The sequence below is a fragment of the Schistocerca piceifrons genome, chromosome 11 (assembly GCF_021461385.2).
Source record: "Schistocerca piceifrons isolate TAMUIC-IGC-003096 chromosome 11, iqSchPice1.1, whole genome shotgun sequence".
NCBI classification, from domain to species: Eukaryota; Metazoa; Arthropoda; class Insecta; order Orthoptera; family Acrididae; genus Schistocerca; species Schistocerca piceifrons.
Window position 1 is genome coordinate 1368887 of NC_060148.1, and position 72089 is coordinate 1440975.

Consider the following 72089-nt stretch of genomic DNA (forward strand, 5'->3'; position numbering starts at 1 on the left):
CCAGGCCATAAACGTAAAATTACTCTTATCTCCAAGTACAACAGTTTTGTTTTGAACGTGCACAGAACTGGCATTGCAGAAAGTCAGAAGCCTGGAAGTTCGTTTGACACCTGTGCGACGTCGTTACATTGATGACTAGGCTTGTCAGCAATGGGGAAAGAGTATCTGTGTATTTCATTGCTAATTTTTTTTGTGGTTTGAGATGATATCCACTAGAAGTGTACATTTAAAAATGTAATTGTGGATATTTTATGCTAATTATGTTCTTTCAAAGTGATAATTCGAGAAATTGAGATAAGTCAAGGATATTGGAAATTTGTTAGTGTGTGTAATATCTTTGGTAGTGTAAAATAACTTCCACGAACTCGTCATTGGTCGTCAACTGCTGTTGAGTACTGAATAACTATGGCGCGAGGTAGTAGTGCCGGGTTTGATAGACATATTACTATATTTTCTCCAGAAGGGAGATTATATCAAGTTGGTAAGTCCTACAGCTAAATTTAAGAATCTCCGCTTCGTTATTTGCAACAGTGGATTTCTGTCATTTTCTATTTTTAAGTCTGAAGAGAAGTGGTTTCTCAATGACTTGACACAATGGGAGAACTTTTAGGTTAAGGATGCATAGCTTTTGTACTTATTTACCTTCGGTATTCATGTATGGGACTGGTTGTTGTTATGTATTGTTTCTTGTTTTTACGAGATAGTTACGTGTCTATTACTGGTCCGTTACGCATTACGACTGGGTAGTGTTTCTGCATAGTCATGAAGGCTAAATTACAATCGGTTGGGTTTAATTTGAGAGTGAAGTAGTTACGTCTGTCTTGTAACACTACTGAATGCTGTAATGTGTCTTTTAAATATATATATAGTGCAGTGATGAGTAAATTTAAACTTTTGTACAGCTAACAGGAGATTCATCACAAAGTTAGTACTATGTTTGTACGTTAAATCCTACTGTTGTTTATTGCCTGATACTTCCGTAGAGTGAATTGTTCGATATAAACGCCCAGTTTCGTTTTGCAGAATATGCATTCAAAGCTATAAGCCAAGGAGGACTAACGTCGGTGGGCCTGAAGGGAGTAGACACTGCAGTTGTTGCCACGCAGAAGAAAGTTCCTGTAAGTTCATTACATATTTTTCTTAAGTTAAGCGTTTTGTACTGTGCCACATCGTCCGCTATAAGAGTAACACATGCATAATTTTCTAAACTTTCGAGAAAGCAATTAAAACTGAATTACATGTCTCCAGATCATTAAGTAACTACTGATACACTATTATAATATGCATAGTATGTTTTAAGTTACTGTAAGCAAATCCTTAATTGATTAAAAGTCCGTAAAATTGTTTGATTTTGTGGGTGCTTAAATTTTACATGAGCTTATGACATTTTAAAATAGCCATATTAAGTATTGTCTACTATACTCACAATGATATTCCTCAATAATGATGATTGTTTAAACACAGATGGGTCTATAATCTTTAAAGCTGGTGAGTATGAGGTGGATGCATCAGGGCATATTTGCCAGTACTGTAGCCCATTATTTATATTTGCAGTGTATTTAAATCACTTTGTCATATTTGACACACTTTACATTACAAAACTAAAACTGCTAAGTAAATTCTGAAAACATATTAAATAATGTACAGATAACAATGTGTTTTGATGCATTTTATGTACATCTATGATACCTGAACATCAACAAAAATGCAAGCGTGTCAGCTGTTGAACTTCCACCAGTGACATATGCAAGTACTGACCAGTTAGTGTATGAGTCTCGTAATCTTTAATACGCTCTTAATGCAAGCAAAGGTCAATATGTGAACTGCAGCATCTCACATGTGAAATGCTACCCCTGCAAAGCATTCTGAGGAGCAATGAGTACTCCACCAGTAAAAAGTGTAACAGGTTCAGACACTCGGGAAAGTGTCACATCGGAAAAACAAATGTCGGGTAAGGCCTTTGTGCCATACTGTCCCAGAGTGACTGACGGAATTGGTCATAAATTGCACAAACACGGCATAAAGGTTCTTTGTAAACCGACAAAGAAGACCAAACAGTGTCTCGGATCGGCAAAGGAGAAAAGTGACCCACTTGCAATGTTGGGAATATACCCCATACCGTGCACATGTGGAAAAGTTTATGATTGAATGACTGGACGATCGATCAACACCAGGATTACAAACCATAAGGCGTTGCTGGTTGGGGCAGGTGGAGAAATCAGTTGCACTGTGCGAGGCCAGCCACATAGTAGAAATTCACCAAAACAAAAGAGCTGTCACACCCTCTAGTTCAAAGAAGCTATAAAAATACCCAAGCATGAGAGTAGCTTCAGTGAGAAAGAAAAAGCCTCAAGGTGAACTGATTCAGGATTCCTGTGCTGCAGCAAACACCAGTTGCAGGTAGTAATAGAGAAACCATACCAGAAATGACTGTGGAGAAGCCCTCGGACATCGGTGCACGAGGTACATATAATCTGCACGAGTCCACCACCAGTAATGGTGAGGCTCTGACAATACCAGCCATTCGTGCTGCAGGAAAATCGTCAAACGTCGGCCGAAGAACCTGAGCCGGAAGCCAGCAGGCATCTCAATAAGTGGCAATGAAAATCTTCACAATTTTGTAAGCAAAAGTTGCCCATTTCAGAAGACTTTCCACAAAATTAGGCCTTCAGTGACTAAGGAATTGCACTTTTATGAGATTCCAAAGTTTGGGCTTTGACTCCCCAATCTTGTTCGTCCGATTAATGGTTTCTGCAATGCAGATGAAACGTATCAGGCTAGTGCGAGAAGATATTTTCTGTAACGGTATTGTCAGACAGCTTAGCCCTTTGTTCAGTTCACGAAATGATTATACCCTATACATAATTTCTCATTTGTATTTGCAAGTTCGCTGTTGTATATTCAGTCTTATTATTGTATTTGTATAGGCTAGTGTGTGTGTCTGCATGCTAAATGTTCACATATATTGAGTGAATTTTTTTTTTTTTTTAATACTTAAGGAGGAGAGATAAGAAGGTAGCTATTGTGTATTTGCATTAGCTATCGATACAACTCTCCGAGAGAAAAACTGCAAGCGAACAACCTCCATCAGGAAGGGCATGTGGTGAGGCTACAGCTTGCTGGACACTTTATAGCTGGCTTAGTGAAGCAGGTGCCTTGATGCTTAAAGAAATAGTCCATTTGTCCTCTCAAATCCTCTCCCAATTTTTAATGCTACTTACACTTGTCTGACCGATGGCATCCAGTACCAGCACCTGCACACAGTGATTTGGACCCTTTGCCCTCCACAGAGGCACCTAACCTGAGCATTAAGACAGAAAACTGAGATATGACGAACAAAACAAGCAGGGTACCGTGGAATGCTCTCTGTGAGAGGTAGGTGGGCACATAACTGGACGCATTACTTTGTTGTATGTGTGTTTGAGAACAAGGCAGTTAATAATTTCAAAGTATGCTAGATGTGATACTGATGACCTGCTGGTATAGCTTAATGTGCAGCATCCTGTATAATGATAGGGGGGGTGTCACGCGAATCAGTTCAGTGGGATCAGTTAATGACCCTAGCTCTGATAACATTGGGCAGCTCAGTCTCCTCCCCTGCCCTTCCCCATGTTTGTTTAGATAACAGGTGACCAGTATCCAATCTGTGCTTCAGAAATTAATCTTCCAGAAGCCCACTGTGATATGTTTTTGTGGTGACCTGGGCCAGTTGTGTGCCAAAATAATGTACAAAAAAAATCCGGCAGGTGTTCACAAACTTATTGAGGATTAAATGCTATAATTTCAATATCTGGTGTTCCCCAAGGAAGTTATCAAAATAGTCATGCCTGTGGTATATAAAGGAATCTGCTAAATTTCGGTTACACTATAAATCTCACACTCTAAAGACTGTCAGTTCAGCTAAATGCCTAGTAATTAAAATTAAGATTGGCTTAAAATTGGAATGATTACATAGATAATGATATGGGAAAAGCAAACTAAACACTGCATTTTATTGGCAGGGCATGTAGAACATGCAACATATGTGATAAAGAGACTGCCTACACTACATTTGTCTGTTCTGAGCTGGAGTATTGCTGGATAAGATAGGTGGACGACATTGAAAAAGTCCAAAGACGGGCAGCTCGTTTTGTGTTATCACTAAATAAGGGGGAGAGTCACAGATATGACAGGTGTGTCCGGGTGGCAATTATTAAAACAAAGGTGTTTTTCGTTGTGGTGAGATCTTTACACAAAATTTCAATCACCAGCTACTGCCTAAAAGGTATTTACAAGTGTGTCGAAATTTTACTCGATATAATTAAAAATAACACTACCTCTGCAGTTTTTTCATCCACAGATGACAGCTGCTCCTATTTTCATAAACCTTTGGTTATTCATAATGCAACACCACATATGTTAGCAATATTAGCTTATTCCCAAGAGTTAGCAGCTTTCACTCAGTTAATACCAGGCAGAAATCAAATCTGCATGTGGAATGCACTTCCTTGACTTTTGTGCAGAAAGGAGTGCAGTATTCTGCTGCATCCATTTTCAGTAAGCTACCACAAGAATTCAAACATCATAGCAGTAGCCCAAACACTTTTAAGTCTAAACTGAAGAGTTTATTTCCTCATGGCTCACTCCTATTCTGTCGAGGAGCTCCTGGAAGAGCTGAAAAATTAAGAAAATTCCAGTGTTACATTGTTGATTTTATTTACTTAAGACTTGTTGCCTGAATATGTTTCTTATATTTCATTTTATCTGTTTCTACTGTCTTGTTATAATTTCATGTATTGACTAGTTCCATGAGCATGGAGACTTCTCCTAAATTTGGTTCCATGGAACAATAAATAAATAAAATAAAAAAGGATAAAAATTTGCACTGAAAACACCCTCAGAGCATATCAATGAGGTTTTTGATTGAATAGAGCATTACGGACCAGCTGTTATCGTAAAAAGCTTTTCATGGTTTTGCGACTAGAATTGTATAAAGCACTAAATGAATTGCCTCTGTGACAACTAAGGATGATTAGTAAGCACTGAAGGACAGAAAGGCGAAGAATAAAACGACCGTAAGCTCTTGTGTAACAGCTGTTGTGAGACATTGGGACAACGTCTCTGCAGCCTTGTTCAACAGGGTGCTGCTTAGTGTGCTGCAGAGTACTGTCGATGCGCAGTTACGTTAGCACTAACTGGCGAGATTGCAATTGCGGTAAGAGACGTAAACACTGTGAACGAAATATTTCAAGTAACAGAAGCAGGAGCAGCAAAAATTTTACTCGATGTAATTAAAAATAACACTACCTCTACAGTTTTTCATCGACAGGCGACTGCTGCACCTGTTTGCGTAAACCTTTGGTTATTAGTAATGCAACACCACATATTAATTTATCATCCCTGTTACTAGTCAAAACGAAGAAAACACCCTGAATATTCTTCACTGTTGTAGTCCTGTGAGCACCCTTTGTTAATGGCTGCTATTTTGTCTACGTGATAAAGTCCCTTGCCTCTTGACGGTACTAGGCAAGGTCCCAATGACTGTGGTTTGCCGTTGCCTTCTGCCGATCGTAATAGGGATGGGTGATGATGACGACACGACACACAGTCCTCTCGAGGCAGGTGAAAATCCCTGACCCTGCCAGGAATCGGACCTTGGACCCAGTGCTCTGGAAGTGAGAATGCTACCGTGAGACCACAAACTGCGGACTTGATTTACGTAGATAAGCAAATGTCTATTGCTGATGTATGATTATCTGGCAATTTTGTTCTATTTGATGATCTACATATGGAAGTGAGAGGAGGGGAGGGGGCTAAAAGTGTATGAAACTCATTTTGGAAAGCTTTTCTTGGGAACTGTTACAGAATTCATCACATTTTCCATTAACATTTGTGTGGACTGTACATCTTATGAGACTGTATTTTACAAATATGCCTTAAGATCCACAGTTCATTTTCCGTTTATTAATATTGTAGCGTGACTATAAGCATTTACACACTATCTATGCAATCTCTTTGTTTCTGTAGAAATGTTGCCAACAACAGCACTGTTGGTTTCTGTAACTCTTGTTGTGAACTAATATAGCAACAAAAACAATCCAATTTTTTAAAATATAATTGGATAGATAAAAAAATCTACTCATCAAGAGACTGTGAAGAGTCTACGGATTTTCTGCTGTGTAATGCTTTTGTATGGGGTGAATTTTTCACTTTCCTTGTCATACTTAACACCAGTCCTAGACATTTGAGAATTGTCAGACTAGGGATAAAGTACAAAATACAGCATAGTGAACTCGTTTGTTATAGACATAGAGTGATTCTTCCCCCCCCCCCCCCCCCCCTCTTCCACCGTGTACAAACTCGAGGGACTGATTGATGAGAGGATATGGAACACAAAAGGTCTAATGAACTTATATCCAGAAATGCACGGTTTCCCTGCTAGATACCATGTATGCAATCGTACAGTGTTAGAGAGACTGAAGTCTAATACGTGCTGTACCATGCAGCCACAGTTATATTTTGTGTCAAAAATGATTTCCACGTACCTTAATGCACACGCGTACGCACTGTAGCACGTTCTGTCTCGTACGTTCGTACATTGGCCGGGCTGCACCCGAACATTGTCAAAGGCAGAATGAATACGCTGTTCCAGAGTCTCCACATCTGGAATGGGCTCCGCATACACGACACTTGCGAAGTGGCCCCGTAACCAGAAATCACACAGTTCGAGATCCAGTGATCGAGCAGGCTACGCAACCGGACCCCCTTGTCCGATCCGTGGACCGAGGAAGACAAAATGGAGATGCGTCCCGATGCTAATGACGAAGTGGACCGGAGTACCGTCATCTAGCAGCCACACAGACCTTCGAATCGTCAGTGACACCTCTTCCGGTAGGGAAGGTAAAGTCACCAGCAAGAAATGCCGGTAGTTCCAGTCTGGTAGGCCACGCGGAAGGAAGAGTGGTCCCCAGAATACGGTTGCCAGTTGTCCCGACCCACACATTCCGGCTGCACCGGTGCTGACGATTTGCTGTCACCGTACTGTGGGGGTTCTGCGTGCTACCTGACAGATGACTGTTATTAAAGTTGAAGATACCGCTCCGTGTAAAGGTGGCCCCTTGTATAAGTAGGAGGGATGACACAAATCCCAGAGTCATAGTTTCTGGTGAAGAATGACAAAACTGGTCGCAATGTGGAAAATCTGTCGTTATTTAGTCCCGCACACATTGTAAGTGATCAGGGTAGTAAGAATTGTCACAGAGAATGTTCCACACGGTCATCCGTGTTACGCCGTAATGCCAGGCCAACTGCTCGGTACTGACACGGCAGTCGCTTTCCACAGTGTTAATTGTATTTTCCTTAGAGTCAGGTGTCCGAACATTTTGTGTAAATCTTTCCCAATTTCCTGCTTCCTGAAACACTGACTCAGGCAAATGGTGAAACACTGTTGCAAACATCGAACGGTGCAGTTGTTTTCGGCGGGGATAGATCTCCCGATATAACCTCGCTTCCTGCCGCCTGTTGCCATTTGCCTTTCTGTAAGTAAACACAATGTCGGCAAGCTTTAGATTCGGATATGGAACCGTTGCTTGTGACACTATCACATCCACTAAAAGGTGAGTCAGCAAGAGGAGTGAATCTGACACATTACCAATTACTGAGGCAGGAGGGGGCACTAGGGCGTGACGTATGAAAAATTGTACCACTCGCTAGGAGGAAACCGTGCGTGCTGTAACCGTTTGTGCACGGTACAGTGTGTACTAGACCACAGTCTTTGTTACTGAGCAGCATTGAATAAATGGTCTCCTGGCAACCGTGCATTTCTGGACTTAAGTTCATTAGAACTTTTTTGTTCCATATCCTGTCACTGATTGATCCTTAGAGTTTGTACATGGTGGAAAAAATCACCCGGTGTTCATCAGTGACACTAAAAATGCAAATATTAACTTTTACATTTTGTCAGTTTCTTAATAAGAAACAGAAACTAAGGGGGGGGGGGGGGGCAAATTAAATGAACTCAAAATAATTGTACAAGGGAGTTGAATCAAATTTCACGATTGAGGCTGTACCTGTATTTGACAAGCTCTTTGTGGAATCTTCGCTTTCATTTTGCCGTAGAAATTCGCAGAATGGTACTCTAATGCTAATCTGTGAGATGACGACATTTATTTTATTTTTGTAATGCGCGCGAGTGTATACCTGTCCTTTTTCCCCCTAAGGTAAGTCTTTCCACTCCCGGGATTGGAATGACTCCTTACCCTCTCCCTTAAAACCCGCATCCTTTCGTCTTTCCCTCTCCTTCCCTCTTTCCTGATGAGGCAACAGTTTGTTGCGAAAGCTTGAATTTTGTGTGTATGTTTGTGTTTGTTTGTGTGTCTGTCGACCTGCCAGCACTTTCATTTGGTAAGTCACATCATCTTTGTTTTTAGATATAATTTTATAGCTGCATTGAAATGCATTTCATTTTATCATTTCTCCATACATAGCTTCTTATAGGGTGGAAAATGGTCCCAATTTTTCTCAATATTTTTTATGAAAATATTGTGTTTTTGTTTGCAGTGCCTTGACATCTGTGTGTTACTGACATTAATTTGTTTTTGTCTTGAAGCCTTGTATTCAGCGTATCCAGTAAAGTCTGTCAAAAATCCAATGTTTATTAACAGCTCAGTTGTGTCAATTTCTTTCCCGAGGTCAAAAAAATCTTTTCAGTTTTGCACATTTACATGACCATCTCACTTCAGAATAATAGAGAACATCTCTGTGATCTGCTTCCGTATCTGAATGAAACTCTCGAAACAGGTGATTTATTGATCCTGTCCTTCTGATGAAGTTTATAGTGGATATCATGAAGTCTGTCACTTCGTTCTGTATGAGAATTTTTCAGCATAATGCTTCTTGCCGGAGAGTGCAATGGTAGAAAGTGGGACATCCCAATTATCTTTCAGTTTGCTTTAAATTCTATTGAAAGCCCCTTCCTTCGTCGACTCGTCCTCCTGCCTCCGTCAGTTGACACACTTACCAATTTTAACCATAGTAATTACGTTGATACTAACGGTTTTTTCTAAGCAGCAAAATAAATCTTCCCCTGGGGTTATTTCAAAATGCGTAGCTGTAAAAGCTCCTCAAAAATAATAAAATTGTGATCAGTTTTCCACAAACGAATATTACTTGCCGCACAGTATTTGAAACTTTATCACTTTCATCGATAACTAAACGGACCGATTCAGATAATCGCACCTTCTCGTGAAGCTGCTCGCATCTATCATTGCCCAAATACTCTATATGCTGGGACCACATTCTGGCAGCTAGACAAATATCTATATTTTTTTAAAAAAATGCCTGGACAAACCTCAACCTAAAGCATATTGTTTTATTAGTTTGCTGTCAATAAATGTTCGGTCACACTTCCCGAGTAGTCGGGCTACCCTTAAACGCTGACGTACACACGACTCGATACTTTTAACCTGAACACTAAAATATTTTGGCGGTTCTTTACCAACTCGAGTGCTTTAATTTTATTTTTCCATAAATCACGCACAAAACTTGCAGATTTTACTGAATGCTTTCTATCGACACAGTGTTAAAGATGATAATCTTTTTGAACACCAATATTAAGCGTAGGGGTTTTCCTGCACAATCGATAGAAAGTATAATTCTGTCTGTGCATCAGTAAACCCTTTATTTTCGTCCGGAGTAAACTCTGCAACATTGGAAGTATTTTGTGTTGGATGTGTGCTTTGTAAATTCAATTGTCAAATGATGAAACTCACATTTGCCAAAATTCAAAACAAAATAGTTTTTAGTTTTGCACAGTGCCACAAATGTACAGTAATTTGCTTCTGTCAGTAGGCAGTGGTGATTTGTGGGTGGCAATTGTCACAGAGGCGAGCATTTAGTCTGATTGTCATTGTTTATTGGATTAAAATAATTCCAAATGATCAGGTCTTCATTTACAGTTGTGGGTGATAAGGTGAAGGGTGATCTCTCACGCCACACTCGTGTGTCATATATGTACGGACCTCACGACCGGGCAGCAGTCTGTCGGTTGTCGGTGGGGGAGGGGGAGGCAGCGGCAGTGGAGGGCGGAGAGTGAAGATTTATCTCACTTCCCTTGCAGTAGTTGCTGTGTAGTACTCCACATTGGCCTTAGTTACTGAGTATGAGACACTTCTGCGATCTTGTCAATGGTGTTTGGTTTCAGGACAAGCTGATAGACGCATCGACAGTGACGCACATATTCAAGCTGTCGGACAGCATCGGCTGCGTCATGACGGGAATGATTGGTGAGTTTCCGACTGTTTCTGCTTCCGTAGCCCTGTTGTATAAGTTTCGCCGAGTAATCTTAAATTTGCACCACTCACGATCTACAGTTGTGCTGCTTTCATTTTTCATTCTTCTGAAAATACTGTTTCTGTGGACACATTCTGCAAATTCTTTCTCTTATATTTGTGTTGCCCAGTACAGAGGCAGTGAAGTGTTATTTTGCCCACCTTCTTGTGTGTTAGGAGATGAGTCGGAACACTTACATTTGATATTTCACCTGAAATGATGTGTGTTAATTTACCTTTAATGTAACTCAGTCACTGTCAAGTCTTCTTAATGCGGAGGTCCTGCAAAGCGGTAGGTTCGTAGAATTGTGCTTGACCCTGGAACAACTCAAACTCTTCTCCTTTGCAGCTGTTATCGGTATAAGGAAAAAGATGCCTATTTTAACTGCGCAATAATGTCGTCATTTCGTCATTGCCTGTTTTGTGTTCGTTTCAATGGGTGTACAGTTCACAATTACTGTGTAACTTGGAGCAGATACAATATAAATTAAATTTTAACATTCACCTCGAAGGTTTGACAGGCAGTGACATTTCATTTTAGAACTACCTCGGTTCATTGCTATTTTCATTCTCGGAGAGGATGTGTTCTCGTCTACAGTGGAGACGCAGACGAGCCACTACGTCGGAACGTGAAAGACCCCGCCTGTAGCGGGTGAAAGCAGTTCAGCCGCTGTCACGTCTTGCGGATTACTCGAACTCTGCACAGACGTCAAACAAAAAGGCTGTGCACAGTACGTGTGTCACAACTTATTCCATATCTAATACTACTTCGCTGTTTTGTCACAATCGTCTTTCCTTGTCACAAATACAGAGTGGAAAACGTCATTTGCCTAAAGGGCACAAACAGTACAGCAGGTACTCTAGATACGAATATTATAATTCGCATTACTCCTCGTGTATTGAGAAGTTGAGGTGAATTAGTGTGACGTTACAGTGGTCCTCGAGTCAGATCGTTGTACGTGTTTGCAGTCTGTAGCTGTGCTGTGGTGGCTATGGGGTTGTGCACTGTAGTGCAGTCTGTAGTGTTTCAGCCACAGTGAATGGCTTTCTCACTCGGCTACTGGCAACTTGCCTGCACTGGAGAACTGAACTGCTGCCATTCTACTGTACACCTCTGGGAGGAGGATCATTTTGTGGCACTTCCTAAAAGTATTCTCTCACGAGCCAAATTAAATAACTTCACGTTCTTCTGTCTTGCCATTTCGCGTTTCTATCGGCACTATTACGTGGAGTTCAGTGAAGTTGGTGATAGTGGCTGGCCAGATGACCTTTCTGGTACTACTGTCCCCACGGGATGGAATTCGTGTACCACGTATCTCTGTGCCTAGAGTAAGTCTCGTGTCAGTGTGTATACACGCGCGCGCGCACACACACACATATCCATCCACAAATATACAGACACAAGCAGACATATACAGATATATATTGCCTCTGTATATGTCTGCTTGTGTCTGTATATGTGTGGATGGATATGTGTGTGTGTGCGAGTGTATACCCGTCCTTTTTCCCCCTAAGGTAAGTCTTTCCGCTCCGGGATTGGAATGACTCCTTACCCTCTCCCTTAAAACCCAAATCCTTTCGTCTTTCCCTCTCCTTCCTTCTTTCCTGACGAGGCAACAGTTTGTTGCGAAAGCTTGAATTTTGTGTGTATGTATGTGTCTGTTTGTGTTTCTATCAACCTGCCAGCTCTTTCGTATGGTAAGTCACATCATCTTTGTTTTTAAATACCTCTTTGTTTTTAGATATATAAAGTAATAGCAGAACTGTTTATGAAAAGGGGTAAGGATGTAAGTGTACTGGCAGGAGGCTTACCAGCAAGTCTGTTGCTTTGTTAGCCTTCTTTTTCTTGCCTCGGCATTATCTCGCTTTCGGACCGGCATCTCTCGTCCGGGTTTCAGTTGTAGGTGCACCCTCGTTATGTGGCATTTATTCGTCGACTACCCGTCCCACAAATATTATGGTTTTACCTTCTAAGGGTGGGCCTTCTGCATTCTCTGCTAGTTTTAATTTTTGTAAATACACTTACATCATTATCCCTTTACATAAATAGTTCCGCTGTAACTTTTGTGTGTACAGTTCGATCACTATCATTGTTTATTTCTTGTTCAGGTATGCACTTCGTGTAGCTACAAGCCACAAAACTGGTTGTGTCTTAACAAAACTGGTTCAAGGTACAGCTGTTTGTTTGGGTTTCTTGATATAAAACAAGGCAGAATTATTAGGTTTTGTATTCCTCCAGTGGTGCAATTTTTTCAGTGTCACCTTATGCTTTGTTAGGAGAATAAAAGTAGATGCCGGCTAGTTCACTGAGCATTAGCACTAAAGTTTTGCACCATATTTTACAGGAGGAGGAAGTAGTGGTTGGTTCTGCCTAACGTATACATCAGTTCATCCCGCATCCGTGGGGTCTCTGCTTCATTACAAGAATACAGTGTGTGAGCAAATGAATGAACCCTTCCCCTTAGAAGCAGAACTTTTTTAAAAGCTGAGTTACACGGGAATACTGTCTCGATAGTTCATTAGGAAAGAATATTTCCCGCAAAATGTGGTGGCTGGGTTTGAATCTTAGTATGGCACGGTTTTAACCTGTGGGAAGACATTCCCACATTTTGTTCAGCCAAAATCTTGGTATTTTACTGGGCAATTTCATCTCAAACTGTACAGTGTATGTGAATTAATCACCATGAAATTCGCTAGAAAAAATATAAATTAACTTGAATACCATACATGTTAAGAAACAAAATATTTTAATTTTCTCCTAAATTTTTTTTTTTTTTTTTTTTTTAAATTATACATGCCTCTGGGAAATGTTTATTTTGTAAATGACTTTTAACACAGTAGGGAACTTACAAAAAATACGAACAATAAATCAAAAGTACTGTAGGGCTGGCAGATATTTTGCTTTAAATGTCCTTCTCAGTGTGTTGAAGACACGTACTTCTACACTTTCATTTTACTTTACAAATTTAAGAAAAAAATATAATGCAAATCTTCTGGTTATATTACTACATATAACTGATCCCTCTATTAACATTGTGTGTTCTGATCTGGCCAACTTATATTTCATAAATATTTTATTAATAAGAACTTTAAAAAATCACATTTTTAAGAGCTTTTACAAATTATTTACCCAAGTCCCCATCATAAAATTTATGAGATTGCGCAGTGCATTATTTGGATTTGGTGCAATCAAAGTGGGCAATTTTTTGTGTGTAAAGTGTTAAATATTTTTCAACATTCTCCATATTTTTCTGTGTAACTTCAAGTGTGATTTAAGCATGTGTCATAAACACACCTAAACTTAAAAGTGAATCTTTCTGCTCAGTTTTGTGTGTGGTTTGAACTTTTTACTGTACACTGTGTCAGTGAGCTAATACAGTAGTAGCAAAAGAGTGAGACTGTGAAAATACACAAGATTATGTTAAAGAAAAATTAAAAACATTTCACAATTGCTGGAAATTTGGCTACGTTACTGCAGAAATATCAGTTCTCGGTTAACGGTGGTACCGTCACAGTCATTGTGCAAAAATTGCTATACTCTTGTGTGTATGGGTGAGAGAAATAACTTGGTCTCTCTCATGAACAGCCAGTTCCCTTAACACCTCATGGTCAGGCATATGCTTTCAAATGGCCATCATCAGCTTACCAGTGTACAATTTCCTTTTACCAAGTGCAGCTCTTGCTGAATCATCTTTGTTCACATGCAAATTCGGCGTGGCACAAACGTTTGGTGAGAAGCAGGATGAAAAACAAATGAAGTCTTTTCAGCTGTGCGGTGTTGTTACAGTTGACCTCCTTTCAGCAGACTTGCTATAGCAGTTGAAATGTACACCCACAGCATTAAAAAGAAACACCCGGACAGTAAAGTTCACACGTTTCGCCTTACATTTCAAACCCAGAGCCAGTGCTGGCAGTTCTAATTCACAGACTGTTGTAAATAAGTAAAATCAAGATAGGAAAGAGTAAAAATTTGTGAAAAATAACTAACAGAAAAATGTGTAAAGTTGGCTTACATTTTCTCTACATCATTATTTTATAAAATGCTTGAACAAAATCAAAAATTTTCGCTCTCACAGCTATGTAAAACAGTTATTTTGACTGAGAAATATCAATTCTGATTTACTTTTACTCGGCAGCAGCAAACATTTTAAGTATTTAAGTGTCAGATACCTTGACCTTGAGTATGGATAGGACTAACTTAAAAATATCTCACATTTTGCACAGAAAAATATTGCCTTTTCTGATTGTATCTGCTATAAGTACAGTGACTGGGTAATACCCCATGCAATTATTATAATATTCCAGATGGGGATTTTAGAGAAAATAACTTACAAGGAATTCTAAAAATCAGATTCTCATTTTAAAGAAGTAATATTTCGATAGTTCAACCAGTTAAGGCATTAAGGTCATTGCTGACAGCCAACTTTCAGTATTATCATTTCTCAAGAGAATTGACATCCAATGACTATTCGTGTTTTCATAAAACACAGTTTTGAAGTTTGCATAAAGTTACTGGTTTCCTTGTGTTACCTTTCCAGATTGTTTAATTACTACTTTACTTTCCCTTCCATTAAGAAAACGGTTCAATCCCGTCTCCAACCATCCCGATTTAGGTTTTCCTTGATTTCCCTAAATCGTTTCAGGCAAATGCCGTGATGGTTCCTTTGAAAGGGCACAGCCGATTTCCTTCCCAGTCCTTCCCTAACCCGCGCTCCATCTCTAATGACCTCGTTGTCGACGGGACGTTAAACATTAACCACCTGCCGTTAAGAAATTTTTATAAATAGCCGCAGTTAGACAAGTCTATAAAATTTTAACAAATCGACAGAACATGAAAATGTTTTATTGATTGACATGTGGAGCTTAAAAATATATATTTTTCAGCAAACTTGTAAATATCGATGTAACTCGTTCACTGTGAACCTCTAAGATTTGAGACGAAATCGGTCCGCCGCGACGAGTGGACTGCGGTCACACTGCCAATACTCCGCACTCACACGGCCTCCCCCGTTTCCCGTTCGCAGCCGACAGCAAGTCGCAGGTGCAGCGGGCGCGCTACGAGGCGGCCAACTGGCGCCACGTCAACGGCTACGAGATCCCGGCGGACGCGCTGTGCCGCCGTATCGCCGACATCTCGCAGGTCTACACCCAGAACGCGGAGATGCGGCCCCTCGGCTGCAGTGAGTAGCTCAGCACAGCAGCCGCGGGTTGGTGTGGCTGCCGTCACTGCTTATTCACCTCGTACTGCGTTCTTTAGTTCTTTAAATATTTCAATTTTTATCTGCAACTTCATATTGTCCTTTTTGTCGTTTAGCTGTATTTATTGATGATATGCTGAAATTTTCCATAGTCTCAAGTTTTGTTACCTTCTAATCGTGTTCCCCTCCCCCCTTTGTATTCAGATTGTCAGTTGGAGGGATCTGAGGACTTTGAAGTGAATCCTAAATTGATTTACTTTAAATACTGTTTGTTAATAATGTTTGTTAATACTGCGCATCGTGACAATTATCACCCGTATATTACTATTCGTACGTTTCGTATGCAATACCAGTAAACTCACAAGCGGCATTTATACTTCGTCTACTCACAATAACGTGAAAAATATGACTGACACAGAAGGTACGTTTTAGTTGTTCAATGTAGTGTGTGATCGGTTGATTTGAACAAAAGTTTGTGTAGACCCTGTTGTACGCCTGTTGTAAAGGTTAGGGTCTGCAGCATGCAATACACAGCTGTAGTTGTTCTTATTTTGACAATGTTTTTCAGTTAAAGTTTGATCATTCTTTGGTTATGAAGTACACAGGGAAGACTTCCTGAATGGGATGAGAGGGAAAGAGTTATTTATTTCGTAAGTCACCCCTGGTGCTCTTTAAATTTTGGAAATAGATGAAAATCAGTTGGGGCCGAGTCGAAACAGCACGGAGGATACACGAAGTGTAATCGCAGATACGAATACGGACTAATACCGTCTGTATAACGGCAGTCTGTGCCAGACTGGGACTCGAACATGGATTTCCCATTTATCGTGAGCAGTTGCCGCACCGTTAGGCTCAGAGAGCACAGCTCGCTGCCAGACCAAACTTCCACGTGTCGTCAGCAGCATTCCTTTAGCCAACTTTACCTGTCCAAGGGAACATTTCATTCTAATGGGGAATAACACGGGCACTGCAATATCGTATCGTACGGAGGACGGTAGATGACAGACGACCCGAGATGTCGCAGTGCGCGTGTGTGGTCTGGTCTGGCATTGTCGTGCGAAAGGACTGTGTGCTCCGTATGTGGATGAACTCTTCAAATTCGTGCTGTCAGAAACTCAATTGCAACATGCTGTTCCTCACACACGTATGTAGTTACGTGCTACACACGAGAATTTAAAGCCCTGTAGTGCAGAGAGTTGCAACTTACATCGGGAAAGTGAGAAAGTTGACCGAGTAACGTGCGTGACGTGTAGTACCTCGGCCGACATTGAAAACAGAATAATAAAATTGGGAGGAATTACTTTTCAGGAAGCCCTGATTAATTACAAGATTGAAACTATGGCAAAGACAGTGCATCAGCTATAAACAGGTACTGCAGACAACATCAGACTTTAAGATTGACGTGGAAAAATCACACCTCTGTTCAGATCTGGCACTATACTGCAAAGGCTTAGTAATGAGTTATTAAATTTTTGTGTGGAGTATTTTTACGTACAAGTTTTGACTGGAGATTCGCTCAGATCGGCGGCTAACCGGCGGCGATGTCGCAGGTATGATCGTCGTGGCGTACGACGAGGAGCAGGGGCCGTGCGTGTTCAAGACGGACCCGGCCGGTTACTACTGCGGCTACCGCGCCGTCACGGTGGGCGCCAAGCAGACCGAGGCCAACAGCTACCTGGAGAAGAAGCTCAAGAAGAAGCTCAACTACAGCGGCGACGAGGCCATACAGGTGCGTACCGGATAACTGGCGTAGACATTACAGCAATGTCACTCACTGCATAAGAGGCAGAAAGAGGGGGGGGGGAGGCACACACGTGGCCCCTGTCTCCGGGTGTCTGGGTCCGAATACGGCCACACCTGCATTTTGAGCTACCCTGCTGTCCCTACTCCTCCCTGCCCATTACCCCTCCACCGACCCCAGTGGGCAGCTGCCTCTGTCAGACACGGAGATGGTCGTGTTTCAGTCTGGACACCCAGAGACAGTGGTCGTGTGTGTGCGAGCTGTGAAAGTGTGAGAGTTTTCAATATGAGGCTGTCAACTGAAAACAAGAAAGATGGAAAAATGTAAACTGTTTATTATTTCAGAAGCAGTTGCCATAACTGTTATACATTTATACCTCTGTGAGACAAAACAGTCAGTGCGTTAATGGAAAAATGTTTGCAGTTGCCTACAGAACTGTCATTGTGCCCAGGCGTGCTCCTCTTTGTCCGAAGCAAATTGATGGCTACAAATGCGTTCCCTCAGGGCTAAAAAAAAGAGGAAGTTGCACGTAGAGAGATCTGGACTGTGTGGAGTGTAAGGGCTTCCCAGCAAATCATTTGTGGCACAGTCAAAATATTCTCGGCAACATTTGCGTGGGCCCCGAAGAAAGGCATTTGCCGCAATCCGTTTGCTTTGCAAGGCGAGGTGCAGCCGTGGTTCTGTAGGCAGTCTTTTCCACTGTGACTGACTCTTACTCTCTGCCTCCTCTGTGATGCCTTCCCCTATTGTTATTCTGTCCTGGACTTTTCATTGTTCGATAGGTTGACAGGAACGATGTAATGGCAAAAGTGTGGACAGAATTTTATCACGGAGTCGAGTACGTTCCTCCGAGAACCCGAGGCAGTATTCGGCAGGAGCCTGAAGACCTGAGGGTGCAGTCTAATTTTGGGACCACACTGAGTTTTATTGCAATAACTTTGTCGTTAGGAATTTATTCGACGTCTGAATTTGGAGCCTCGTTCGGTGTTCCACTTCTCACGTGTGGTCGGTACGTCACGGGTGATGGGTTATACACTTCTGTTTTGACACAGATTTTACCTCGTATGCACTCTTCTCCTTCAAAGTGTTTGCGGATTTCTGTATTGGATACAGCATTGCCTGCAATACTGCTGACTTTATCCACATTGACCACAATCATTTTGGGTTGATTAATGCGGGTGCTATATCGGGCTGTATGCTTCGGTTCCAGTTATTTTTGAATCCTTAATTTTGTACAAAACTGAGAAAATTAAACCCACACTACGAAGGAAAGAGTATTATTACTACTACTATTATTACTACTAGAAGCGTAGTAATTAAGTGACCAATCCCGAAGCTATCAGATAGCTGCACAGGCCTACAGGTGGTTCACACCAGCTCTTAACAGCTCAGAGACTTGTGTTATGCAATTCAAAACGAGCACTAATCACCACCTAGTGAGAGAAGTAGACGTAAATGGTTATACACAGACTGGAGCACAGCAAGTGAAATTCCTTGCAGCCCATCTGGATAAAGGCACGACTGATCGCTTGTTCAGCATATTTTCACTCCTTGCTGCCTTCTCAAATTATCTTATAGGGTAGTGCATCTAGAGTAAGTAAATAGTGTTCAATTCATCAGCAGAGGCAAGCAGTAAGGGTATTGTGTAGAGAAGATAATGCTACAGCTTGCAGAAGCTTTCTCAAGGAGTTTTTGAACTCTTGACTCGCTTGCCAACACATTTACTCCTTAATAGTTTTTGTTGCTGGTATTAGATCAGTTGGAACCAAAGAGTGAGGTACATACAATCACAAGGCACAAAAATAATTTTCATGTAGTCCTTGCCTCCTTGTCCTGGGTTCGGAATGGAGTTCTGAAATCCGATGGTAAGACATTCGGTGAGCTCCTGTCTAACACAAAGCAAGAAATTGAGAATCCTTGCGAGTTCAAAAGTAGATTGAGACATCCCCATTAGCCATTGTTTTTGAAAATTATCTGAATATCTAGATTCAGAGACAGAAAAGTTCTGTTGCTGGCACAGAAAGTAGCAGTTTTTATGAGAATGCTGTATGACAAGCAGTAATCTGTACTAATATTACAAATGTGAAACTCTGCTGCATTTTTGCGACTAAGCAGACGAACAGATTATGACTAAATTTAGTGCGGAGATAGCGTGAAACCTGACGAAGAGCATAAGATACTTTGGAAAGTGTGTTAAAAACGATATCTATTCATTTCCAAAATATTATGTAAATTACCAATGACATTTACTCATTGAAAAAGCTATTTACTTGCTGACTTTTGAACCTTATCATATTTGTAAAACTGCTTCTATTGGTTATGTTCTGTGGGGTACGATTCAACATAATGAATACATTTATTATACAATCCTCAACACATTTAATCCGTACTTCCGTTATAATATTACTAAATGTGAAAGTAACTCTTACATATTCGTGAGTAAGCGGCTGAACAAATTTTGGTGGATTTGGTACGGAGATAGCTCAAACCCCGAGGAACGACAGACTATTTTAGTAAAAACGAGAAAGTCTATCCCTAATAGGGGGAAATAGGGAATTAAACTTCTTTTTGTACACCAGTGAACATAAACTGTCTTTAAAAATTGTTAAATTGGTTCTACAATGTACACGTTGTATAAAGCGTAGCTGCTTCAATGGCACTCCTGCCCTTGCACTGCTCGGCTATTTAGCTGTGTGCCGTGCAGTTGCGAGGAGGGTCACACACACACACACACACACACACACACACACACACACACACACACACACACACACGAGGGCAGCTGATATTGCATGTACAACAGCTTACTTACTCACCATAACATCACATAAAAAGCCACTCATATGCAGCAGTGCTGGTAACAGCTAGTGTGCTAAAAACAGCACTCAATATTTCCAGAGGTAAACATATTTTCCTTGAAAAATACTCCACTACAATCAATATTAAGGTGCTAATAGCAGCTTCTTTATTTTTTTATTTTACATGTCTAGTTCTGCAGGACCAAATAGATGAGAAAATCTCAAATGTCATGGAACGTGTTAGTACATGAAATTAAAACGTAAAAGTAATAAGATAAAATGCAGTGTTTACTAATCCCAAAAGATACTAGCTATAAGTTTATGTAAACGCAGTCAACAGTATGGGACAGGAATCGGCTTAATTTTCAAGGAACTCCTCAACAGAATAGAATGAGGAAACCCTTCAGTTTCAGTTTGAAAGCGAGTGGGTTACTGCTAAGATTTTTGAATTCTTGTGGTAGTTTATTGAAAAATGGGTGCAGCAAAGAAGTTCTTTGAAACTACGGTGAGCTGTATTGTGTTTTATAGAACACTGGATCTTAAAATCGGTACAAATGTACTCCCAAAATGAATCAAACATGGAAGAAACGAGTTCATGCGTGCATTACTAAACGAGGCAGCCATTTTGTGCATATGTTAACAATGCTTGTAGTCCCATCTGTAAGTAAGTTAACTTCAGATACACTGGCTCGTCATTTAGCAACTGTGGGGGAATCGTGCTAAATGATTTCTAGGTTAGAGGGCCTCGGGGAACCACACGGAGGGCGTCAGTCTAAAAGTGGGCAGGTAAAACACATTAACGTAGTTGTAGAAACAATTGGTATTGTAGTTGTAAATTGTCGTAGCTGTGTTGGGAAAGAACCAGACTCCAAGCCCTAATAGAAAGCACTGTAGCTAAAGTAGTTGTAGGTCCAGAGATCTGGCTAAAGCCAGAAATAAGTTCAGCCGAAATTTTTTCAAATGGTCTAACAGTGTTCAGAAAGGATACATTAAATACAGTTGGTGGTGGAGTATTTATTGCTGTCAGAGGTAGTCTGCCTTGTAGCAGAATTGAAGTAGATAGTTTGTGTGAAATAGTATGGGTCATTTTGCAGCAGCGTGCACCCCAAGCAGTGTGTGCTCGACATTTCAACTTCTGAATCGCTTATTGTACAAAATCTGAGATTCGACAGATAGCCTCGAGAGACATTTTAAAAGTGAGCACGATCTGACATAATTAAAAAAAAATAGTTTCTTGGTTTTCTTCTTGTCTGAAACTACTGATCCCGGAAACGGGCAGTTAATCTCATTATCGTTGAATTTTTCGGCACTGTGGTATCTGGTTATTTCCCACAAAGTACCTGCGTGCCTGCATACGATTGACTGGCAGAATGCTGTTTAGTAATGAAAACCAGCTTTCGTGGGAAAATGGCACATTCACCAAACAGTGAACTGCACAATACTATAGACGGGTAACCGTTATATTACAGTGGTGTTTCCAGTTGTTTGTAATACCTGTGGCGCTACCTGACAGTGTGCGATTAAAGAAATGCGGTACAATTCCAATCGACACACACATTTATTTTTGTGCGCACGAATTTTCTGTCGGACTGTATAACTCGGGATTGTGCAGCTTAATGTTCCTACAGTATGCTAAAATTTGGAAGTGAGCTCTTTTTGAAACACTTTGTATTTAGTGAAGATGAGCATAGTTTATAGATAACATTGATGTGTGAATTCACTGTTTTTTATAATTTTACTCGTGTTACAGTTGGCAGTATCTTGCCTGTCGTCTGTGCTGGCAGTAGACTTCAAGCCGTCTGAAATTGAAGTTGGGGTGGTGTCGAAGGACAATCCGAAGTTCAGGTACGTACTTCTTTTATTTCTAGCCTGTGAAACCTGTCGTGTAATGGGAAGTGCAGAATTTTTAATTCGTGCCGATCGGTACTCGGTCCTGTAGTCTAGAGTTGCGAAGACTGGACCGTCAATTAATTTTACTCGAACTGGCTAACACCTTTTATAAAAAAATTTAATACATTTGCTATCTCTGTGTATGTACGTGGGTGAGGGTCTACAAAGTTAATGCGTAATTGGTCACATTAGTAATATTCTGAAAATATTGTGAAATATCAGTACCATAATCCTTCAAATAGTGTCATAAAAGTCAGTGAGTTAAACAAAAAAGATCCGTTATATACTTACTTATACATGGTGCACAGACCCAATTTGACTAAAAGTGTAGGGCAGAAAGCAGCACAAAATGAAGCCATTTGGTAAGTTTGCCGAGCAGGTAATGTTTTTATTATTAAACCCTTACAAACTTCAATTCAGTATTTCTTCGTGCTGTGTACACTTCATTTTGCCTTCCGAGCAGCATAAATTCTGTCATTTTCAGTAAAACAACTCATTGAAACTTAACCGTGACTGAACTTAATCAGCTTGAAGTATGCTACAGAGCTCGTTTCAGAAAACAGAAAATGTTCTCCACTTTTGGAAAGCTCCTCTAGTTTTGTTCGTACGAAATCAGTATTTGTTCTTTGTTTTGAGCAACATCCCCCACCCATATACTCGTGCTAATAACATTCTCAGGTGAAGTAAATTCTCCAACTTGCTTTATTTGTACGAACCTGAGAGTGCTCTCCGAAATTTAGAGTATAAAGTTTAGCTACGGGGCCGCCGGTTGCAGTACGAGGGCAGGCCGCGAGATTTTCTGGGAATGTTATCCGCACCGAAAGCCACCTCGGAGAAATACTCTTGTGACAGTTGACAAACTTAAGAGAGCAACAGGATCTTTATGAGCTAATAAACACGATACAGGCAAGGTGCTGTGTTCGTATAGTAAAAGTTTGATGAAAATGTGTTAAATCACACGGAGCAAGATCCGATGACAAATAAGAGACGAATCGCACGTGAAGTTGCTGTGGACCAGTGTCGGGCCTGGAGTGTCGTTAACAAGATCGTTCTGTATCCTTTCTGGCAACAAAAGGTAAAAGTTGTGAGTCCGGACGACTTCCCTGGGCGTCTGGGATTTGTCGATCGGTTCCTACGACGAGTAGCAAAACAGCCGCATTTCCGTGAACATTTGATGTTTACAGACCGGGGTTGCGATGTTCTAATGTGGTATGATAATGGTGGCCGGTTTGAACATTTGCTGTGAGATACTTGTGTTAGGTAACTTACGGGAAGTTTGTGTACAAGTGCATACTCATTTTTCATTTACTTTGACCTTCATAGGACATGCAGCCTGAAACATGGAGATGTGATTGTTTCAATTATTAAAGAACTGCTGTATTGTATGTCAACTAAGTACAGTAGACGTGTATGTGAGGCTTTGTTTTTCTCTCTCTTCACGATTAATTAGTCCAAGCATTTTGTTTACGTACACATTTTCTGTGAATTACTTTTCACTTTGACAAAAGACATCCGTACACCAATTTCAATCAAGTTTGTATAGCACCAAAAATATGCAACTGTGATCCGTAGTTCCTACACTCAGATTCCTTCACTTGATGCTGTCTTTCTGCCCTACACTTTCTGCACCCTATATATTAAAAGTGCCGTAAAAACGCACACCCGCGCATGCGTATGTACGTATGTAAATACTACATCTGGTCTTGATCAGAAATTTTGTATATGAAGGAACAATATTTTGTACGGCAACTACATTTGTTAGTATCGTATGCTTTGTTACTTGGGACTGGAATACAACTGGGTACAGCATTTTGAAATATAGTTAAGAACAAGAAATACTATAGTAGTCTTCAGTTATCCAGAAGTTACTTTTTAATTAACTTCTCATCCGCATAGTCCTCCGTCAACACATTGGGATTGTTTCCCATATTGTGCCTTAAGAATGCACTTTTTCAAGTTACCTTCACGGTTTCCAAATGGCGCAACCTTCCCGATCAGTTAGTAGATTTGTCGGAAGGCCGAGCTGACGTGCTGTTAGGTGGCCGGTTAAAGCCGAACATAAATATACGAGCATTTCTTCTTGTGCGGCAAGGAAATTAATAGTTTGGAACAATGACACAGGTACAGTCTTTGAGTACGCTTTCCTAGGTCACAGGTGACTAAAGCCAGAGTAATCATTAATTGTGTAACTCGGCTATTTTACTTCTTCAGAGGTGTTCGAACTGAGGAGCACAGAATTCCGTCGAGACCAAGTTTGCCGAGCATCCTTTATCGGAATACTCGTTTAAGCTGCTATCCCGTACTTGTCTTTTCTTTATGGGAGGTGCCCTCTGTTAGAAGGGCCTGCTGAAAACCTTTACATAAACACCACTAACCGAACCCTTCTGAACAGAGCGTCAGAGAACTGAGCATTCTCTCACTGCAACCAGTTGGCGAGGGCGAGCAAACGGCATTCGGTCGCACTCAGTTCCCACTATCCCGTATTCCGCAAATTGTCGGGATTTCGATGTATCGTCAAATTATTTTGCATACCTGAAAATATTGTGAAAGAATTTGTGTTGTCAACTAAATGGAAAAACGAACGAAATGGATCTTTGGTTGAACATAAAAAAACTATTCATATATTTTAATTTCAAAGAAGATTGCTCTATTTTCTCAAAAATCAGAACAAATTAATGGTGCTACAGTAAGATTGTACTACCGAACTTGTGAATTACACAAAAGCATTAAATGCTGAAATATTTCTATTTTAAACAATTAAGTGTGAAAAACAGTATCAGACATATGTCTGCTAAAACTTTAACACACAAGTGACTTCGGGTAACCCCCACAGGGAACAGTCGCACGACACGAGATCTCGGTGGCCGGTAGTTGCCTCAGTGTTGCGATGTGGCACAGACAGGAAATCTCTCCCGTGACAGTGTGTGATGCACAGGTGGTACGACCTTGCTCACACCACTCGGTCCGCTCACTCTATTTGGGGCAAGGAAACACTCTCACCGCGTTGCGATAACCTCTGCCATTCACAATCTTTTTCCCCCCACACCCATTATCCTCTCCAGACTGTGGCCACCTGTATCGAGTGTTGCCTGGCAGGTTTGTTGGCCCAAATCTGGCAGCTGTATGTGATCGATGCAACTGTCCAGTTGGAAATGGGTCTCATCACGAAAGGTGACTCTTCGCGAACCCGATGTCCTTATTTTGGTTTCGCATCAGCCAGTTGTACCCAGTTCTTACGACAGTTAGCACTAGAAGTTGCGTCAGTTGAATCTCGTAAAAGTTCTCGCGAGGGATGACGGTTTGAGATTTGGGGAACCTGGAGCTACTTTCTCACTTACTGAGACAATATTTTTAGCAGACGGGCAAACACAATCACCTCAGTGTCGTAACATCAGCAGCTGAAACTTTCTGCAAACTTTTTAATCATTCGACAAATTGTGTACGTTTAACTGACCGAACTTTGTACGCAATTTGAGAAGTGTCGCTAAAGGGCTTACCCAGTATTTGTAATAAGGTTTGGTGGTGGAACTGTGTTCTTAGACTATAAGTGATTCATTTTCACCGACCACAATGTCTTCAGGTAACTAGTGAGCATTGCCACCTGACTTGAAAAAAAATAGACAATTTAGAAAATTCCACTGTGCAGTCTTATCAGGGGGAGTTGAGAGGCTCACAACCTCCACAAAACTTTTTCATAGAAGCAATTAAATTCTTGGATATAAGGTGTGTTCAGAACAGAACAAGGATTTTTGTTTCTGAAATGAATTTAATCCACGTCAAGATTATCGCTCTAAAAATTCTCGATTGGATGTTACGTGCTTAAGATAGTTTCCCAATCCCTGAAACAATTCTGGAACTTGATTTTTGGGATTGCTTTTGGCTCTCTCAGCAAAGTGTTATTAATTATTACATTAAAATATTCTATTTATCTTATCGTACGCAGACAATGTACTATTATTATATTGAAACATTTTATATATTTCAGTGTTACAATAATTAAACGTGCATGTTAAAAGTGGGGATTAATATAGAGCTACGGGAGAAAGTAGGTAACAAACTGCAACCCCCCTCCTGCCACCTTCTCGAATAGAAACCTTGTTTTGTAGATTCCTATTGGGACACACATTGTAATCTAAAAAGCTGAAAGCTTTCTTTGTCCCTAATTTTGCAAGTTGCACATTGCCAGTCTGTATTTTATATCCTCTCCTCTTCTGCTGTCAGTTTTGCTGCCCAAACAGCAAAACTGATCTTGTACTTTTACTGTCTCAGCTCTTATGCAATTTCCCCAACATTGCCCGATTTAATTAAACTACTTTCCATTTCCCTTGTGCTTTTGTTAAATTTCATCTTTTAAAACCTTTTGCAGACACTATCCATTCCATTCCATCCAATTTATGTTCCAATTCTTCGCCATCTCTAATAGACACAGACTTAAAATGTCATTGCAAATGCCCAAGTTTGTATTTCTCCCCCCTGGACTTCAACACCTGTTCCAAATTTCTCCTCAGTTCCCCTCACTTCTTGCTCAATGTACAGATTGAGTAATATTGTGGATAGGCTACAACTTTGTTTCACTCCTCTTTCAACTATTCGTTTTTACCTATCGTGTACTCACTCTTACAACTGCAAATTAGTTGCTGTTAAGTTGGTAAATACCATTTTGTTCCCTGTATTTTATTCGTGTTAACTTAATTCTGAGGACCTTATTTCGATCGAGATTCTCAAAAGCTTCTTCTTGATTGTCAGATGTTATAAAATGTTACCAGAATAATGGTTTCATTCAGTAGCAGTAGCCTGTCGGACGTGCAGTGTCACACATTAGGCTTTTTCTCAGTTTTAATTTAACAGAGTTACCGAGACGACGACGCTGTCATTAACTCGTGTCGTTCCAGGATTCTGACAGAGCAGGAGATCGACGTCCACCTGACGGCCATCGCGGAGCGGGACTGACGCTGAAGCGGCGACTCGGAAGTCCGCCGACAGGTCCGAGGTCGTCTGCCGAAGAGTCGCGGGCACTTTGCCACTTTTGGAGAATGTGCTGTCTTTTCTTTAAAAGTTACTCTGTTTGGCTGGCACGCTATTTGCCTCCATCCTTGTTGTCAGTGATTTTTAAATAATTTGTGTAACACACAGGTCTGGTAATAAATGAAGTGTCATACAGTTTTGTGTCTCGTTTAAAATTTCCAATGCGGATTGATTTGGTAATCTAAAATGCTTTTCAGGTTATGTATGTGCACAGCCAAATAAATGCAACACTGTAGGAGACAGCAAGTTGCTGATAAGGACCAAACACCTAAACTAGTTGGCAGTTGTAAAGGGGAGCAAACGTAACACGGTGGAGAGGTGTGTGCGCGCGCACTGCACACGATGAAACAGTCAACAGCTAGTCCAGACCCGTTTATAAGGACACTGGCTAAGTATATAAGTACTGTGTATATGTGGGGGGGGGGATGATTAATAAACTGGTATGCCAAAACATATATTGTATTTATTCTGTTGCACATAGGCTGTGGTGTCTCTTGTTCTTTAAAGGAAGGTAGATAGTGTCTTCCTTTACAGGATACACACCCCGGCATCTGTTCTTTCGACCGGCGTTGCACAGGGTGCGGCCTGTGAGCAGAAGTAAGCCGGATGGAAAACTCACCATCTGGTAGATGTGACCACCACCGTGTCTCTCGTATGTTGCAGAAACTGTTGGAGATACACACGAATACGACTGACTGTCCCGAAGTATAAATACAAAGAGGAAAATGTGAAGCGAGGTGGACTCTTAGTATTACTTGCAGTGTCGTGTAAGTTAAGGCTGGCATAAAAAATTCCAAGAAACAAGTGGCAGGAACTCTGTGGCTTACAGTTTCTCCCTTCAGTAGAACGTTAATATGAGGGTGTTATTTGTTTGACAGTTCATTAAATATATTTTGTTGGTTTAAAAATACAGGTATTAAAATTTCTGTCAGTGTGAGATTTAGTGAGGTGGACCGTGAGACTACCAACAGGTAACATTGAGACTGCAGCCCAATTGAAAATATTTTTAATTTTGTTATTCAACGTCTATAGCTATGTGTACACCACTACATCGTTATACGTATTAGGTATTTATTAATTTGCAGGTCTGACTATTTTCGAGAAGAAATAGTTAAAAATTTGCACGAACTTTGTCGTAATGCAGTTATCGTGTCGTTTAGACTGTTCGTAATTATGTACGTATGTCGTGTCTGTTCTTTTGGGCGTGTCACCATTTTGATCCGGCAGCCATTACGGATTATGAAACAGAGGAATTGCAGACATAGATTTCAATCGGTGCTCACTCGCAGCAAATATATGTAATTCCTTAGTGTCTTAATAATTAATATTGTCAGAGGGATATCTGGATTTATTATATGCTGCCAGTCAAATATAAATTCAGTGATTTCTGCTGTTACGTATTTTATAGTTACTTTCAATTATTTGGAATAAAACATCTTTCTTTCACATTTCATTACTATTTCACTAGAAAGTATGTCTCGGTGAACTATATTAAAACCAGAGATAGCCCTTATCACCTTTTGTATTGCTCACAATATGACTCTTCCGATGAAAAGGCACATTGGACGAGTGCAGGAAGCAGTCACCCGGACAGCACTTCGTCAGGCAATCGCAGTGTCAAGACTTCGGGGTCACTGGGGGTGGCAGTGATCTGAAACGGAACAGTCGACACGTGGTTCTGAGTGAATGGTGACGACTTTTAACAGTCAGTACTCGGAGGCCGGCAGTCAGCTTACTGCACCCTCGTTAGAGGCACTGTGTTGGGGGCTCTTAACGTAACGTACTAGTGTATGTAGCTTAACAGTTAATGGGTTTGATACGTATCCGGCCTGAGGTGACCCCCCCCCCCCCCACAGTCAATAGTGGGTCTTGTGCAAAAAAAATTGCTGACCACAGGGGTAAAAGTTGTGAGAAAAGTATTCCAGAACTACTATTGCAAAATTAAACTACATCCTACATCTCAAAGAAGTTTTTAATGCTATCGATTTAAAAAAAATAAATGGTCAAATGATTACAATGAAGCTAGTAATAAATTAATCAGATGTGAGTCACGCATTTAATCAACCCTTTCACTGTACTGTATCCACAAAAATAAGATTTTTGCAAAATTAATGCAATTGGATAGATAGCGTACTCACCGGGCAGTGGCAGGAGAACACATTTAAAATTGCAGTTAACAAATGTGGTTACCAAAACATAAATAAAGTCGTCTAACCACCTCAGATCACCTTCGCACGTATCTTGTCATGGAATGAAAGGGGGGGGGGGTAGGAGAGAGGGACATAAATTCCATAAAAACTGTTCCCCTCCTGAGCCAGCTGACTGGGAACACTAACAAGAGTTGTGCAGTTTCTGCATTTTACAAAATGGCCTTTCAGCTGCATTTGCCCCACAAGAACAACTTTGTGCATCTCTTTCCTGTTGGTAGTTAAAAAAAAAGTATGTACAGTAGACTTTTTAAACACTTAAGGGGAGGCGGTGGCAATCTTGCACTGATATTTTTTGTAAATCCATATCTTTGCCATTTTTTGTTCAATCTCATTGAAATTTTGCACACTTATGTATAGAGATCTAATATGATTCTTTTAAAAATTCAGAATTTTTAATAACAATCTAATGCAGTGAGATAATTTTAAGTTTTTTATTGCATTATTATTTTAAGATACACCTTTTCATAATTTCGAGGGAAATTTCGCAAATTTTTTAATGGTAAAATAATCTACACTAATAGGTGTTCAATTAAGTGTAGTAACTTGTTGGTAAATTAATGCTATTATTTTGTCATATTTTGGATTCGAACATTTTTTACAAGCAAACTTTTCAATATATTATCAACTACAAAACTGTGTATAATACCTCGATTAAAATTTTGTTCCACTTAAATATTGCTTCAAAGTAAAAGAATAGGTGTGCCAAATTTCATTGCAATCCTTCCAGTAGTTCCTGAAAGCAGAAAACCTCAAGTTGCTGAAAAATCATTTTAAAGTTTGGCTGAAATGTGGTTAAAAAAAAACCATCATACCTTAGCTAAAACTGCCCATATCCATATTCCATATCATCATCATCTACAACTCTTTTAGCTTCTCTTCTCCTTTGCCGAGCAATTTTTTGTGTGTTCCGACTGAAGTCTCCGCCTTCGCGATTCTTTGCTTATCGATGATCTGCAGTATCTGCTCAGTGAAGACTCCAGGTGTAAAGCCCAACTTGCTGAGGATGTGAAGTCTTGCCACATTCCCATCATTAAACACTGCTGCAGCTTCCAAAGCAGAAATCTTCACCACCAAATTGGAAACACAGTCTTTGGACATCTTTTCCAAATAAGAGCGTTGAAACTTTCATTTGGGTTCTGTGTTTTCCCATGCAGACATTTTTCTACCAGTTCTGGTGAAGCCAGTGCTCTAAAAGTTGGTTTAATGGCCATTGAAGCCTCATAAGGAAGGTTATTTTCATGGGTACAAGCTTCCCCACTTTCCTTACTTTTCAAAAATTTGAACCATTCATTAGAACAGAGGCCATGTCGAGGTGTAGTGTCTGTTGGCAAGTAACGAAACCGAATGGCCCGTACTGCTTTCCTCGTACTGTCCGAGCTTGTGAGGTCACTTCTAATTGTGGCACCATAATAGACTTGTAGGCTGTCAAGTCTCTTCTTTGTTAGTCTGATTTTACCTCCCAGTGGCTTCCCATCCTCTACTAGCTTGCCTTTATTGTCTGCAACAAGTCTTCGGAGTCGTCCTCCCGTCCTCTTCTGAATATGACCTAAGCACTCCAGTTCCTCAATATTGCAATCTTTCCCATAGGGCTGACTTTCAACTACATTCTTGAAAGCACTAGTCTCCATCTCCTAAATCTGTACATGTCTTACTCCATACTTTTGCAAAGATGTATGGAAAAAGTATTTCTTACCTGGAGCTTCCATCCCACCACTGGAGCGTGCATAATTTCTGCTACAAACAGCTTTATGGGCTTCTTGCCATTCTGTTTCTTTACCTGCATCAATATATTTCTTGTGCGAGGAACATGCAGAACAATATTTAGACATCACCTCCAAGTCTAATATTTTTCCAGTGTCGACACTAACGATTGCCGAAACTCCGTTCGATGAAGTATGCCCCCTCTTCATCCGGGAACTGTTACGGGAAACTGCTATATCGTTGCTATTAGTTGCTTCACACATTTCTCAAAGGGAAACTGCTATATCGTTGCTAGTAGTTGCTTCACACATCTCTCAAATTGCCCCCAGGACTGCCATTTTTGTGCTCTCTTCACTTCTGCAACTGCATTGAGGAGAGCAATATTCATTGCAGAAAATTTTAGGGGAGGACCAGACACGTTCATAATACCACATAAAAGGTTTCCACCATCTCTTCCAATCCCTATACATCTTAGTCCATAAGCAAATCTCATATAGATTCTATTACTGACCTTAGATGTCTTGAATGGTCTGTCAGCAACACAGTTTTGACACAAAATGTGCAATGTGCGAACCAAACCTTCTCTCTTTCCATCATCGACCAAATCCACATACAGAGCTCTTGCAGGCTTTTCTAAGTGCTTCTGCCACCATTTCCAGATCCAAAATTCTGAAACCTGTATTTCTGTCAAGATTTGTTTCTTCTGACACAATCCCTGTCCCAAGTTTTATTTTAGATGCACTTGGAGACAAGCTAATGTTTGCATCTGCAGGCCCGACCCTAACCTCAATGTCAGTTTTTCGCTTTATATTGGAAATATGGAACGTACTATATTTTTTAAATACTTTACCAGGCCTAGGCATTGTTATAAGGGATCAACAGATTCAACCTTGCACAAAGAATGGCACACTAAATCGAGCGATACTCGAATTCCACCAAACAGAACAAAACTTGTTTACAACACTCCACAGCCTTGTATACCACACTGATTGAACCAGAAAATGGCTCCACAGCCTTCTTTACAACACTGCTGTTATGTATACAAAAAAAATCACAGCCTTCTAAAGCTATATTTCCTAGGTTCACAGGTCAAATTCTGCAATAAAATTTTTCCTCCATTTGGTACATCGAAAAGCGGGCTTGGCACATTACGCTGCTTAGGGTTTTAATTTTTTTATGCCACTTGTAGTTCGAATTTCAAGGAAAAAATATGGGATAATAATCTGTTATATTTACTATCAAATAAGCAAATAAAAATAATTTGTAAATTTTTCATTATTTCTGCCACCATCTCCCCTTAATACAGAAAAACATACAAGGCACCAAACAATTTCGTAGAGGACCGTCAACTGAACTGGCTACGGTTACCTTAACAGATGACATACTACAATCGATAAATCGTAACTTACACGTCACTTAGTATGTGGGACAATCACAGGTACAGTAATCCATTTTGACTAATAAAACTGCAACAACTGCAAAGAATTATTAAGAAATAATTCAATCGCGACTACTTTCACGGGTGCGTGTTTCGTACACCAATTTTGAACGGGAAGATAGGGCCCTCCATTATTTACCCTCAGAGAGATGTGATCACAATTTAAAATCCATAATCGTCTCCTGTAATTGACACTGCGGGATGCTGAAGCAGTCGAGCTAAAGTTACAATTAGAACTAAACTCTGCGCGCTTAGGTTCACCTGATTTCCACCTGAAGATGTGACTTAATTGTCACGAAACTAGTTGTGATAGAGTGGTCAATAAATAAATTCCTGGCAGCTGTTGTGGTTTTATTAGTCAAAATCTCAAACTGCTGCCGTCGGAAACATTTTGTGCCTCGGCTAAGTCTTCACAAAAGCCCTGCTGCTTCCAACACGTTGGCCCGTGTCCCTGCAGACACAGCTTCGTCCCTTCGGCAGTTCTCTTCATTCCGTGTACGAACGGCATCCCGTCTCACCGATCATATTTTTTAGATAGGACATTTGCGGTGTAACATCCGTCATTTTCTCTAGAATCTCGCCTTTAAAAATCTTTTACGAGAGAGTATCGTCTCTAATTAAATGTCCGACGAACTTTGCTCCGTGTCGGCCTACGACTTTGAGTTGTTCTTTTTTTCCTTATATTTCTCGTACGACTGTTACTCCTTACGAGAGGTCGTCGTAGGTGTTTTCTCGGTGTGCTCATTCCACCGGTGACTACTCTTACTTCGGGAGCCACCCTCGGCCAGTGCTATTCCTATCTTGATTTCCTCGAGACGTCTGTCCGGTTACGTCCTCCAGTTTCTCACTGCTTATTCTTATGACAGTCTTTCTTACTCTTCTTTTTTCGTCTATAACCGTGTAAGATGATACGGGATACCACTGTCTCACTTTCCGTATCATTTCTTGCTTCCGTCCTGCTACCATTAATAGTTCAGTACTTTGACTTTTAGTATACTCGAAATTAGTTGTCTGTCTTTCCCTACTGTGAATGTGGCTTTAAACAACAATTTCCAAACTATCGTATCGTAAGCCTTTCCTAGCTCAGTAAACACTGCGTACCGTTTTCTGCCTACTTCTGAAATGTGCGTGTGGCTAGGACCTCCCATCGGGTAGACCGTCGGTGCGAGCCACTTTGGCGACCGGCTCGTATGTGAGGACGCGACGGTCACAGAGGTACTCGGCCCCCGAGCGGGGAAAATCTCTGACCTGGCTGGGAATCGAACTCGAGCCCTTCAGCTGGTGTTCTGCTACACTTACCACACAGCTGTGGTGACGGACTGTCTAATTCGAATGTTCTGTTACGCACGAAGACAGTAAAGGAACGGGAGGGGGGGGGGAGAGAGAGAGAGAGAGAGAGAGAGAGAGAGAGAGAGAGAGAGAGAGAGAGAGAGAGAGAATTTTGGTATATACATATGTAGACTTGTGGACGGTTGGGAATGTGGGTCTCACGGGAAACGTGCAAGGGATAAGTCCCTGCAGTCGTGCTATTCATCTGTGTCCTCGGTGGCTCAGATGGACAGAGCGTCTGCCATGTAAGCAGGAGATCCCGGGTTCGAGTCCCGGTCGGGGCACACATTTTCAGCTGTCCACATCGAGGTATATCAATAACATCTGTCGGCAGCTTAGGTTGTCAGTTAGTCATCATTTAACTTAGTTATTTAATTGCTGTGATGGTCAGGTAGGATACTACCGACACTATAACCCAACATTATAGGATTGTTTTTCCCACTCATCTGCATTAATTTACATTTTTCTACATTCAGAGCTAGCTGTGATGCATCACACCGACTAGAAATTTCTTCGTACATCCGTAGTTGAAAGGGAGGACTGTGGGACGTCAGCTGGTATAAATTTATATTAAAAATGAAGAAACTCCTACAACTGTATTTAAGGTGTCGATTTTATTTTGGCAACGAGTTTCAACGTTGTAACATCGTCATCTTCAGGCCCGTACACTTGTTGACGTCAACTGCGTGTGGCCGATACTAGAAGTCAGTTAATACCCATCTTCCACACGGAGCACGTCCGTATCTCACCACTGACTTTGTATCAGCCGCACGCAGTTGACATCAACAAATGTACGGGCCTGAAGATGACGTTGTGACGACGTTGAAACTAGTTGCCAAAATAAAATAGACACCTTAAATGCAGCTGAAGGAATTTCTTCTTTTTTAATATAGTGGGGAAGCCAGTGGGCATTCTGGTGAGATCCTCTCCTGGAACTGCAGGTTATGTAGCAATAAGTTGATAGACGAGTAGGAGCGTAAGACTCGTGCCCTTCAAGTGCAGTTGAAAAACGCACAGCAGGAGCTAGATAGGATGAGGAGGGGGTTGGGGAATGGGAGCTGGCTGTTGGCAAGAGATCTGCTAGGAGAAGGAGATATTCAGATAGTTTCACTATTGGTGTTTACAATAGATATGCAACTGTTGGAGTATAGTGGAGAGGAATCTCTAGTAGCTGTAGATGTAGGAAGTATGCAGCAGACCTCAGTAGTTACGGTGGCTAGGACAGTTGCAGAGTCGAAGAGGAAGAAGAAGGTTCTGCTGTTAGGTAGTTCTCATGGCAGAGGTGTAGGCCAGCAGTTGCAGGAAGTGCTGGGCAGTGAGTACCAGGTCACCAGCATTGTGAAGCCTACTGCAGGATTGGCTCAGGTGACTGTTAACATAGGGGGGTTATGTAGGGATTTTACTAAAGAGGATCACGTAGTGATTGTGGGTGGGGTTGGTAATAGTATTGATAGGGATAGGGATGGGGAGTATGACATAGATGGTGACCTGGAAAAGATAGCCACTCAGACTGGCAACACAGATGTGCATTTTGTGGAACTGTTTCAGCGTCACGATCGGCCTCACCTTAATACAGCCGTCAGGCGTAATAACGTGAGACTTGGGGGCGCGCTGATGACAGAAGGCATGGGTCACATTTCAGTAGTGTCGGTGGAGTCTATCAGCAGGACAGGTTTCACTAGACATGGCCTGCACCTCAACAGGTATGAGAAGGGGAGGTTGGCAAAGCTTATAGGTGACAGCATAGGTGGGGGTGGTGGGATCACTCATAGGAAAATTCCTGCAGTAGTGGGTTTTAGAGCTGCACCTTTTTTAGATTGAAGTCAGCTGATAGGTATTCCTGCTTCTCTCTAACAAAGAAACCACTTTCGACAAAGCTTAGGTATCTGAGTAATGAGGGAATTAGTATATTTCATCAAAATATACAACGTATTAAAGTTAGTGAACTGTTTATACATGTTGACACTGAAATTATTGGTATATCTGAACACTTCTTAAACAAAGAGATAATTCAGAGGCTTCGTTTACCAGGATACAGGTTGGCTGGCAGCTTTTCTAGGAGCTCTTTGCGGTGTGGGGGAGTAGCCATGTATTTGAAAAACGGCATCCCATTTGAGTCAATTGATGTTTCAAAGTACTGCACTGAAAAGGTGTTTGAATGTTGTGTAGGTGTGGTTAAATTTAGTGGAGTTAAACTTCTAACTGTTGTTATTTATAGATCCCCAGACTCCGATTTCACAACATTTTTGCTAAAGCTAGAGGAGGTTCTTGGTTCACTTTATGGGAAATACAAAAAGTTAGTTATATGTGGTGACTTCAGCATTAAGTGTATAAGTGATTGTGCAAGGAAAAGGGTGCTGGTAGACCTCCTTAATTCATATAATCTTATGCAAACCGTATTCTTCCCAACGAGAGTGCAAGGGAACAGTAGAACAACCATAGACAACATTTTTGTTCATTCATCATTACTAGAAGGGCATTCTGTTAGCAAAAAAGTGAATGGTCTTTCAGATCATGATGCACAAGTTTTAACTTTAAAAGATTTTTGTGCTGCAACACATGTTAAATATAGTTATCAAGTTTTTACGAAAACTGATCCAGTTGCTGTAGAGACCTTTGTAAACCTTATCAAGGAACAAGAGTGGCAAGATGTTTACAGTGCTGATACAGTAGATGATAAATATAATGCTTTCCTCAAGACTTCTCGTGCTCTTTGAAAGTTGCTTTCTGTTAGTACGTTCAAAACAGGGTACTAGCACAAACAGCCAGCCTGGGTGGCTGACTAGAGGAATAAGAATATCTTGTAGAACAAGGTGGCAATTATATCAAAACGTTAGAAACAGTGAAAATCTAAATGCAGCAGCCCATTACAAACAGTATTGTAAGGTGCTTGAAAAAGTTATTAGGAAGGCAAAAAGTATGTGGTATGCAGATAGAATAATCAAGTCTCAGGATAAAATTAAAACCATATGGTCAGTCGTAAAGGAAGTGGCTGGTCTGCAGATACAGGTCGAGGATATAGAATAAGTGCGTAGTGGGAATGTCCGTGTTACTGATAAGTCACATATGTGTACACTATTTAATAATCACTTTCTGAATATAGCAAGTGAACTAAATAGAAACCTAGTCCCCCACAGGGAAACACAAAGCGCTCGTAGAAAAGTGTTCCGAGACTGTTACCTGAAATGCTCCTCCATGATACTGACAAGAGGGAGATTGAGTTAATAATTAAATCACTACAGACCAAGAACTCTCATGGATATGACAGGGTATCTAGTATAATACTGAAGTATTGTTCTATGTATGTTAGCCCAGTACTTAGCCATATCTGTAACTTTTCCTTTAGGAGTGGTCGGTTTCCTGACCGATTAAAGTACTCGGTAGTGAAGCCACTTTGTAAAAAGGGAGACAGGGATAATGTTGACAATTATAGACCTATTTCTATGCCATCAGTGTTTGCTAAAGTTATTGAGAAGGTTGTATATACAAGGTTACTGGAGCATTTAAATTCACGTAATTTGCTGTCAAATGTACAGTTTGGTTTTTGAAACGGTTTAACAACTGAAAATGCTATATTCTCTTTTCTCGGTGAGCTTTGGATGGATTAAATAAAAGGTTGCGAACGCTAGGTGTTTTCTTTGATTTAACGAAGGCTTTTGACTGTGTTGACCACAAAATATTACTGCACAAGTTGGACCATGATGGAATAAGGGGAGTAGCTTACAATTGGTTCGCCTCTTACTTTAAGAACAGAAAGCAGAAGGTAATTCTCTGCAATATTGAGAGTGGTAGTGATGTTCAGTCCCAATGGGGCACTGTTAAGTGGGGCGTTCCCCAAGGGTCGGTGCTGGGGCCACTGCTGTTTCTTATTTATATAAATGATATGCCTTCTAGTATTACAGGTGATTCAAAAGTATTTCTGTTTGCTGATGACACCAGCTTGGTAGTGAAGGATCGTGTGTGCAATACTGAAACAGTATCAAGTAATTTAGTTCATGAAGTAAGTTCGTGGCTTGTGGAAAATAATTTGATGCTAAATCACAGTAAGACTCAGTTTTTACAGTTTCTAACTCACAATGCAACAAGAACTGATATTTTGATCAGACAGAATGGGCATATTATAAGCGAGACGGAACCGTTCAAGTTCCTAGGCGTTCGGATAGATAGTAAGCTGTTGTGGAAAGACAGTGTTCAGGGTCATGTTCAGAAACTAAATGCTGCTTTATTTACCATTAGAACAGTATCTGAAATAAGTGACAGTTCGACGTGAAAAGTAGTCTACTTCGCATATTTTCATACGCTTATGTCATATGGTATTATTTTTTGGGGTAATTCTTCTGATTCAAAAAGGGTATTTTTGGCTCAAAAATGGGCTGTTCGAGCTATATGTGGTGTAAGTTCGAGAACCTCTTGTCGACCTCTATTCAATAGTCTGGGAATTCTAACATTGCCCTCACAGTATATATTTTCTTTAATGTCGTTTGTTGTTAGCAATATTACCTTATTCCCAAGAGTTAGCAGCTTGCACTCAGTTAATACTAGGCAGAAATCAAATCTGCATGTTGAGTGCACTTCCTTGACTCTTGTGCAGAAAGGAGTGCAGTATTCTGCTGCATCCATTTTCAATAAGCCACCACAAGAACTCAAAAATCTTAGCAGCAGCCCAAATGCTTTTAAGTCTAAACTGAAGAGTTGCCTCACGGCTCACTCCTCCTATTCTGTCGAGGAGCTCCTGGAAGAGCTGAAAAATTAAGCAAATCCCAGTGTCACATAGTTGATTTTCTTTATTTGAACTTACGAATTGTCACCTGCATACGTTTCTTGTATTTCATTTTATCTGTTTCTACTATCATGTTATAATTTCATGTATTGACTCGTTCCATGACCATGGAGACTTCTCCTTAATTTGGTCCCACGGAACAACAAATAAATAAAAAAACAAAGTTCCAGCTGGTCACTGTACATTTCTGAAACAGATTATAGCTTGAATAAAAAAGTCAGCCTTTATTAAATAGTGACTGCTGATATTTAACTTATAAAAAGTATCAAGTAAAGTGAAATATTTCTGTATGCCATATAAATTCAAAGATGGCGAAGTAATTTGTCTCGCATGTAGCCTTGTAGGGAAGTGGAATTTGCATGGTAAACAGTTCAGAAAGAACACAACAGAAGCTTTTGAAATGTGTTGCTACAAAAGAAGGCAGAAAATTAGATGGGTAGATCAGATGACAGCTGAGGAGGTACTGAACAGAGCTGGAAGAAAAACAAATTTACGGCACAACCAAATTAAAAGAAGTGCTAGGGCAACAGGAGACGTTCGAGCCTTCGAGGACTCGTCAATTCGGTAACGAAGGGGGGGGGGGGGGTGTGTTAAAAATTGTAGAGGGAGACTGAGGGATGACTGCAGTGGACAGGTCAAGACGGATGCGGGTGGCAGGAGTCACCGGGAAGTGAGGGGACTCACACAGGATAGAGCAGCGTGGAGAGCTGTGCCGGAGGCAACGAAGACGGTACGGCCCACACGTTTCCCAGTTTTTATGTAGCCCTCTTGATCGTATGCAGTACAGTGTGCTAGGTGATATCGGATCTAACTTAAATACAGTTTTTTACAGAGACGAGTAAGCATTCAATTACCGAATACAGGCGGTGGCACTGCCAATTTTCTCTAATAGGTCTTTTGAATGCATTTATATTTACAGTAATACGTAACGGTGGCAGGGGTAAAATACAGGGAGCGAAATGCTATTTACAATTTGTACAGAAACCAGATGGCAGTTATAAGAATCGAGGGGGTATGAAAGGGAAGCAGTGGTTGGGAAGGGAGTGAGACAGGGTTGTAGCCTCTCCCCGAAGTTATTCAATCTATATATCGAGCAAGCAGTAAAGGAAACAAAAGAAAAATTCGGAGTAGGTATTAAAATCCATGGAGAAGAAATAAAAACTTTGAGGTTCGCCGATGACATTGTAATTCTGTCAGAGACAGCAAAGGACTTGGAACAGCAGTTGAACGGAATGGACAGTGCCTTGAAAGGAGCATATAAGATGAACATCAACAAAAGCAAAACGATGATAATGGAATGTAGTCGAATTAAGTCGTGTGATGCTGAGGGAATTAGAGTAGGAAATGAGACACTTTAAAGTAGTAAAGGAGTTTTGCTATTTGGGGAGCAAAATAACTGAGGATGGTCGAAGTAGAGAGGATATAAAATGTAGACTGGCAATGGCAAGGAAAGCGTTTCTCAAGAAGATAAATTTGTTAACATCGAGTATAGATTCGTCAGGAAGTGAAAGTATTTGTATGGAGTGTAGCCATGTATGGAAGTGAAACATGGACGATAAATAGTTTGGACAAGAAGAGAATAGAAGCTTTTGAAATGTGGTGCTACAAAAGAATGCTGAAAATTAGATGGGTAGTGAACAGTAATGAAATCCTAGACACAGAATGGAATATATACCGCAAGGATAGGATAAACGCCAATGGTGGAGGAGTATTTATAGCAGTAAAGAATTCAATAATATCCAGTGAAGTTATTAGCGAATGCGAATGTGAAATAATCTGGGTTAAGTATCAAAGGTGGGTCAGATATGATAGTCGGATGCTTCTATAGACCACCTGCATCAGCAACCGTAGTAGTTGAGCGCCTCAGAGAGAACCTGCAGAACGTCGTGAAGAAGTTTCGTGATCATACTATTGTAATAGGGGGAGACTTCAATCTACCAGGTATAGAATGGGATAGTCACACAATCAGAACTGGAGCCAGGGACAGAGACTCTTGTGACATTATCCTGACTGCCTTGTCCGAGAATTACTTTGAGCAGATAGTTAGAGAACCAACTCGTGAAGCTAACGTTTTAGACCTCATAGCAACAAATAGACCGGAACTTTTCGACTCCGTGAATGTAGAAGAGGGTATCAGTGATCATAAGTCAGTGGTTGCATCAATGACTACAAGTGTAATAAGAAATGCCAAGAAAGGAAGGAAAATATATTTGCTTAACAAGAGTGATAGGGCACAAATCACAGAATATCTGAGTGACCACCATCAAACGTTCATTTCTGAGGAAGAGGATGTGGAACAAAAATGGAAAAAATTCAGAAACATCGTCCAGTACGCCTTAGATAAGTTCGTACCGACTAAGGTCCAAAGCGAGGGGAAAGATCCACCGTGGTATAACAATCATGTACGAAAGGTACTACGGAAACAAAGAAAGCTTCATCATAGGTTTAAGAGTAGTCGAATCATAGCTGATAAGGAAAAGCTGAACGAAGCGAAAAAGAGCGTAAAGAGAGCAATGAGAGAAGCATTCAACGAATTCGAACATAAAACATTGGCAAACAATCTAAACAAGAACCCTAAAAAGTTTTGGTCATATGTAAAATCGGTAAGCGGATCTAAATCTCCTATTCAGTCACTCGTTGACCACGATGGCACCGAAACAGAGGACGACGGAAGAAAGGCAGAAATACTGAATTCAGTGTTCCGAAACTGTTTCACTGCGGAAAATCGTAACACGGTCCCTGACTTCAGCCGTCGCACGGACGCCAAAATGGAAAATATTGAAATAAACGATATCGGAATTGAAAAACAACTGCTATCACTTAGTAGTGGAAAAGCATCCGGACCAGACGAGATACCCTTAAGATTCTACAGTGATTATGCTAAAGAACTTGCCCCCTTTCTATCAGCAATTTATCGTAGATCGCTGGAAGAACGTAAAGTACCTAGCGACTGGAAGAAAGCGCAGGTCGTTCCCATTTTCAAGAAGGGTCATAAATCAGATGCGAATAATTATAGGCCTATTTCGCTTACGTCAATCTGTTGTAGAATAATGGAACATGTTTTGTGTTCTCGTATTATGACGTTCTTAGATAATACAAATCTCCTTCATCATAACCAACATGGATTCCGCAAACAGAGATCATGTGAAACTCAGCTCGCCCTATTTGCCCACGAAATTCACAGTGCCGTAGACACTGGCGAGCAGATTGATGCCGTATTCCTGGACTTCAGGAAGGCATTTGATACGGTTCCGCACTTACGTTTAGTGAAAAAAATACGAGCTTACGGAATATCGGACCAGGTTTGTGATTGGATTCAGGATTTCCTAGAAGAAAGAACACAACATGTCATTCTTAACGGTTCAAAATCTGCAGATGTAGAGGTAATTTCGGGAGTACCGCAGGGAAGCGTGATAGGACCTTTATTGTTTACAATATACATAAATGACTTAGTTGACAACATCGGTAGCTCCGTGAGGCTATTTGCAGATGACACGGTTGTCTACAAGAAAGTAGCAACATCAGAAGACTCGTACGTACTCCAGGAGGACCTGCAGAGGATTAATGCATGGTGCGACAGCTGGCAGCTTTCTCTAAACGTAGATAAATGTAATATAATGCGCATACATAGGGGCAGAAATCCATTCCAGTACGATTATGCCATAGGTGGTAAATCATTGGAAGCGGTAACGACCGTAAAATACTTAGGAGTTACTATCCGGAGCGATCTGAAGTGGAATGATCACATAAAACAAATAGTGGGAAAAGCAGGCGCCAGGTTGAGATTCATAGGAAGAATTCTAAGAAAATGTGACTCATCGACGAAAGAAGTAGCTTACAAAACGCTTGTTCGTCCGATTCTTGAGTATTGCTCATCAGTATGGGACCCTTACCAGGTTGGATTAATAGAAGAGATAGACATGATCCAGCGAAAAGCAGCGCGATTCGTCATGGGGACATTTAGTCAGCGCGAGAGCGTTACGGAGATGCTGAACAAGCTCCAGTGGCGGACACTTCAAGAAAGGCGTTACGCAATACGGAGAGGTTTATTATCGAAATTACGAGAGAGCACATTCCGGGAAGAGATGGGCAACATATTACTACCGCCCACATATATCTCGCGTAATGATCACAACGAAAAGATCCGAGAAATTAGAGCAAATACGGAGACTTACAAGCAGTCGTTCTTCCCACGCACAATTCGTGAATGGAACAGGGAAGGGGGGATCAGATAGTGGTATAATAAGTACCCTCCGCCACACACCGTAAGGTAGCTCGCGGAGTATAGATGTAGATGTAGATGTAGATCACATAACTAATGAGGAGGTATTGAATAGAATTGGGGAGTAGAGAAGTTTGTGCCACAACTTGACGAGAAGAAGGGACCGGTTGGTAGAACACGTTGTGAGGCATCGAGGGATCACAAATTTAGTATTGGAGGGCAGCGTGGAGGGTAAAAATCGTAGAGGGAGACAGAGAGATGAATACACTAAGCAGATTCAGAAGGACGTAGGTTGCAGTAGGTACAGGGAGATGAAGAAGCTTGCACAGGATAGAGTAGCATGGAGAGCTGCATCAAACCAGTCTCAGGACTGAAGACCACAACAACAGCAATACGTATTTTAAATAATTTCCCTGGCAACTCAGTGAACAATTCTACTCCCATCGTAGCTGTGCCTTTCTGGCACAAACTTGTATTAGCTAGGATTTCGTATAAGTTTCCCTTCAATAAAGCATTCTTCGTGTATGTTACAAATTTTTTTCATAGTACCATAATTGCCAATTAACTTTTAAAAATATGTGTTAGTGTGACCACAATATACTTGCACTCTGAGGGTTTTATGTGACTTTGTTCCTCTGCTGCTTGTGCTGCCCCCAGTTGCTATCTCTTCTATTCTGGAAGTCCCCAGAAGTGCTCGGTATTTTCCTCAGAATATCGGGCCGTGTTCCAGATACGCATTAAAATGTGTAGGTACTCGCTAGCGAATGACTGTCCGTGCATCCTTTTAAGAACCTTAAAGATAACAGTCTGTACCTTTCTCAGAATTGTGTATTCCCATGTTCGGTCACTTTCTATCCAAATACTAAGAAACTTGGTGTCTGTAACATTCACCAGAATGTTTGCAGATGTCTGCAAAATCATTAGACGCAAGGGAAACTAATACAGCCTGAAGGGGGTCAAAAACCATACACTCTAGCTGGAAAAGAAAAATATAAGCACCGTACAAAAAAAAGACGATACTAAAGAATTTGCCCCAGATTACAGCTCACAACATGTAAACCAACAAAAGAAAAATTACATAAAAGTACTTCACCAAAATATTCAATACTTTGGTAACAAAAAATTAGAAGCAGAAGTACTCCGGACTGAAGTAAAACCAGACATATTATGCACAAGTGAACATGGACTAACTGAAAGTGTTGCAATAAAGGACTACAAACTAGCTAGTTACTTCTGCAGATCTAAATATAAGGGTGGTGGCGTTTGTATATACATTAAAACAGGTACTCTATCAAAGAATGTAAACAGTGAAGCTGCTACATTGCCCATAGCTAGAGAAAAAGACTTTGAAGTTACTGGTATAATGACAGAGGATTTTATAGTGTTTTGTGTGTACAGGGCACCATGTGGCAATATTAGCATCTTTCTGAAAAAAATTGCTAGCTTATTGAGAATGAATATCAAGAGAAATCTTATTATATGTGGAGACTTCAACATTGACATGGGAAAGGACACAAAAATAAGACAGGATTTTGAAGAACTGTTAACACAGCATAACGTGAAAGTAACAATAACTGCACCAACAAGAGTGACTTCACAAAATGAGACAGTTATTGACAACATAATTACTAATTTGTGTAACTATGAGTCACATGTAGTTCATACAGAAAAATCTGATAATCATGGACAACTAACCAGCTTTTGCAGAAGTAATGACACAGTATCAGAACCAAAACAAACAACCAAAGAAATTAGGATCATCAGTGAACAAAATATCAACATCTTTAGAACAATGTTAAGGAAACCTGGAATGAAACCCTACAGGCCCAGAGTGTAAATGAAAAATATGATGCATTTATTTCAAAAATTAAGTACCATTTTAACGTAGCATTTCGCAAAGTAAAGAGACGAGAAAGGCAGCAAGATCAAACACAGTGGATTACCAGTGAAATACTAGACTAGTGAAGGAAGCTTCAGGATGTGACACGGATGGGTGAAGCTGAAAACCATAAAATTTTAAAAGAGAAGTATAGAAAAACAATAATAGAAGCCAAAGCAAGAGCAATTGACACCACCATAGCAAACTCAAAAAAACAAGGCAAAGGCAGCTTGGAGTGCAATCAATGCTGAAAGAAAGGAAAAAGATGGGTCAAACAAAGAAGAGAAGGTATTAGGTCAGTTAAAATAGACAACACAGTGGTCACAGACGGTATGGAAATCACAAACATACTGAATAATAGTTATATCAGTGTTGTAGAAAACTTAAAACTGGAAAGAAATAGTCAAAAACAGAAGGGTATTAAGGTACCAAAAAGATCATGCAGTATTATGTTCTTAAGACCAGTCACGGAAGATGAATTGCAGAAAACTATACAGAACTGAAGTCCAAGAAATCAGCTGGTGATGATGAAATATCAAATCATGTAATAAAGCTGGTAAGTGATGAGATAATAACACCTCTGCTGAACATAGCAAACTGTTCTTTCAGAGATGCAGTTTTTCCAGAAGAACTGAAGATGACGAAGGTAGTGCCAGTGTACAAGAAAGGGTATAAGGATGATCCCAACAACTACAGACCAGTTTCACTGATATCAGGTTTCTCAAAAATCCTAGAGATGCTTATGTATACCAGATTAGTTAACTATTTGGACAAACATAACATTCTCATACCCTCACAACATGGTTTCAGAAAGGGTAAATCTACAGAGTCAGCAATTGCCAGTCTAACAGAATACATTTCACAGCCCTTAGATGAGAAAAAGGTTGTCTCTGCAATGTTTCTGGATCTTTCAAAAGCATTTGACACCATTGGCCATGAAATACTGATACAAAAATTAAGCAACTATGGAATTCGAGGGCAACCAGGTGAACGGATAAAATCATACTTGTGCAACCGCAAGCAGTATGTATCATGTACCAAACCCATCGAATATGGAGTGCCACAGGGTTCGGTAATGGGGCCATTATTATTATTTAATGTGTTTGTTAACGATGTAGGTGTTGAGGAGGAAGAAAAGAAAATATTGTATGCTGATGACATGAAAATACTAAATAGTGACCAAAATATGGAACAGCTTGAGAGAAGAGCATACATATCTGCAAATGTCACAGCTCAATGGCTGTTGGAAAATGAACTGGTTATAAATCTAAAAAAGACTATGTATGCAGTGTTTAAAAACAAGAAAAATGCTGTAGACATGGATTTAGAGGTTGATGGAACAAGGCTGGAAGAAGTAGAATCGGCTAGATTCTTAGGTATTCTTGTGGATAATGAACTGAAATGGAAAAAAAAAACATACTAATAATGTCTGTAAGAAACTGAGCTCTGTCATATTCTTAATGATGCAGCCATCACAGTATTCAGACAAGAACATTCTGTGTACAGTGTATCGTGGACTTTTCGAACCATACTTACAGTATGGAGTGACTGTGTGGGAAAACTCAAACAAACAAGCCACAAAACAGATCCGCCGTCCAGGAGACCGAGACGGATAAGTTGAGGAAAGAGCAGGTGAGGAAGCGAGCTGGAATCGAGATGTTTCCTTCAGACTAAATCAACATCCAGATTGAAGTGGTCCAGTGCAGTAGGAAGACCCAGAACCAGTTGGACTCAATCGAGGACGTCTTCGCTGCCAGAGGGAGGACAGTGGACGATGCTCCCCATGGCAGGTAACATGTGGGCAGAAGGGAGGGGAGGGGAGGGGAGGGGAGGGGAACTGGAACTGTATGATGATGATGATGATGGATGATGGATGATGGCGGCAAAAACAAAGGAAAAAAAAGCTGTTCACACAGGATCACATGAAAATCATTTATTTGTCCACAGTGAAAAATTATGTCTCTAAATCCAGTGGCAGGAAGGAACACCAAAGATAATAAAAAGCCCAAGAGAAACAAAATGATGTGTACTGCTGGATTATCATCTACAAAAATTAAAAACTGACACAAAACTGAAGAAAAAAATAGCAACCAGAATACTATAGACCCACTGCTGTTCTACCAGTCATACCAAAAAGATCTGAATGAATTTACACACAGACTCATTACATTTCTGACGACATACGGGGTTATCGAGCCAGGTTTACTTCCACCAAGATAAATGTGCGATACGTGCAATCGTGGATATCACTGAGAACATCGTAAACAACTTATACTCTTAATAATATACGTGTAGAAATATTTACGGATCTAACAGAGGCTTCTGACTGTGTCGATCCAGAAATATTAGTATAAACAGATATGTTCGGTGTAACGGGGAATGTAATACAGACACAACTGTAGTGATAAATGAGACCGACACAGAAAATGGGGAAATAGAAATCGAGTTGGAAATAAATAATGCTATTAAAACATTTGCTGGAACAAATTTCCATAACAACATTGCTAAAACACTTGATTTAAATTTCAGACTAAAAAACAAATAAATTAAAACAGCAACATTTGCATTGACAGGAGCATAACAGAAATCATACACAAAATTCCTTGGGATAATAACTGATGAAAATGTAAATTTTCCCCCCTTCTGAGCCAAAGTTAGATTTAACCTTGAGTAGTGAATATCATCCTTCCTCCTAGTGTTGTAGCCACGTACACTGCTATTACTTTTGAATTCGTTTGGATTGTTAATAACAATTTTCATAAGTGAATATAACATATATTGTGAGGTTACAGTGAAGATCTCTAGCTCTTTTAATAAGTTATGCTTATCTATTACGGATATTTTAGAACCGTGACTGTATATTGAATGTAAATAAGTTATACAGAACTGCAACCAGTCACTTTTTTGAATAATTATGTTTTGTTCCATGAACCAGTTTTCGAACCTTTTCAGGTTCATCTTCAGATGGTTTCAGGAAGTTGCAGTTCTGTATAACTTATTTACATTCAATATACAGTCACGGTTCTAAAATATCCGTAATGGATAAGCATAATCTGTTGCTACCACACCAGGTAATTAGAACAATGCACGAATTTCGGTAATGTAAACTTAAACTAATAATGGAAATGGAAATGTCGTGTGGCTAGGGCCTCCCGTCGGGTAGACCGTTCGCCTGGTGCAGGTCTTTCGATTTGACGCCACTTCGGCGACCTGCGCGTCGATGGGGATGAAATGATGATGATTAGGACAACACAACACCCAGTCCCTGAGCGGAGAAAATTTCCGACCCAGCCGGGAATCGAACCCGGGCCCTTAGGATTAACAGTCTGTCACGCTGACCACTCAGCTACCAGGGCGGACACTTAAACTAATGAAAACCATCCTTGCAATAAGATTTAACAAAAAGTGTCTCTCAGAAAACGTGACTCGAAATTATATCAGAACAAAAATAACGAGTCAAAGTATGTCAGCCAAGATAGCAGAAGCACGATGTGAAATTATTTGGTTAAAAACTGAAATTAGGTCTCTTTACAAAAAGAAAGATCTGCTCAATTCAAAGTTGTATAATATGCACTTAGAACTTAGCCATAAACTTGTTGTTCATGTCTTCATGGTCTTCCTAGACTATGTCAATATATACGTCAACAAAGAACATATTATCATCTTACATAGACATGAGAAAAAGATAAATGCTCTAATTTCAAAGAATGCAGTGAAGTCCCCGATTATCTCTTCTCAAACAGAACATAAGTTTTTTGATAAAGTGATAAATACTACAGAAATATGCTTCAGTATTAATGAATTAAAGCTGTTAAACAAAGGCCTTAAGCACACATTACCCCCTCACTAAATAAAAGCAACATTTTTTATGAGAAGCATTCACCAGAACAAAATGTACAATAAGATGAATACTGAACATAAGACATTATGTGACATAAACAAGAAACTTTCAGCTGAAAATGCCCTCGTTGTCAGAGCAGACAAAGGTAGCACAGCTGTTGTCATGTATGAATCAGACTATATTAGCAAAACTTGTGAATTCTTCAGAAAGAATAATATGAAGGAAATAGCATATGACCCTACTCCCAAATTGCATGGTAAAATTAAAAAGTTTCTTAAAAACTGCAACTTCTTGTTGCAAAGCACTGTACAGTGATGAACCCATCAGCACCAAAACTGAGATCACAGCCTAAGATCCACAAACCAGAATGTCCAATACGTCCCATTGTGAACTCCATCAATAGCTGAAGCTATAAAATCACCAAAAAACTTAATGATATTATCCGCAAGGCATATGTTTTTGAAAATAACTACTCCATTAAAAACAGTTATGAGGTCATCAATAGTATAAAAGATATCGCCATCCCAGTCACAGCTAAATTTGCATCTCTTGACATAGTAAACCTATATACAAACATACCTGTCAAGGAAACAATTATTTTATATATCTAAAAACAAAGATGATGTGACCTACCGAACGAAAGCGCTGGCACGTCGATAGACACACAAACAAACACAAACATACACACGAAATTCAAGCTTTCGCAACAAACTGTTGCCTCATCAGGAAAGAGGGAAGGAGAGGGAAAGACGAAAGGATGTGGCTTTTAAGGGAGAGGGTAAGGAGTCACTCCAATCTCGGGAGCGGAAAGACTTACCTTCGGGGGAAAAAAGAACAGGTATACACTCGCACACACACACACACATATCAATCCACACATACACAAACACAAGCAGACATTTGTAAAGGCAAAGAGTTTGGGCAGAGATCTCTCTCTCTCTCTCTCTCTCTCTCTCTCTCTCTCTCTCTGGTGTGTGTGTGTGTGTGTGTGTGTGTGTGTGTGTGTGTGTGTGTGTGTGTGAGTGATGAAGCAACTGTTGGTTGCGAAAGCTTGAATTTTGTGTGTGTGTTTGCGTTTGTTTGTGTGTCTATTGATCTGCCAGCACTTTCGTTCGGTAAGTCACATCATCTTTGTTTTTAGATATATTTTTCCCATTCAAACAATTATTTTAGTAAGAAATAACCTACTCAAACATGGGACAATGCGTAGAGCTGAAGTCTATGAACTCATAGAGATCCTGGAACTTATATTGTCACACAACTACTTCTTGTTCAACAACAAGTTTTACATTCAGGAAGATGGACTGGCAATGGGGAGTAGTCTTGCAGGCTTGCTAGCAGACAAATATATCAATAACCTTGAAAATAACTTTTTTAGGTCCCAAACCCAACTAAAAGATAAGCTGCTTTATTACAAACGCTATGTTGATGACACACTCATGCTGTTCAATGGAACAACAGAAGAAATAGATAATCTAGCCAAAGAACTTAATAAAATACTCAAGAAAATCCAATTCACAGTAGAACATGAAACGCCAGAAGGCATTAACTATCTTGATCTAACAATCTCGAATAAAAATCAAAAGCATAAATTTCAAATTTTCAGAAAGCCAACAACAACCAATGTTACCATACACAAATCCTCTTGCCATCCAGACCAACATAAAAAAACATTCTTCAGAACAATGGTTAATCACATACTTAAAATCCCAATGTACACAAGTGAAAGACAAAAACAAACAGAAATTATTAAATCAATTGCCTCCACCAATGGGTACAGCCCTGCAATAATAGATAAACTAATCCATACAGCAAAACTAAATCAACCAACTGCTGAACAACCACCCACAAACAAGAAAACCACATTTGTTAGCCTGCCTTTCCTAGGGAAGATTTCTCACCAAATTGCCAACCTCTTCAAGACATACAACATAAAAATAAGTTTCTTCACCAACAACAAAATACAAGATAAAATCATACACAGCACTGAAACCATTATACAACCGTATCAAAAGTCAGGTGTGTACAGACGCTCACTTGCAACTCATGTCCAAGCTTCTACATTGGACAAACTGGCAGAAGCTTCACAACAAGATTTAAAGAACACATTGATGCACTCCGTCTTAACAACCCGAACAAGTCCAGCTTTGCCTCACATCTTGCCCAACACAATCATTCTGCAAACAACACAGAACAAAATCTCTGAATACTACATTTTGCCAACAAAGGCACAATACTTCACCTTCTTGAAGAAACTGAAATATTTATCTACACAAATACATCACCTGACTACCTACCGAATGATCAAACTGAACTGAGAAACAAATTCCTCTCCTTACATCCTAACTACACTGGTGTAAATGTAATCTCCTACCACTGAATAAAACTGGTACTATATCTCTAAATGTTAAAGCCCTCTACTGCTAACATAAATCAGTACTTTTATACATATTAATTCTAGCTGGAACAAACAAAAGCTGCCTTTACCAATATTCCAGATCACTCTAAAGTAAGAATAAAAATAAGTCAACAGTTAAAGAACTTTTGTTCATGATTTTTTAAATATGAAGTGTACAGACATACAAACAGCTTTAGTCCATTACAATCACTATAACTCTTATACATATACCTTTAGCTAAAATAAACAGAATCTGCTCGTGATAATACCTCAGATCATGTTAACACAGCAACAGAAATAAGTCAACAGTTCATCTGAAGATCTGTTATTAATTTAAATATAAAGGTCCTAGTCATGCAGATACAATAACTCTGTATTATTGATTCCTTGGTATTCATGTTAATGCCAAACATGATAACTGCAATTTAAAAAAAAATAGAAATAAGATATCAGACCACCTGAAGTTTGTTCTTGTAGTTATTTATTTATTTATTTTATCGTGTGCTCTCATGTTATTCTAATTAAAATACTTGCCCTTATATCGACTTTAATACATGTAAAGAACAACAAATTACATCTCTGTACAAAGTAGGCCTATGCCATATCTTTCTGTCAAGTTTTTTGTTACAAGCAACAGTTGTGAAGCGCATGCTGGATGCTGGAATAGTCTCGCTGTCAAAGTGTAAACTAATATAGTTTGTGTCGAAGTGTGTATCCTTATAAAACTACTGACCATCAAAATGGAGGCAGACAGTTGGACACTAACCGAAAAAAGCCGCCTATACTGTCGCAGTACGTAAAAACTAAATTTACATCCATATCGACAGATAAGCTAGAGTCATGGCGATACATTAAAATGTGACCCATCTTTCTGCCATAGAGCCAGCACCCCCATTATGCTACTACCAGTAATGATGTAACTTCCTGAAATCATCTGAAGATGAACCTGAAAAGGTTTGAAAACCGGTTCATAGAATAAAACATAATAATTCAAAAAAGTGACTGGTTGCAGTTCTGTATAACTTATTTACTCTTTAAATAAGTGTCTGCAGGATGATCTCGGATGAGCTCCAGCAATTATTCTGATTACACGCTTTTGTGCAATGAACACTCTTTTACTCAACGATGAGTTACCCCAGAATATGATGCCATACGAAAGCAGAGAATGAAAATAGGCGTGGTAAGCTAATGTACTGAGATGTATATCGCCAAAATTTGCAATGACCCTAATAGCATAAGTAGCTGAACTCAAAAGTCTCAGAAGATCTTCAGTGAGTTTTTTTCCAGTTTAACCCCTCATCATTGCATAAACCCAGAAATTTTGAATATTCTACCTTAGCTACCGATTTCTGATCAAAGTCTATATTTATTAATGGTGTCATTCCATTTACTGTGTGGAACTGTATATACTGTGTTTTGTCAAAGTTTAATGAGAGCCCATTTGCAGAGAACCACTTAATGATTTTCTGAAAACATCGTTTACAATTTCACCAGTTAACTCTTGTCCGTTGGGTGTGATAGCTATACTTGTATCATCGGCAAAAAGTACCAGCTTCGCATCTTCGTGAATATAGAATGGCAAGTCATTAATATATATTAAGAACAGCAGAGGACCCAAGACCGAACCTTGCGGCACCCCATTCTTGATTGTTCCCCAGTTTGAGAAATCACCAGTTTTTTGCATATTATGTGAACTGTTTATTTCAACTTTCTGCACTCTTCCAGTTACGTATGATTTAAACCATTTGAGCGCTGTCCCATTAACACCATAGTACTTGATCTTATCTAGAAGTATTCCATGATTTACACAATCAAAAGCCTTTGATAGATCACAAAAAATCCCAATGGGTGACTTCCGGTTACTCAGAGCATTTAATATTTCATTAGTGAAAATATATATAGCATTTTCTGTTGAAAAACCTTTCTGGAAACCACACTGACATTTTGTTAAAACTTTATTTTTACATAGTTGTGAAGCTACTCTACAATACATTACTTTTTCAAGAAATTTGGATAAGGCAGAGATTGGGCGGTAGTTGTTGACATCAGACGTATCCCCTTTTTTATGCAGTAGTTTAACAATGGCATACTTCAGTCTATCTGGGAACATACCCTGCTTCAGAGAGCTATTACATATGTGGCTAAGAATCCCACTTACTTCTTGGGAACAAGCTTTTATTATCCTGCTGGAAATGCCATCAATTCCATGTGAGCTTTTATTCTTGAGAGAGTTTATCATCTTCCTAATTTCAGAAGGAGAGGTGGGTGGAATTTCAAATGTATCAAATTGTGTGGGTAAGACCTCTTCCATTAACTGCCTTGCTTCTTCTAATGAACATTTAGATCCTGTTTTCTCTACAACATTTAAAAAATGATTATTCAAAATGTTTTCAACTTCTGGCTTGTTGTTTGTCGAGTTTCCATTCGCTTTGATGGTGATGCCGTCATACTGTACTCTTGGTTGCTGTCTCCCTTGCAATAATATTCCAAATTGTTTTAATTTTGTTATCAGAGGTATTAATCTCAGACATGATGCACATGCTTCTGGACTTTTTAATAACCTTTCTTAATGTAGCACAGTAGTTTTTATATTATTTGCCTGTTTCTGGGTCATTACTCTTTCTTGTTGTTAGATACAGTTCCCTTTTGTGGTTCCAAGATATTTTTATTCCTTTAGTAAGTCAAGGTTTTTTTTGCATGGTTTCTTATAATTAGATTTAACACCTTTCTTGTGGAAACAATTTTCAAATTCTCTTACAAGTGTATCATGAAATAAGTTATATTTTAAATTAGCATCGGGTTTCTTGTACACCTCATCCCAGTCTAACTGCTGAAGATTTTCTCTGAGTCATTAATTGAATGCACAACTTTGGAGGGTAGTTTTGAATTACTGAATGGAGCTATGCCATATACTGTACCTAGCTGAGCATCAAGATCAGAAAGGCCATTCTCAACAGGTCAAGAATTTATGTTTTTAAACCTATCTTGGTCTATAAAAGTGTTATCTATCAATGTGCTGCTGTCCTTTACTACCCGAGTAGGAAAATTAATGACAGATGTCAAACTGAAAGAACCAAGCAAGACTTCCAGGTCATTCTTCCTATTACACTCTTTCAGTGAATCAACAATGAAGTCCCCACAAATAATAATTTGTTTTCCCCTATCTGACAGGTAGCACAGCAAGGCGTCCAAGTTTTCCAGGAATAAATGAAAGTTTCCTGAATGGGACCTATACACTGTTACAATTATAAAAGAGCCCTCCTTCAGTTTAAGTTGACAGGCACGTGCTTCTATATGTTGCTCTAGACAAAACTCTTTTGTATCTAAGCTTTTTACACAGTGATAACTTTTGACATATGTGGCAACTCCTCCTCTCACCTTATTCTCTCTACTCATATGTGCAGCTTGTTTATAACCACTGATATTTACCTTTTCCATATCAGACAAAATGTGATGCTCAGACAGGCATAGTATATCTATTACATTATCAGATTCAATGTCATCTAAACAAACCAGGAGGTCGTCTACTTTATTCTTCAATCCCAGAATACTTTGGTGAAAAATGGTAACATTATTTTTTACTTTACTTTTGTGAGAATCTACTTTTTTCTTTAATCCACCAATATTTTGGTTAAATATGGTAACATAATTATTGACTTTACTGTTGTGAGAATCTGGTGAGTTCTGGACCTCTTTAGCACCTGCCTGCCTAAACTTCTCAAAGTTATAGACTGTATAACAAAATTTTTAGGGATAAATATTGATTACGAATTAACACGGAGTGAACACACATTGACACTGGTAAAAAGAATGGCAGCAGCACCTTTTGCTCATACGGTTTTGTCATCAGATAGTAACATCAACTGTCTGGTGGTGACATTCAATTCCTACAACACTCAGTTTTAGCTACGGGATTCTTTTCTGGGTATATTCTTATTAATACTCAGTTTGTAGCTACAACACTTTTTTCTGGGCATCAGTGGCACAAAATATGGACACAATTTTTAAACAGCAAAAAAGGGCCCTAAGAATAACAACTAGAAGTTGTAAGTGGGCTCGTCATAAAGAAACGTTTAAGAAACTATGTACCCTTACCACACCGAGACAGTACATCCAATAATATAATGTGCACATTACACCTAATAATCTATTGTATATATCAGGGAAACTAAGTATTTCACAAAGAGTCCTATACATACAGGTAGTACAAGACCTAGTTTGGACTTACATTTACCAAGGAAAAAACAACCAAAGCAATTAAAATAGCATTTTCTATCAAAGAATAAAAATATATGATAAGCTGCCCGAGATGAAAAGGATTACTAAAATACATCTGTTTAAAAAAAGCAACTAAAATGTTCTTTGTAAAAGTAATGTATACTTCGTACACGAAGATTAGTTGGAGGACTCGGGCAAGGGGTTAATGTCACATTACAGTATTGCAACATTTTTGTAAGAAAATCGTATGCCAAGATCCATAGAGCATGACAGTAATGTCTCGTCATTGTCCCGGCTTCAACATCCCACTCATCTTTCCAGGTGCACTTACAGTGAGAGCAGTTTTTACACTGTGTGCTGCAATTGGTAACTGTTTGCACAGCGAATGATGGGGAGATGGCAAAACCGATGAGGAAATAGTGTTTGGAAAAAGTCTTCACGAAGTGGTTCAAATGGCTGTGACCACTATGGGACTTAACATCTGAGGTCATCAGTCCCCCAGAACTTAGAACTACTTAAACCTAACTAACCTAAGGACATAACACACATCCACGCCCGAGGCGGGATTCGAACCTGCAACCGGGACAGAAGCGCGGTTCCAGACTGAAGCGCCTACAACCGCTCGGCCACCGCAACCGGCCCGTGAGGTGCAGTGTATGAAATTACGCAGCAGCACAGTGGAATATATTGTGGAAAATGTTGTCGCACAAACAAAATTTAAACAGGACTCTTGTTGTTATTCTTGTGGTTTTCAGTCCTGAGACTGGTTTGATGCAGCTCTCCGTGCTACTCTATCCTGTGCAAGCTTCTTCATCTCCCACTAGTTACTGCAACCTACATCCCTCTCAATCTGCTTAGTGTATTCATCTCCTGGTCTCCCTCTACGATTTTTACCCTCTACGCTGCCCTCCAATACTACATTGGTGATCCCTTGATGCCTCAGAACATGTCCTACTAACCGATCCCTTCTTCTGGTCAAGTTGTGCCACAAACTTCTCTTCTCCCCAATCCTATTCAATACTTCCTCATTAGTTATGTGATCTACCCATCTAATCTTCAGCATTCTTCTGTAGCACCACATTTCGGAAGCTTCTACTCTCTTCTTGTCCAAGCTATTTATCGTCCACGTTTTACTTCCATACATGGCTACACTCCATACAAATTTTTTCAGAAATGGCTTCCTGACATTTAAATCTATACTCGATGTTAACAAATTTTTCTTCTTAAGAAATGCTTTCCTTGCCATTGCCAGTCTACATTTTATATCCTCTCTACTTTGACCATCATCAGTTATTTTGCTCCACAAATAGCAAAACTCCTTTACTACTTTAAGTGTCTCATTTCCTAATCTAATCCCCTGGCATCACCCGACTTAATTCGACTACATTCCATTATCATCGTTTTGCTTTTGTTGATGTTCATCTTATACCCTCCTTTCAAGACACTGTCCATTCCGTTCAACTGCTCTTCCAAGTCCTTTGCTGTCTCTGACAGAATTACAATGTCATCGGCGAACCTCAAAGTTTTTATTTCTTCTCCATGGATTTTAATACCTACTCCGAACTTTTCTTTTGTTTCCTTTATTGCTTGCTCAATATACAGATTGAATAACATCGGGGATAGGTTACAACCCTGTTTCACTCCCTTCCCAACCACTGCTTCCCTTTCATGCCCCTCGACTCTTATAACTGCCATCTGCTTTCTGTACAAATTGTAAATAGCCTTTCGCTCTCTATATTTTACCCCTGCCACCTTCAGAATTTGTCAGAGAGTATTCCAATCGACATTGTCAAAAGCTTTCTCTAAGTCTACCAATGCTATATATGTAGGTTTGCCAGGACTCTTAGATACCTGCATAATGACAACCTCAGAAATCGGAACTTTTCAAAACTACCCCACAAAGTTTTCAGAACAACCACAGCGCTACACTACTGACTGGACCATTACAGTGCTCAGTTTTCCTTTGGCCACTTTTGTCGGCATCATCAACTCACAGCGACAGTATAACACTGGAATACGAAACAATATACCAAGAAATGTACAGTGAATCCGAGAAATGTACAGTGCAAGAAATACACACGAAAACCACTAACCGACCATAATTGCCAAATTGATAATCGTCAGTCCCACACAATCTGTGTCGAAAACATAACTCGTCGACGCGTATTTTCCATTGAAATGAGACATTAGATTCGGCGATTCTCATCGGCTATTCTACCCTGTCACCCAATTGGCTACAACTGATGGAAATTAATTTCCACCAGTAGCACCTGGCAGAAGAGCTGCTGACACCGTAATAGCACTTTAACCTTTCGTGTGGACTGAAGGGAAGAGCTAAATATCTGCACGAGAAGTAGTGGCACGCTGACAGGCACAGAGTCAGTCTTTCGAACAGACAAAAATTAGTGCGAGGAGCATAGCGGCACGTTCCACAGTTGCCGTCACCGGCATATGTCTTCTGTGTGTGCAGTGCAGTGATGGACAGTGAAACTGTGTGCAGATCAGAGAGCACTGTACAATGGGGACCAACGCAATGAGGCATGGCAGGTGTTAACACAATGACCTCGTAATTGGGAGGATGGAATGTATTCTGTCCAGCACTCCCGATTTATGCTTTGCGTGGATTTCCAAAATCATTTCAGGCAAATTCCAGGATGGTTTCTTCATCAAGACCTTGGCCAACCACCTGTCTTAACAACAAAACTGTGACGCAAGGAAACAGTACTACTTCCATAAGCCGAGACGCGTCACCATGAAATTCAAGTCAAAGCCATCCTATCCAGGTTCACAAGCCCTAGAAATACTCCTTTCATATTTGAGAGAAAAATCCCCTGCGGTTAACAACCATAGTTGTAAATCGGAGCTTGCTCCAACTAAGGTTGACAACCTTCGAAAGTCAAAAATGGAAAGGTCTTTTAGGAAAAAAATTCCACCGTCCTGCTCAAAAAGGCAGGAAAAGGCAGGAAAAGGCTACATCGGATTCAGTGGGTAGTCAGCTAGAAGACAGCAACGAATCGGAGCGTTTACAACCGTCAAAATGCACACTAAAACACAAAAAGAAGATTAAACATGAGCAAATAAATTATATAGCAACACACAAAATAAACTCACTACTTCAGACCGAAAAACTCAAGGAGCTCACAGATGAACTAAATAAACAAAAAATTTTAATAACAGGGATCCGAGAAATGAGAAACACCACAGAGGATCCATTTGAATCACAAGGATACAGAATTTATAATGGGATACCAGGACCGAGGGCAATGAAACAATGTCCCCAGTTTGGAACAGGGTTTTTAGCAAACATAAAAATAATAGATTCAGTAATGGATTTCCAAGCAGTATCACCAAGAATTGCGACTCTAAGCTTTAAAACAATGAATAAAACCTATACAATAATAAATGCTCATGCCCCAACAAATGAAAAAAATTGTCTAACAAAAACAAGGGAAGAGATAGATAAATTTTGGGACCTCCTAGAACAAACTGTGATCAGAGTAAATAAAAAGAATGTAAAAATCTTATTGGGAGATTTCAATGCTCAGTTGGGAAAAGAAAGGCAATATAAAGATATAATTGGAAAATGGAGTCCACATAAATTTACAAACAAAAACGGTCAAAGACTTGTAGAACTCTGCAGAGAACACAACCTTATATCTAAATCAACATACTTTAAGAGGAACCAAGTAAACTTAAAACATGGAAACATCCAGACTGGAGGGTGGGGGAGTGGCAGCTAGACCATGTCTGTAGGGTCAAAAATTTTCATAAGGAGATCCACAATGTTAAAGTACTGAGAGGAGTAGACACAGGTTCACACCATTATATAGTTAAAATTAAAATCAAACTCACTCCATTAAAGAAGAGGACCGGAAAACCTAATTAAAAAAAGGAGGTTTGACCCGCATCAGCTAATTAAAAATAATAAATACCAACAAATAACACAAACCGTCAAATTAACAGATGATCAAGAACAACTAGTGCCTAATCTTAAAAAAGAAGCAGAGAATCTAGCTCCATTGAACCCACAAAGGAAACATGCATGGTGGACATCAGAATGTGACAAATTCCATGAAGATAGACACCAAGCATGGTTAAAGTTTCAAACACATAAAACTGAAAAAAATGCCATCAACCTAAAAAATGAAAGAAAATAATTCACACAAAATGTTGGAAGAATCAAGAGAGGATTCCATAAAGATATTATAAACTCTATAGAAGGTAAGTATCATAAAACCAACTCCTGAAACTACTACAAAATCTTTCGGAAACAACTACAACAATATGAGGCCCCTACACTAATAGTGAAAGATGAAGATGGAAGAATGATATACAGTAACAAGGAAAATGCAGAAATCATGGCAAAAGCATTTTACAAACTTCTGAATTACGAGTAACCCAAAGAACCCTTACAAATCAACGTAAATACCCCAATAAAAACCAAACCTAACAAACTAGACGCTCCAACTTCCCAAGAAGTAGAAAAAATTCTTAAAGAACAAAAAAATTATAAGGCATTTGGAGAAGATCAGGTTTTTGATGAAATGTGGAAATATACAAGTGACACAGCCAAGACCTCCTTACACATGGCTGTAACAAAAATTTGGGTAACAGAATGATTCCCCGAACATTGGACGACAGCTATCATCCACCCACTACACAAAAAGGGAGATAAGAGCAACCTAGACAACTACAGAGGAATCTCTCTCCTAGATTGCACATACAAAATTCTATCCAAGATCCTATACGAAAGAATCAAGGAGCAATTAGAACAGGAGTTAGGGGAATATCAGGGAGGTTTCAGACCACGGAGAAGCTGTGCGGAGCAGATAATTAGTTTAAAATTGATTATGGCATACTACAAGAAACAGAACAAACCTCTGGCAATAACATTTGTAGATTTTAAGAAGACCTTCAGTATTAAAAATTTTAAGAACTCTAGGACTCCATTCAAAACTAATTAAAATAATACAACTCACTCTAACCAACACCAAATCAAAAGTGAAGTTTAGAGGAGAAATCTCGGAACCATTCCTCATAAAAACAGGCTTAAGATAAGGTGACTGCCAATCACCATTACTGTTCAACTGTGCACTCGAATACATAATGAGAGAATAGTACAAGGACAATCCAAATATGATAAGAATTGTAAGTCCAAAAGATGATATTAGTGTAAACAGCTTGGGATTCGCTAATGATCTTGCTCTCCTAGCCAACACTGTTCAAGAAGCCAGGCAACAAGTGAAATCGCTACAAGAAATAGCAGAGAAAGTAGGCCTTAGAATATCATTTGAAAAAACAGAGATTATGCTAACTGATCCACCACTTGTAAACAAAATTACAATAGGAGAACAGGAAAGCAAAAACGTTGATAAATTTAAATATTTAGGCGAAATAATAACATACAATCTAAATGAGAAGCCATCTTGGCAGAATAGAATAAAAACAACTGAACTACGCAAATTACATTACCAAAACTACATACAACAAAAAATGCCTATGTATAGATGCAAAATTAAAACACTATAAAACAGTTACACAACCAGAAATAACGTATGCAGCTGAAACTATCTTCAAAACAACTAATACAGCAGAAATTGACAGAATACTAAAAATAGAAAGCAGAATAATTAGGATATGTATAAATAAACAGTATAAAATAAATGGACACTGGAGAATAGCATCAAATGAAACAATATATAAGAAAATAGAACCAGTCATGTGCACGATCAGGAAGAAACACATCTCATTCTTTGAACATCTGATGAGAACTCCAGAAAACAGAATTAGTAAAAAAATAATACAAAAATTGTGGAATAGCAAGAGCAACATTAAATGGATCACAGAAATTAAGGAAGATATAAAAGAACTCCAAATTACAGTAGATGACCTAAAAAACAAGACAGAGAAAACCAGAATACTGCAAGACCCGCAAACCAGGCTACAAATGAAAATCAATAAAAGGTGTACAGGAAGAGTGGTCTCAGACGAAGAAAGAAAGAAAATATCTGAAAGAATGAAGAAATATTGGGCAGACAGAAGAGCAAAACACCTTTCATATAAGAATAGACTCTAATAATTATATTACCTAAATATCATATTAAGTTATTGTTGAGCCAAATTGTATCCCTGTGTAACAACTTGTTTACAACTTTGTATTTTTGACTATAGTGGTCCAATGAAGGCCATAAAATAAATAATAATAATAATAATAATAATAATAATAATGAGAGAAAAATTAAAATGGTACTTGAAAAATCGCTTTAAATATTATTTCAAAAAATCTGTTTCTATAATATGTACGATTTCATATTTATTTATTTATTTATTTATTCTTTGCCCATGGACTCCAGCTGAAAATCCAGCTGAGAGTATTGGGTGTGTCATACAATAGCCTATTAACATCAAACTTGATTTCAATATATATATAAATGAAACAGATGATTAAACAGAAATAGTCCATAATCATACAAAGGTTTTACATGTTCCTCATTATACGTACACACAAATAAAAAAAAACATACAGAAATGATAATTTTTACAGGTAATTTCAGTAATGATATATTTAAACACCATCTTAGTATTCACTCAAACTGTATATACATTTCTCTGTGAGATATAGTTTCAAATGATTTTTAAAACATTTTAGATCTGTTTCTTTTTTAATGATTTTGGGGAGTTTATTAAAGAACCTTTTGCCTGCTTCTTCTGGGGCAGTCACAGTCAGTTTTAGATTTCTGTTTATCATGTAGTAATTTTCATTTCCTCTTGTACCGTGTTTGTGTACATCTTTATTTAGAAGGTGTTTATCACTTGACCTTACCACCATTATACTTTGGTATATATACAGTGAATATACTGTCATTATATTATAGTGTACAAAAGCTTGCCTACAGGTCTGTCTTGGTGGTATTTTTGCAATGCATCTCACTGCCCTTTTCTGAATTGTGAATATTCTTTTTAGGTAGCCAGCTTGTGCATTTCCCCATATTTGAACTGAATAAGACAAATGTGGGAAGACAAGTCCATAATACACTGATCTGAGGACTTTATCACCCGCAGTCTTAGCTGTTTTATGCATGATGAAGATCTGTTTGTTTATCTTTTTACACAGTGCATCTATGTGCTCCCCCCATGCCAAATGTTTATCTACACTCCTGCAAATTGAAATAAGAACACCGTGAATTCATTGTCCCAGGAAGGGGAAACTTTATTGACACATTCCTGGGGTCAGATACATCACATGATCACACTGACAGAACCACAGGCACATAGACACAGGCAACAGAGCAGGCACAATGTCGGCACTAGTACAGTGTATATCCACCTTTCGCAGCAATGCAGGCTGCTATTCTCCCATGGAGACGATCGTAGAGATGCTGGATGTAGTCCTGTGGAACGGCTTGCCATGCCATTTCCACCTGGCGCCTCAGTTGGACCAGCGTTCGTGCTGGACGTGCAGACCGCGTGAGACGACGCTTCATCCAGTCCCAAACATGCTCAATGGGGGACAGATCCGGAGATCTTGCTGGCCAGGGTAGTTGACTTACACCTTCTAGAGCACGTTGGGTGGCACGGGATACATGCGGACGTGCATTGTCCTGTTGGAACAGCAAGTTCCCTTGCCGGTCTAGGAGTGGTAGAATGATGGGTTCGATGACGGTTTGGATGTACCGTGCACTATTCAGTGTCCCCTCGACGACCACCAGTGGTGTACGGCCAGTGTAGGAGATCACTCCCCACACCATGATGCCGGGTGTTGGCCCTGTGTGCCTCGGTCGTATGCAGTCCTGATTGTGGCGCTCACCTGCACGGCGCCAAACACGCATACGACCATCATTGGCACCAAGGCAGAAGCGACTCTCATCGCTGAAGACGACACGTCTCCATTCGTCCCTCCATTCACGCCTGTCGCGACACCACTGGAGGCGGGCTGCACGATGTTGGGGCGTGAGCGGAAGACGGCCTAACGGTGTGCGGGACCGTAGCCCAGCTTCATGGAGACGGTTGCGAATGGTCCTCGCCGATACCCCAGGAGCAACAGTGTCCCTAATTTGCTGGGAAGTGGCGGTGCGGTCCCCTACGGCACTGCGTAGGATCCTACGGCCTTGGCGTGCATCCGTGCATAGCTGCGGTCCGGTCCCAGGTCGACGGGCACGTGCACCTTCCGCCGACCACTGGCGACAACATCGATGTACTGTGGAGACCTCACGCCCCACGTGTTAAGCAATTCGGCGGTACGTCCACCCGGCCTCCCGCATGCCCACTATACGCCCTCGCTCAAAGTCCGTCAACTGCACATACGGTTCACATCCACGCTGTCGCGGCATGCTACCAGTGTTAAAGACTGCGATGGAGCTCCGTATGCCACGGCAAACTGGCTGACACTGATGTCGGCGCTGCACAAATGCTGCGCAGCTAGCGCCATTCGACGGCCAACACCGCGGTTCCTGGTGTGTCCGCTGTGCCGTGCGTGTGATCATTGCTTGTACAGCCCTCTCGCAGTGTCCGGAGCAAGTATGGTGGGTCTGACACACCGGTGTCAATGTGTTCTTTTTTCCATTTCCAGGAGTGTATTATAGTTCCTAGAAAATTTGTGCTGGTTACTTCTTTAATAGTCTTTCCATTTATATTAACATTTATATTATAATTTTCACTATGCTTGGTCTGAAATACTACATTCATTGTTTTAGACTGATTCATTAACAGGTTGTTTTGTGTTAAATATTTATTTGCATTTTCAATAGTCAGGAGAGCTTCCTTCTCAAGCTCCTCCTTTGTGTCAGCTGTGCAAATGATTGTTGTGTCATCAGCATACATTATAAGTTTCTGATTCATATAGCTAGGGAAGTCATTTACGTAGAGTATAAATAGTATTGGCCCAAGCACAGACCCTTGCGGCACACCGTGTTTAACTGTTTGTAATTCTGATATGTAGTTTGTTATATTTCCCCCACTAGTATGTCTGATTTCTGTGCATTGTTTCCTATTTGTAATGTATGATTTAAGTATGTCATAGCATTTTCCTCTAATTCCATACTGATATAATTTCATCATTAATTTTGAGTGGTTCACACAATCAAATGCCTTAGATAGGTCCATAAAAATCCCACAAGTCTTTTGTTGCCTGTCAAGTAAATTAAGAATGTGCTCAATTATATCTGTTGATGCTGTTTTTGTTGACTTCCCTTCTCTGAAACCATGTTGTGATGAATGCAGTATACTGTACTTTGTTATAAAACTTACAGTTCTATTCTTTATTATCATTTCATAGATTTTAGCAAATGTTGAGATCAATGATATTGGCCTGTAATTTCCTAATTCATCCCTGTTCCCTTTCTTAAATATTGGCTTCACTTTACTTACTTTCAGTGAATCTGGAAATATACCTTCTTCTATCGCAGCATTCAGCAAGTGTGTCAATGGTTTTAATATACATTCTCTGCATTCCTTTATGAGATGTGATGTGACACCATCCAAGCCAGAAGAATGTTTAATTTTAAGTTGTTTTATTAGGTTTCACACTTCTGCATCTGTTGTAGGTATGAAAACCATAGTATGATTTGTATGTGGGGGGTTTAACAATTTACTTACTGCATTTGTTTTATTTTGACTTATTAATTTGTCTGCTACAGTAATATAATATCTGTTAAAAGTATTGGCTACTTCTAGAGGGTTTGCGTTGCTTTTCCCACTCGTCAGTGGGCAGATGTCCTCTGCCCGATCTGTTACTTTTCCTCTCTCTCCATTAATGAACGACCATAAACCTTTTGAGTAGTTCTTTCCCTTATCTATAGACATCCTGATGAATGATGCTTTAGTTTCTCTGATAAAACTACAGTACTCTTTCTTTTTTATTTTATACAGTGTGTTGTAGGCCTCATTATTTTTTTGTTTGGATAAATTTCAATGTAATAGAGTATACAAAATGGAGATGTAGTCACATAAACCACAAAATATTTTGTTAAAAGTGAGAGAAAAACTTCTGAAATCATATGGAAATGACATATAACATAAATGGTGTAATCAAAATTGTAATTTAATGTAGTGTAAGTGTAGATTTTTGATGTAGTTAATTCGATGTATGGCAGCTATTAAAATATGTACAATTTTCTGTGATAAAAATTTGACTTGATTCCTGCATCTATACTCTGCAAACCACAATGAGATGCGTGGCAGAGGGTACGTCCCATTGTACCAGTTATTAGTGTTTCTTTGTTCCATTCACGTACGGAGCGCGGTAAGAATGATTGTTTTAATGCCTTTGTGCGTGCAGTAATTATTGTAATTTTATTCTCACGGTAGCTACGTGAGCTATACGTAGGGGAATGTAGTATGTTCCTAGTCATACAATGCTCTGTTGTCCACGGATCCAATAAAGATTGCGTTAAATTTCGAATAACTACACTTATTTTTCTGTACGTTACATCTGCTTCAATTTATCACCTTTATTTGGCTATAAAATGTACGCCCAGAGCCTGTTTCATTATTTAAAGTACAATCACGAAACTTTTTCACCTTTCGCGACAAAATGGAGATCATAATCTGAAGTAAATGTAATCAAAATAGAATTTTATGTAGCCCTTGGGAGTGGGGGCGTTATATTAAAAGCGGAAAATAAAGTAGTTTCACTAAGGTCGGTGTGTTACTAGTAAACATATTCCTAACCTACAAGTTAAGAGTCGGGACTGTTTGACTACATGTCTTTCAAAAATGTATGTAACATGCTATTTGTTAAGGAATGGAGGGACAAATGTTGATTTCTTCGGCCTGTTTAGATGTAATCCAACAATACAGCAATTTAGATTAACAGTTACGAGTAATGTGACAGCTGTCAAACAAACGCAACTAAACTTTACTTATTCATTTGTCTCTCGCCGAAGCGGCGCTGCCAGCGCAAGCACGGTGTGGCATCTCTTGCTGTCCAAAGTGCGTAGAACTACGGAGACGGCGAGTGTTCTCAGAAGGCACGGATTGCGTGGGCGCCATAGCAGTGGCAGACAGCTTATTAGAGTGGAGAAGAGTGTGTGCGCCGCAGGGCGATGTGAAGTGAAGTGCGCGAGATCAGATCGTGTCGCGAGTGAGTGAGTGCCGGCGGTTTGTTCGCGATCCTCGCACGAAACTCGGAAGTCAGCGGGCGGCTGCTTGTCGACCAGTCACGCCCACGTCTTTGCCTTTCATCTTTTTACCCTGGTGAGTACTCTGCGGCCTGGCCGAGCTGCACCTCTGGCTGTCAATGACTGTGCTGGCCCCGATTTCGTCTTGACAGTGACCGATTTTCGTGCTCGTGATGATGTAATACGCCGGGTAGTAGTGGTGGCTTCTTCTCAGGGAATGCGGGATGATTCAGTCAGCTATGCGGGCTAGTCACACGGGGGACAAAGTGCAAGGCACGGCAGAGCAGCCATAAGCTGCAGTATCGATGTGCTCGCGAAACTGCATTGCGTTCTTCCTCAATTTTTTTCTGTCTCTCCCGACCCATCGTTTGCTAGCACTGATTTCCTCGCAGCCAATGCTGTGTGTGTGTGTGTGTGTGTGTGTGTGTGTGTGACCTAATCTTCTAAACTTCCTCAGCAAGCCGGTGTCGTGTGCGCGACTTTAATATTTTCAATGCGCACCATTACAACACCGGGCGTGATTAACGTAAATTAAATGCTTGCTTCGCATGGGTGACCTGTTTCTGAGTAATGCATTGGCGTCTCAATGGATGTGGGAGACACGCAAACTGTGGTGTGAATGAGTGTGTGGCTATCGGAGTAGTGAGCAGCGACGAAAACCGGCTGATTGTTCTCGCAGAAAAAAATTACGTAAAAGCTGTATTATTAATCTAGAGTTGCTGCTCTCCAGTAGTTCAGTCGGTGAGTATCTGGTTATCATTACGCAGGTTAATACATCCCTATCCTTTACCCAACGCCTCCTCTAACCTATTTTTTCAGGATCAGCCTCGCGACTTCCCTCTTTTAGATTCTGTCGAAATTGGCCACAAAGTTAAAATAGATTTGCAAAATGATTAAACACAGCGTTATAAACGCAAGCAATTATTGCGTGTCTTCGCCCACTATTGTTTCTACGTTTTGTAGCAGGCTCTCTCGTGTCAGGAATTGCGCCGTGGTGGGACTACGTATGAAGCCCCAACAGGCTCGTAATGTATCGCTTCCCTGTTATTTTTTTTTTTTATGATTTACGTCACGCGCTTGGCTTCTTTTATGGCCGTGCGAGGCTGTCCGTGCGTAGCAGCGGCGAAGGCAGGCAGCAAATGAATAGGAATGGCCCGTTCAGCGATACGCCGCCCCTGCCTTCTTTGGAAATGTGGCTGGCGGCGATTTTATTCAATCGATAAGGCGGGCAGGGCTGGCTGTGCGCGCTCACGGTCATTACCAGCGGCCGAGCCCTTGCCCTTTTGCCAGCTCTGGAATTTTCTGCGCACGGTTCGGGAAACGGGGTGGCTTCAGCTTGCAGGCCGACGGCGCATAACGTAATATAATATGGCGAAGCAATCAATTCTGGAGTGACCCAGACAGAGGATGTGCGCAGACGAAATCTATAACGTCATGTATATCTTCCGTCTGACACAAGAAGCAGAATTATACTTTCTATGGATGACACCAGTACTGTAATCAACCCAACCATACATAGCATACAGCAACAGAATAAGTCGTAAACAATCTTCTTGAAACTATCATTGACAGTTTTTCTGCGAATGGCCTCGCCATCAATTTCAGAAAGGCACAGGATATTTTTTATTTTTTATTTGTTGATTCGTCCTTAGACCATTCTGTACAAAAGCGTCGGGCATGTGAACCACATCACAGGTATAAGCACAAAGTACGAGAGAATTAAACGAGGATAGTGCGGGAAGTCGGCCCATCGCCTAATCAAAGGGATCATATCAACATTCATCTTGGCAGCTTGGGAAAACCCAAGTCAGGATGCGAGTCCTGTGCGTTATGACTGGAATAGCCAACTCGCCCAGCATGTGATTGGAAGGGAAATTACAGACACGGACTGGGACATGCACAAGAAGTAATTCAGCGATGTAATTAGAACATGAAACTTTGATTTAAAACACTTCTGAAAAGTGTAATACATGAAAAACATGGCACCACAATGTCCAACACCATCTAGCACTTTCTCTGAGGAGATGAAACTGCTTTGCGTCTGAAACAGAGGAAGTAGAAAACACAGTAGAAACACTCGTTTGCAAACACACACAGAGCATAAACGGTACATCAGCTGACACAGGCAAAAGAACTCAACAATAAGTGAGGGCACAGGGTAATATTTCACTTACATTCTAGAAACACTACTCAACAAGAAATGATTTTAACTCTGCTCTAAAAGCCCTTTCCTTTCCAACGTCTTAATGTAAGTTGGCAGTGCATTGCAAAGAACGACCCCATGGTGGCTAATACGTCGTTGATAAGAGTTATTCTTTCGTTTTCTATATGGAGTGACCAAGAGCTGCGAGTATTAAAACTGTGGTAATCGTGGTTGGTTTGAAGGTCACGAAGTGTAGCAGTTATCAACATACATTTATATATGTAAAAGGATGATTCAGTAAGCAAACACTACTCTTTTAAATAGAGGCTTGCAGTGAGCTTTAGTAGACCTGTCTGACAATATTCGAAGACCCCTTTTCTTTAGTGTAAAAATTTCACTTAATGTGCTATTAATTTTACAACAGAAAACTGTTTCGTAAGTTATATGGCACTGGAAGCAACCTACATAAGCCACTGTGGCACCCTCTGAGGAGCAAACTTTAGAAATAACAGAGTAAAACATACAGAAAGATCACCGTAGATTTCAAAAAGTTTTGATCATCATACCCTTTCTAATTGATCTCTGCCTAGTACCAGTTGGAGATCTTCGTTTTGATTCATCTTTCCAAATAGAATATAATTTGTTTCCTTCACTTTAAGGGTCAACCTGTTGGCATTGGGCAATGAATGCAAGGACTTCGAAGGCTTAATCAGTTGTTGTAGACACAGATTCCTTAACATCAGTCGCTATTACGCTGTCGTATGCAGACAGCATGATCTTAGATGCAGCTTGTGTTCGTCATGTATATAACCGAGGAACAGAAGGGGCGAACACACTACACTATGGTACACCTACTTCTGATTTTTTGATTAGAATGAGTTGATGTGAGTTCCACAAGCTGCGAGCTGTTAGGTAACTATAATTGATTTGAAACCACTTGTTTTCAACCTCTTTTATGCCTGTTGCTTCCAGCTTATCTAAAAGAATTTCATGACTAACAGTATCGAAAACTTTAGAAAGATTTAAATTATCTCCCTCAACATAACTGTTTTTTCCAACAGTTTCATTTTTATAATCCTCCATCACTGTTTCTGTACATCTACCTATGCATAAGCCATGTTGCTTATTGTTCAGAAGACAGTGGTCATGTAAGCACTTGGCAATTAGTTATTAATCTGTTATTTTAGAGAATAATGAGAGGAGTGAAATATGTCTATAATTTTCAACTTTATGCCTGTTACTACCCTTCAATAAAGATATCATTTTCGAGATTTTTAGTGTTTGGAGGAACACTCCATCAGTGAATGATAAATTAACAATGTGAGCCAACATATTGTTCTGAATGTGTAGCGGTACTACGCCAATGATGAGTGTAACAAATGGTTAGGATGTAATAAGTGGGATGGAAACTTAAAAATTTCCACGTGTTCATACTGTTGAGAATTTAAACTGGATAATAGCACATTTCGAAATTCCAAAATCAACTTTGTACTTAGGATTACCACACATCTTTTGGAGGAGCAAATCAGTGAGTTGACATCCTTAGCATATTTCCATTCAGTAATGCCATATGGAATAATTTTCTGGCGTGCCTCATCTTTAAGAAAGATCTTGATTGTTCTAAAACGTACTATAGGAATAATATATGGTGCTAACCCATGGTATTATAGACATCCGTAGATATTAATACGGTTTCCGACACAGTTTCTTATATTCTTTTTTATTAGTGACTAGTTTGGAACATTTTCTTTCATTCTAACTATTATCTACATCAGAAGGTAAAGTTTTATTAGCACAACATGAAATACAAAATTTTGAAACATTTTGTATGCACAGATTACAATACCGCAATAAATGTTTTATGGCATACCTGCAGTTCCAAATTTTCGCCGTAATAGTTTGTTTCTACATGAGATAAATCCAAAAAATCGTATTTAACCGTCTTAGATTGTCTTGGCACCTTCAAAATTCGACAGGCATCTGTAGTTGTTTACACAAAAAAATTTGACAAGAGATTCAGTTGTTTAGTGTGTTGACATGTCCTCTTTCCACAGATGATAATGTTACAACCAAGGAGATGGAACACCATAGAGTTAACACCACGATCAGAGTGAAGCAAATTGAGCAAAACTCCGTTTTTGGAAGACAAAACAAAGATGCGGAAGGAAATTACGAAACCTAGCACAAAATAATTAATTCACATAACAGTACACACGTGAAAGTTTGTGCTGGTGTATAACACAAATTTGCAAAAATCACTAACTGATAATATTTTTAAAAAGTGCGTACATGAAATGAGATATATTAGTAATCTTACTGCTTTTGTGTGTGCAGTTACACACTGAGCATGATTTCGAAAAGAAATTCGGCAACTGCATATTTTCAAGGCACAACCGCTTTCGATTGGTGTTCGTCTGAAATCGGTCACCTGAAATCTCACGCTCGTTAATTTTCAGAGGATTCACTGTATTTCATTGTTTCCGTATTAGATAACTTGCTTGTTATGACAGTATACTGTTTCAGGCCTTTGGTTTTAGTTATGTCATGTTCCGTAGAAAATTTTCCCGATTATTTTATCGATTATGATGTGGAATAAGTCAGATTACAAGATATATATACACACACACATATGAATAGTGCTAATATTAATATTACTGAAATTTTTAGTTCTACACATGCAACTACATTTAGAGGTACCTTTTTTTTACCATTTCTGAAACAAAAACTCGTCCATGGAGTAGGAGTAGTTATCCAAAAGAAATGATTTTAAGCTAGATTTAAAACTTTATCTGCTACCTGCCAGACACTTTGTTGTCGGGCAAATGATCAAAGATTTTTGTTGCCGAATAATGTACTCCTTTTTGAGCAGCTGACAGCTTCAATAAGGGATAGGAAAGGTCATTTTTCCCTCTAGTGTTGTACGTACGAACATCACTGTTCTTCGCGAATTGCGAAGGATTATATGTAACGAATTTCATTAGCGAATATATGTACTCTGATGGTGTAGTTAAAATACCTAACTGCTTGAAAATGTGCCTGCATGACGTCCTTGGGTGAACACCGCTAATTATTCTCACTGCTCTCTTTTGTGCAATCAATACTTTGTGTAAGTGGTGAGTTACTCCAGAAAAGTATTCCATAAGACATTATTGAGTGGAAATATGCAAAGTACTTTAGGAGGCTGATCTGTTTATTACCAAGGCTAGCGACTATACGAAGAGTGAAAGAAGCCGAACTTAGTTGTTTGAGTAGCTCAGTAATATGCCTCTTCCAGTTCAAGTTGTCATCAATCTGAACACCCAAAAATTTGGAGAAATCTACCCTGTTAACTGAGCTCTGTTCATATGCTATATCAGTTGTCAGTATGACTCTGTTCAGTGTAAAGAACTGGATATAGCGAGGTTTTTTTTGTTTTTCAAAATTGAGGGACAGTCCATTTTCTGAGAACCACTTAATAATTCTTTGAAAGGCATCCTTAGCAATATCTTAAGCTGCTTTTTCTAGAATGGGATTTATTATAACACTCGTGTCATCTGCAAAAAGTACTAGTTCCGCTTGCTGAACGTTAAGTGGGAGATCATTCACATGAATAAGGAACAGCACAGGACCTAAAATTGAACCCTGTGGGACTCCCTTTGTGATAACTCTCCATTCACTAGAATTTACCACCCTCCCAACATTATTTGTGCTGAAACTTCCTGGCAGATTAAAACTGTGTGCCCGACCGAGACTCGAACTCGGGACCTTTGCCTTTCGCGGGCAAGTGCTCTACCACTTTTGCTTTTTGTTCATTAAGTATGATTCAAACCAGCTGTGTGTATAGCGTTCAATTCCATAAAACCTGAGTTTTTTTA

At 39.8% G+C, this 72089-nt stretch overlaps 2 protein-coding genes and 1 non-coding gene across 3 annotated transcripts in view; all 3 read left to right on the forward strand.

Moving 5' to 3' along the window:
• Nucleotides 1-326: 326 nt before the first annotated feature.
• LOC124720325 (proteasome subunit alpha type-6-like) lies at nt 327-27094 on the forward strand. Its single transcript, XM_047245635.1, has 7 exons — nt 327-481; nt 1024-1118; nt 10181-10262; nt 15332-15487; nt 17056-17234; nt 21795-21889; nt 26827-27094. The coding sequence occupies exons 1-7, from the start codon at nt 406-408 to the stop codon at nt 26882-26884; spliced, it is 741 nt and encodes a 246-aa protein (XP_047101591.1). The 5' UTR covers nt 327-405; the 3' UTR covers nt 26885-27094.
• Nucleotides 27095-33847: 6753 nt separating this feature from the next.
• Trnat-ugu lies at nt 33848-33921 on the forward strand. The gene has a single exon. It is a non-coding gene; the product is annotated as a tRNA-Thr (tRNA).
• Nucleotides 33922-65921: 32000 nt separating this feature from the next.
• LOC124720477 (ras-associated and pleckstrin homology domains-containing protein 1) overlaps nt 65922-72089 on the forward strand; it is a 541520-nt gene continuing 535352 nt past the window's right edge. The window contains exon 1 of the mRNA XM_047245837.1: nt 65922-66168. The gene's annotated coding sequence lies outside the window, so the exon portion shown is untranslated. The remainder of the gene's footprint in view (nt 66169-72089) is intronic.

Excerpts from the sequence above, each read along its gene's own strand:
- LOC124720325 (XM_047245635.1), top strand. The coding sequence starts at position 406 with ATGGCGCGAGGTAGTAGTGCCGGGTTTGATAGACATATTACTATATTT. Across the intron at positions 10,263-15,331 it reads CGTCATGACGGGAATGATTG|CCGACAGCAAGTCGCAGGTG; the intron begins GTGAGTTTCCGA and ends TCCCGTTCGCAG. Across the intron at positions 15,488-17,055 it reads GATGCGGCCCCTCGGCTGCA|GTATGATCGTCGTGGCGTAC; the intron begins GTGAGTAGCTCA and ends GCGATGTCGCAG.